Genomic DNA, 72,089 nt, shown 5'->3' on the forward strand with positions numbered 1-72,089 from the left:
TTTCTTCAGTACACTTGGTGACTCCATTGTTTACAGCACCTTGGGAGAGGTAATGCTATAAGGGGGGAGGCCCTAGAGTCTTCTCCCCTCTGAGGCCATGTGGCCCTGTGAAAAACTTCTTTATTTTGGCCTTTGCATTTGTTCTTTTCTTTGAAGGAGATTAATTTGGAGGTCATCAAGAGAGTAAGCCACAGGAATCCAGGAATTGGAATCTGAATATCCCTTTGTAAAAGCTAATTGATGTTAAGTGGTTAAATGGAGCCCCTCCAAAAAGGACAAAGCTGGTGGGAGTTCTAGCAGAGGGCAATAGAGAAAGACTCCCAGGATTCTAGAATTCTGAGGGGGTAGATGTAGCTGGTCTGACTCTGATAGAGCCAAAACATTCTCACTATCTAGCCATCTCTTTCTATCTGTCTTTCTTTCTGTTTCTGCCTCTCTCTGTGTCTTGGTCTCTGTCTCTCTGTCTCTCTCTGTCTCTGTCTCTGTCTCTGTCTCTCTTTCTCTCTGTCTCTTTCTCTCTCTCTCCCCTGCAGGAAATGTCCAGGGACTAGAAGCTAAATACTTCCAGTCAGATAGGTGGTAGTCTAGAATTGAAAGAATGAGTCACTTTGCCATAATGAAGAAACCCTGAGTGGTCTCTTGGTCCTTCCCTACCCCCATGACAGAGGCAGGAGGGTAAGGTGTTACAGCAGTTAAAAGGAGAAACAGCTTTCAATTGGCTCTCTTCTGAAGCCCCCTCCAGGTGACATCATATAACTCCAAGACTTCCAGTATGAGGTAGAGAATGGCCTGGCCTTTCTCCACTCTGGCATCATGGCTAGTACTTTCACAATGCACATGGAATAAGGAGGACTCCAGTAGGCAACCTTGCAGCTGGGACCATGGACATCATCTCTGTTTCATGTTTCCTTTTCTGACTAGGCAACTAAGTGTCATCCTCAAGGTGCAAAAGTCCTCAACTGAAGGCAACCTTTTGAGTTCAAGGGATCTTGGAGGTCCTGTGCGTGAAGATGACTGGTGAATTGCCTCTTTGGTAAAGAGGTCCAGCAGCAAGAGAAACATGACCTTTGAAGGAGGCAGTGCAAAGCTGAGGTGAATTGTAAAATGCCTCATCAGCAGTTTGATACACCCTGTTTTATGCTCTGATGAGGTTTAAGCATCAGTCTCTGTAATCAGATTGTAAAATCAGTAAATTTTAAAATTTATTTTTAAATTGTAAAATATTTAGATTGTAAAATACAAGTGGTAATTATGTGTGCATTTGATAGAATAACAAGAGGCATAAGCACCATGGGGAGAAATTGCAAAGAAGTAAATTTAAGTTTGATATCAGTAAAAATTTCCCAACAGAGCTGCCCAGTATTGGAATGGGCTGCCCTGAGAGGTAATAGATTGATCGCCTCTCCTTGGAGGGCATCAAGCAGAAGCTGGGCAAACATTTGTCAGGTATGGGCTGTGCTGGATTGCCACTGTGGTCCTTTACAACTCTCAAATTCTGTGCTTCTGTGAAGTTAAGTTACTAATCCTGTTTTTAAGTCATATGTCAATAAGTGCTGTGCTGTTAATATGTGTTCTGAGTCTTTTCTGTTTAGCACTTCTTTTGTGTGTAGGAATAAAATTTTTGTCCTGTACTGAATTCACAGTAGACACTGAGTACCTTTTTTTCACCCCTTCCTTTGAGGAGTAAACATCAGTCAGAAACCTAAGATCTAAAAAATTTGCCTCTTGGGTGCCAAGGTAGGAATCTAACATGCTAAAGAAAATGAGAAAGGAGAGCCTAGGGCCCTAGGGGTGGGAAACCTATGTCTTCAAGGCCACATGTGGCCCTCTAGGTCCTCCAGAGCAGCTCTTTGACTGAATCCAAACTTCACAGAATAAATCCCCTTCATAAAAGGATTTGTTCTGTAAAATTTGGACTCAATCAAAAAGCCTCACCCAAGGACCTAGAAGGCCACATGCGGCCTCGAAGCCGCAGGTTCCCCACTCCTGGTCTAGGCCTTTTTCATTAGAAGGTCCCCTGCTCCCTTGGACAAAACCTCATCTGAACCACACACTCGAGTCTAGACCTCAGAAGGGCACCTGAGTGCTGAAAAGAGTTGGCACAACGTCCTGGCCCCCAGACCTTATTGTTATAAAAAGGAACCATAAAATTATGATGGACCTTAGTTATATAATCTAATCCAACCCATTTTACAGATGAGGAAACTGAGGTCAAGAGATGAACCTATTCATTGTTCAAAATTTGTATCAATTGTTGGCCCTCCATGACATTTTCCCCGATTCCTCCCTCTTCTGTGTGCCTATTTTATCATTCCTTGTGGACGAGGACTAGGTCTTCTTCATTGCATATGTGACACACAGCACTGGGTGTCAGCATATGTGACACACAGCACTGAACATAGTAATATGATGATAGTCCACATTTCTACAGCTATTTACAATTTTCAAAGCTCTTCCTAACTGCTCATTGAATAAGTAAATAAATATAAAAATTTACAAAATGTAAATCGAGGGTAATTATTTTTAATGTTCTTTTTTTTTCAGAGCCACAGAATATTATATTTTCAGTGACCTTAAAAGTCATGTTGCATAGCTCTTGTTTTATAGAGGAGGAAATGAAGACCCAAAAAGGTTTACCTACTTCCCTACTCTATTTAAAATGCTACTGCCTTTTCAAAACTTTGACTTACATGAAACTTTGAGGAAATATTAATACAAGGTACATCAGCACTGTTACAAAGTAATTTCTATAGCACATAATCTGCATTAGTAATTACTTTTTCCTTAATGTAGCCATAATTAAAACATTAAAAAAAACCTATGAAAATGAAACTAAAGAAAATATTGAGGTAGAAAGGCAAATTTCCTTGAGATACTAGAGTTCCCAAATGATGAAGCCAATACTAGATTTTCCATGACCCCAAAGTCCACAGACAGATAACAGTTAAAACAAAGTCAGTAAAGATATTAGTCAGGTGCCTCACATCAGATTTGAAACTCAGAGCTCTTCTTGTATTTTCAAAGATTTAAGTAGTATATCAAATGAATTAAAATCCTCCTCCCCCCCCAAAAAAACCACATCCTTCACCATAGCCTAAGAGATAATTTTATTCCTTTTTCAACAAAAATCCTGAAATGATTATTATTCATTTGTAACCATGACTATAAAACCCTAGCTACCTTGGGACCAGTCTTCTTTTGTTTGTGAAGTATTTCCAACTAAACCTTAAAAAGAAGAGTCATATTGATATTAGAAGAAGAGACATATTTGACTTTGTCAGATAAATTATAGTGTCCTCCTGAATCTAGGTCCTAAAAGATCTTTCGAGCTGAGTCCTTGCACATACTAGATACTCAATAAAAATTGATTGATTTGACTTGATTTGGAGGCAACCTGGGATGATTTGGAAAAACACTGGAAAATGTAGGTAAAAAGAAGGTGGCAGATTCTGTTTGCTTTTTCTAATTTTTGTGGGAGGGGTAGTTTTGGTAGCCATTTCTCTGAAGTGTCTGAAGAATCTAAGTCACAGGTGATCATCAGGGCAATGAAGAAATGCATGGTGAGTGGAAGTATACTACAGTATATTACCAAGGATAGCCTGAATGAAAAAAAGCAGCATGAAAGGTATCATTCAGAACATGTATAGGAGCAGCTAGGTGGCGCAGTGGATAGAGCACTGGCCCTGGAGTCAGGAGGACCTGAGTTCAAATTCGACCTCAGACACATAATACTTACTAGCTGAGTGACTCTGGGCAAGTCACTTAACCCTAACCACCTTGCAAAATAAAAAAGAACATGTATAAAGACACAGATAGAGAGTTGGTGATAGAGAGTAGTGATAACAAGGAATAACAGATGGACAGACCAAATACAAGAGAGGTACCCATGGAATATTGTTAGAAATGGTTGCAAGTGGTACTGTTGGAGGGAATAAGCTTATCTATGAAATCACAGATCCAGTGAAATACTATTGGCTTGATCATTGACAACAAACAGAGAAGTAAAGTAGGATCAAAGCGGGGACTTTAGCTACATTATAATCTCATGTCTAATTCATAACAGCTAGATTATAATCTCATGTCTAATGTAGACAGCTAGTGTGGTCATTTAACTTTGCCTCAGTTTCTTCATCTGTACAATGGGGATCATAATGGCACCTACCTCCCAGGGTTGTTGTGAGGATCAAATGAAATAATAATTATAAAGCACTTAGCACAGTGCCTGGAATATAGTAAGTGCTATATAATTGTTAGTTATTATTTGTTATTTGAGACAGCTAGGTGGTGCAGTAGATAGAGTGCTAGGCTCAGGAAGACATGAGTTCAAATCTGGCCTCAGACACTTATTAGCTGTGTGACCCTGGGCAAGTCACTTAACCCTGTTTGCCTCAGTTTCTTCATCGGTAAAATTAGCTAGAAGAGAAAATGGCAAACCACTCCAATATCTCTGCCAAGAAAACCCCAAATGGGGTCATGAAGAGGCAGATACGACTGAAAAAAAAAGCAAACAAACCTGAAAATGTATAATGTTAGCTATTCAAACAAAATCACAGAAACAGCTCTGAGAGATGACCTCTAAGAGATGGAGGTCATCACAGCAGTTGCACAGAAAACTTGGAAAGCCATCACGGTTTCTGCTACTATATCTTTTACCAGAATAACCTTGAAACTCTGACAATGAAACAATGTATAGTTATTTCAGACTTCCCTGAATTCTTTCTCGATACTAAACTGAAACTTTGAATTCCAAACTTGATAGGCGAGGACTAGAAAAGTGATGGATTAGTCATTGCTATGGAGAAAACATTGCGTGCAGTGGGAGCTCACTGGCCGAACGGCCCTAGCAGAAACAGGAGGACTAGATTCTACCACATGAAACCTGCACCTAACTGCAGATCAAATGGCTATGGCAAATTGAGATCACATTTATTTTGACTTTACACATTATTCCCTCCTTGGTACCAAAATGCTTACCGCCAATGGCAACTTTGTGTTCAGGTTTTCATAGGCATCAGTATTTGTAGAACAATTTTCACCATATGATAAATTTGGGTTTATTTACTTTTTAAATAAATGGATGAATCATTTTGCCAATTATCTCTAGCAATTGTCCAATTAAACCAACTAAAGGCTAAATCAAGAAGGAATGAGGTTCATCATGTAAAATCTGGGACAGCACCAAATGCTATGTGTCATAGTAGGTCATTCCCTACTAAATTTTGACACTAAGTTTCCAAATTGACCCAACATGTACATCCTGCCTCTCATTATCCGTATCTTCTTTATGACCATTTATTGCTACTAATATAACTCCAGCACTTAACATCCTTGGACTAGACTATCAGGGTCTATTGGCTTGATATCCAGTACTTTCCCATATCCAGTACTGCTAAATCCTTTTCCAAACTGTTTTCTGTGGTTGTCCCTCAACTATGCTACCCCTTTCCTCTGTTGATTTTGCTTCCTTTGACACGGCACTACGTGCCTAGACAACTGTCTCTTCCCATTCGACCAAACTTTCTTTCTAGCTTTACTTAAACCATTCACATTCTACTTCTGTGAAGCTTTCGTAGTTTGATCAGAAATGAATTCTTTTCCTTGGCTATTCCTCCTGATCTACACACTTATCAAATATGTATTTATCCCTGCCTTCCAGTCCTAAACTATATTTACTCTTGCCTCATATGTTGTGTCAGTGACATACTGTCCATTCATTTGCTGGTTTAATATTTCTGTTGTATTATTTCCATGTCTTAACACTTGAATAGATTTAGATCAGCTTTTAGAGGGGAGGTATGATCAGTATATTTGAGCAGCCTGATGGCATAGCAGATACAGCGCTGGGCCTGAAGTCTGGAAGACTCACCTTCCTGAGTTCAAACCTGACCTCAGATACTTGCTGTGTGGCAAGTCACTTAACCCAGTTTGCTCAGTTTCCTCATCTGTAAAATGAGCTGGAGAAAGAAATGACAAACCATTCCAGTATCTTCGCCAAGAAAACTCCAAATGGAGGTGACAGAGAGTCAGATATGCCTGAAACAACTCAAAAACAACAAAAATGAGCAGTATGTTAATCTTCTAGTATATTGCCCCAGCATCACACATAATTCCATTCTTAATGAAGGTTTCAAAGGATGGTGATGGCAGTAGGAAATGAGGAAATGAAGCTAGAGTGGGGCACTGGTTGAGGCCTGAAGCAGAAATAGCTCCATAATTCAAGGACCTGTAATTTGGTCACTATAGGTACTAACCCAGACCGAAACCTTTCTGTAACTTAGAAGAAGATGGTCCTTGTATAGTGGTGATGGCTGATTGTTTTTATTACATTCATAATTCATAAAATCATAATATTCATCACTCTTCAGCCAAACTGGTAATGAGCTGGACTAAAACTGAGTTGACCAAGCCTGATAAAATCCATCACCAAACCCAAACTCAACAGTCTTTCCAGGATGGTAGATCTTATATTCTGTTGGCATAGCCTTGGAGAAACCAGGGTCACCTCCATGACAGAATGAGGCATCAGAAGACTTTGGCAGTAGAGGCAGAAATGCAGTTTCCAAAAAGGAGGCTTCCAAGGGTTGGAAGACCAGAGAAAACAGTCTAGTTCCAGATTTTTCTTTTCACTTTTACCTTCCTTGTCCTTTCTATGACCTTTCTCCTTAAAGCACTTTTAAAATAAAAAAACCCCACATAATTATTTAAGTATTTTCATTTTTTATTATGAACTTAACCTTAAATAAATACCACAAAGAAGAACAAAAGACTGTATAAGAAACTATAAACTTCTATTATGTATCATTTGTTTTAAAATATGTATATGTTAATTTGATAAGTTAGTAATATAGCTGTCCTCTTCTGAATTTTTGTTTTCTCTTATGCATTTTGTGCTATGTTAATGTTCAATTTCTGTCTTTTTTGTCCCTATCATTTTTCACTAGCTCACCATCTCCTCCCACCCACTTCCTATCCCTCAGTCCTTCCTTGTAAGAAATAAGCATAGCCAAGCAAAACAAATCAACACATGGACTATGTCTGAAAATACATATCTCGTCCTGCACCTCTCATTGACCACCTCTGTCAAGAGATAGGAGGCAAGTTTCATCATCAGTCTTCCGAAGCCATGGTTGATCAGGGACCACTCCTTCTTAATACCTTTTACACCTGCCTCTGAGACCCAGCTCTGTCCCTAATACCTTCCTACTTCTCTGACTGTTTCTTGTTATTATAGCTTAGGTATGGCCACACACCTACCCACAGAAGCAGTGTAGCCTGTGGGCATGGCATCCAATAGGGCACACACAGGACCCCTAACTTTTTCTCTGAAACACCTCACTCAGGCCAACCTGCTCTCATACTGTCAAGTCTGTGGACTTCTTTAAGGGGTAGGGTGGGAGCAGCCATGGCCACAGTCACTTAGCTACAACTCACTATTCTCTCTGGATCCAAGCAATAATGCTGGTATGGAGATGCACTCCTACTATTTGCCACTACAGCTTCTGAGCCCCCACTGGTATGCTTTCCATTTAAATGAAATCAGTCACCATGACACCATTAGCATTGAAAACATTTGTTTAACAGGGCAAAAGCAAAAACAATAACAATATTTACTTATTAGAAGGCAAAAGCAGGAATAATCATAATATCATAGTCTACCCACAAACTTGGATCCCACTCTCACATCAAAGTACACAGTGTTCACGAGGGAGGGTGGGCACACAATTATTGAAATGTGCAGAGAAACACATGAATAGGAGAAGCACACTGCCTAAGGCAACTCATGACTCTGGATTGCAGGCTATGATGTTCTAGGTCTCTTTGGGACAATCTGCCCCACAAAAAGCTGCTTCTCTGCTAGCTGCTCCCTTTTGGGCCTTACTGCTCTGCTTTACAGAGTCAGTCCTCTTCTGTTCTTGAGCAGCAACAAGTTCTTGTAGTTCACAGCCACCCCTTAAAAGGGCACTGAAAAAATGATCCCTCTTTTAGTAAAAATTAAATCAATGTTGCACTGTTTAGTGACAAGAAGTTCCCCTAAGCCAAAAAAATGCAACACTCTTTAGTGTGACCCTTTGGGCAATGCAGATAAACCCAGCCAGCTTTTTACTCAACAGGATTCTGCTTTTCTCCAATCAACTTCTAACAAAGCAAAGCATATGTCACAGCATGTCCCCTAAACACAAGTCTTATATTACCAACTACCATAATCTACTTGCGAGTCCTACAGATATATCAAATTCAGTAAGGTCAGATTTGAACTTACTATCTATCCTCCCTCTTGCTCACAAAATCTGCTCTTCCTGTCAACTTCTCTATTTCTGTTGAGGATACCACCATCATCCCTATCAATTCTACTTCCATAAGATCCCTTGCATGATGTTCCCTGCTTTCCACTCCCGTTGCCAGCTCCCTCATTTAAGCTGTGGTATAGTGAAAAAGAGCACAGGAATTGAAGGTCAAGAGAGACCTGGGTTGGAATCCTGATTCCTTTGTTTACTAGTTGAATATCTATCAGCAAATCATTTAACCTCTAAACTTCTTTCCTTATCTAAAAAATGGGGACAATTATGCTGGTAATCCCTACCTCATTGGACTGTTGTGAGGATCAAAGATCATGTATACAAAGCAGCTTACAAAGCCTACGGCACTATATAAATGCCAGATATTATTAGACTGTTGCGATAGTGTTTATCTAAACTGATCTTTCCATCTCCAATCTTACCCTTTTCCAATCCATCTTTCACATTGATGCCAAAATAGTCTACTTAATGTACAGGTCTAATCACGTGACTCCTTGGTTCAAAAGAAAAATTTCAGTTCCTCACTGCCTAAAGGATAAAATTGTTGTTCAGTTGTGTCCAACTCTTCGTGACCCCATTTGGGGTTTTCTTGGCAAAGATCCTAGAGTAGTTTGCCATTTTCTTCTCCAGCTTACTTTATAAAGAAACTGAGACAAACAGGGTTAAGTAACTTGCCCAGGGTCACACATCTAGCAAATGACTGAGGCCAGATTTGAACTCAGGAAGCTGTTTTCCTGACTTCAAGCCTGTTGATACACTCCACTACCTAGCTGCCCTAAAGGATAAAATACAAACTCATCCTGGCATTCAAGACTCTCCATTATCTGTTTCCAACCTATCTTCCCTGCCTTATTTTATATTATTCTCCTTTATACACCCTGTTTCAGGCATACAAGACTCCTATTTCCATCTGTACCGTCCCTCATCCTTGAAACAGACTCACTCCAAATCTTTGCCAATTGAAAGTCTTCTCTTCCTTCAAGACCTAGATGAGGTGACAAATTTCATGAAAACTTCTTGATCCTCTTCTTTCCCCAAAACTCTTGTGTACCTCTCTTTGACCTCTCTTAAGAAATTAATTAATTCTAATTTATATCATAACTATTTATGTACATATTTTTTTCTTCATTAGATTTTTAAACTCTGATGGCAGGAACTTTGTTCTCCAGACTTCTCTCATGGATGTAGGCTTCTTCTTAAACACATTCCAAGAGTTTATTGAAAATAAGATTAAAAAAAAAAAAACTCTGGCAACAGTGAATCTTGGCACACTACGGATCTATCTTTGAAAACAGGTGTGTACATTTTTAAAGGAAACCAAATTTAAAATATATATACATATATCTATTTGATCATATTAGGGAAATTTTACCTTACAGACAGGAATGCAAATCCTCATTTATTAAAATAAGAATGAATTCAATCAGATTTTTATTTAACAAGTATTGTTAAAGTAGCTACTTTTATGCAGGGCATAATGCTGGGGACTGATGATAGAAAGACAAAATGACAGTCTCTGCCCTCAACAAACTTATTCCATTATGGGGAAACAATATGTACACAGATAAGGAAACGTAAAGTACATCCAAAGTAAAAACAAAATAATTGGGAGGAATGAGGTCAGGAAAGTACTAAGAATTGGTGGGGTCAGGAAAGGCCATGTGTTGGAGGTAGCATCTGAATTAAGACCCCTTAATGAAGGAGGCAGCCACGTGGGAAATTCTGGGCATAGGGAGAGGAAGGAGTATAGCCTCCATATAGGAGATCACTTACAGGGAATTGCCGTAAGCCAGTTTGCCAGGAATGTTGAGTTCCTAAGGGACAGTGATTTGAGGTCAGTCTGGGAAGGTAGTAGAGCCATACTTAGCAGGTCTGAAAGTGCCAAAGAAGCTTGTATTTTACCTTAGGGACCACAAGGAACCACTGAAGCTTCTAAACCAGCTAGTGCTATAGTGAGACCTATGCCTTAGGAATATCTGTTTGGCAGCTGTTGAAGGATAGATAGGAGAGGTGAGAGACTAGATGCAAGGAGATAAATTAAGAAGTTATTTTAATAATCTAGGAAATAGCTACCTTGTATTAGGAACTTAGATTTTTGTTGTTGTTCAGTTGTGTCTGACTCTTTCTGACCCTGTGGATCATACCATCCAAGGAGTTTGTTTGGCAAAGAAACTGGAGTGATTTGCCATTTTTTTCTCTAGCGGATTAAGGCAAACAGAGATGAAATGACTTGGCCAAGGTCACACAGCTAGTAAGTTTCTGAGGCTGAATTTGAACTTGGGTTTTCCTGATTCCAGGTCCAGTGCTCTACAAACTGAACCACCTAACTGCCTCCTGGGCAAACAAAGGTTAAGTGATTTGTCCAAGGTCACACAGCTAGTAAGTGTCTGAGGCTGAATTTGAACTCAGATTTTCCTAACTCCATTCCCAGCACTCTATCCATTGACTCATCTTGCTCCCCCAACTTAGATTTAACAACTTCTAATAGTAAATCACATACAGAAAGGAGGTTTAAAGTTCATGAGATAGAAAAGAAATACACAGAGATAGAATATTTGCAACATAATTGAAGGCTATAACTTGCAGTAAAAGTATTTCTAGAAAGATATGAAAGAGCAATAAAGATACTTTCCCCATTGTATTTGATGCAGCATATTGGAGTTTCTGATTATGTAAGAAAAGCAAAAGATACTTGGAAACTTTCAGGAAAAAATAAGAGCCAGGGAGAGATTAGGAAGAAAGAGGTACAAATATCTTCTTAGCTCTTCTCAAAACCATAAAAAATAGAAAAGGAAAAATATCCCAAACATAAAATTATTCTTCCCAAAATAAGCAGCAGCAAGAGAGAGAGAACTCACCTTAACTTTTTTTTTTAAGTTGCATCTTCTCTTAAGGATATAGATATATTTTCATACTGAAGTATTTGTTATCATCTAATACACAAACCACTACTAAAATAATAATAGCAAGGGAAAGATGCTACCTCGATGTGTGCTTCAGTCAAGTTCAGTTAGAGTTACCAAATAGTCATGGACCTGATGGATGCTAAGAGAAATTCAATTCAATTAAGTTGAACCAATATTTATGAAGTACCTACTATGTACAGAATGCTGCACTGCTTGTTGAGGGGAAAGGCAAAGATTATATAAAATGGGATCCCTATCCTCATAGAGCTAATGATCCAAAATAGGAATATGGCATCTGCAAATAATTAAAAAACAAAAGTGCCTAGGAACAGTGTAAAGTATTACATATAGTGTAAGGAAGTGTAAGTGTAAGGAAGTGTAAGGAAGAAAAATATTATTTCCAACTGAAAGGATCATATAAGGATTCATGGAGGAAGTGGCATTCGTATTGGATCTTGAATAATGGGTAGGATTTTACCAGGAAAATATTGGGAAGACTTGGCACATAATAAATGTTTAATATAAATGCTGTTCATCGATTGACTAGGAGGCAGAAGGAGTCTAGTATTTCAGTCACAGGAAAAGGATGAGAAAAGGTATGGAAGTGTTAAAGAATAGTATGAATATATATAAGGGACAGTACATAGTCCAGTTTGGTTTCCCCCAGGAATAAGCTCTTCACCTAAAACCTCAACATCATGGAGATTACTTCAGCTTTGGCACTTTCAACCCGTCTTTTGTACCCTCAGTTGCTTTTGCCTGTCCAATTGGAGGACTGGAGAGCCAGGCAAAAAAAACTTCTCCCAGAGCGTCCCTTTATGGAGGGACTCAGAATTTCAGGGCAGGTAGGTGGCACAGTGGATAGAGCACCAGGCCTGGAGTCAGGAAGACTCCTCTGCTTAAGTTCAAATCTGGCCCAGATACTTACTAGCTATAAGACTTCTGGGCAAGTCATTTAACTCTGCCTCAGTTTCTATAAAATGAGCTGGAGAAGGAAATGGCAAATCACGTCAGTATCTTTGCCAAGAAAACTCCAAATGGGGTCACAAAGAGTCAGACATGACTGAAAAACTGAACAACATAACTTTGAACCAACTCTTTATTTCACACTAGTTGTTCTGCTTGGTTTTGACTCCATAAACCCTCTGATGTTCCTGTCCCCACTATTCAGCTTCCTTTAGTATTTTGCCTTCCTCCATTAGATGGTGAACTCCTTAAAGGCAGGCATTGTCTTGTTTTTCTCTTATGTATAGCCCCAGTGCTTAACAAAGTAACTAGCATATATTACAACCTAATGTTTATTGACTACTAACTACTAATTGAGGTATACTGTAATGTGAGCTTGGAATGGAAGCTAATGGAGATTAAAGACTGTGTATGGCTTTGAATGTTAGTGCGGACATGAGCTCTGTAATGATTACACTATTGCTAGAACTTCCCTTCTTTACAGGGAAGCAGATAACAAAAAGCAGATATGGGGATAGATAACAACCAGCCAAAGGATGTTGAGGCTCAGAGCTGCTTGACATACCAGTGATTGTTTTCGAAGTAAACTCTAGATGAACTTGAAAATGGTTGCAGAGGCCAGACCATCCTTGAATGGCTCAAGGTGGCCTTGAGCAGCAGCTACAGATATGGGACTTTCCAATCACTTTATTCCCTGGCTTATCATATCTATAAATGTCTCTAGCCTTAACACCCTCTAGCCCTGGCTCCTCCTCTGAAAGCTTCTAGAAATATCATCTCAACCCTTTCCCACTCCCCTCTGAGCAGAGGAGAACACTTTCTACCTCTCTGTTCCCTTGTAGGATCTCCTCTCCCCTACAAGTCTTTTTCTCTGACAACAAATATATTTAATTGATTTATCGGATTCTGTTTCATTTCAGGTCCCTACACACACACACCTGGAGTCATTTGTTAACACTAGGCTATGTAATTTGAAAAGAATGAAAGAATAGCTAATAGGAAAGGTACCAAAAAAAAAAAAGAAGATTCCTACTGCTGTGCTATAAGAAATGATGAGGCTCAGATTCTTAAAATCCAGCCAATAGTTCAGTAATGTTCAGATTCCTTAAGAGTCTGGCCAGCTGGAGGATATTCTAATAAACCTTATCTTTGGCTGAAAGAAGGCTTGGGTTGAATTCTTTTGGGCAGGACTCATGTGTTGTGATTTTGGGGTCCCAGCACCCCTAAATCCTTAAACCATAACATTTTGGTGGCCCGTATGGGGAAGCTGCCTAACCCCAAGTTCTTCTCGAGCCAAGACTGGAAGGTGTGTAGGCCTCCCCGCTTCCTTCTTGCCCTGCAGTTGGGGTCGCTCTCCAAGTATCTAGGAAGGCTTGGAGGTGCTTTTCAGGCTGACAGTTATGAGGCTGTCTCACATTGGGCCTGACCCTCTCAGGCTCTCAGTCCACTGGTTCAGTTCAAAACCATGGACCTGGGTCCACCTTCCACAGCATAGAGGACAAGGACGGGCGCCCTATCTCAATTCTGTCAATTCTCTTGGCGCTAGGGAATTGGGAAAATTGTAGGTGCTTTTTGGTTCCCTAAGGCTTCCTTACTCCCTTTCCTCTGCACCCCGGAATCCTCCTCCAAGGAGGCTACAGGGAAAAGTTAGAACAGCTAAAAACATCTTAACATATTCTGAATTTGTAATTAATCATTAAGGAGTTTTGAAACACTTCCTTATAACCCCGGTCACTCCTTTCTCCCACTCCTTTCCCTTGAGTCAAGAGGGTATTTGTTAATCCCTCTCATAGGAGAAGAGAGTTTCATCCTTCCCCTCCCACCTTTAAATTTTCCCTTCCTCACCTGGTGAAAGGAAGGAGGAAGGAAGAGCAGCAGCTACAGGGTGGGCCTCACTGGTAATGGCTTTCGGCCCTGGGGCAACCTTTGCCTGGAAGCATCACCCAAGTTCAGTACATCCTGCTCAAAGTAAAGAAGCTAGCCTCCTAACTAGGGTAAGCACACTCTTTTAAAGTTGTAGTTTTAACTGTTAATGATGAGGTGTTGATTCTCTGTGTAAAGTAATTCGGAAATGCATTTAACAAAATTAAAGTCACCTGATTGGTAGTGGGTTTGTTTCAAGTTTCAAATTGGTGAACTTTTTGTGTCAGTTATGTCAAGCAACTTTTCATAATTTGGTTACAGCTAAAACAATTTGGTTATTGTTGGTCATTGTTTTAATGTGTTAACTTGCCAAAAAGCTTGTTTGGGTTTTGTCTGGCTGAGAATTTGCAAGTATATAGAAATAATCTCTTAACAATTGGCTTTTTACACCAAGACAAATTTAAATTTGAGATGTAAATCCTGGACAAGTTTTTCCTAAGCTGTGATTAGTGAAACTTGCTATTTGAAGTAAAAGCGCATGGGATTTTATTTTGAATTGTCTGATGGATCATAATAATCCATCAATAATCAATAATTCACCATCTGAGAGAAATGCCACACACTACTCAGAGAGAATTCGATACTGGCAGGAAGTCAGCATCGGGAAAAGCTGAGAGGACAATTTTAGCCTCAGTCTAAGATGGGATCCTCCTGGCTCAGTTTCCCCATTACATTCCTTTGAAAAGGAATGTTACCCACCTGGCTATGAGGTAGATTTGATACTGCATGGTTGGAAAACTGAATTATCTAAATCCAAACAGAACCAAGGATATTTTATCCTGTCATATTTGGGCCGTAAATCTTGTTCCTGCTTTATCCTTTTATAGCAAATTTCTATAATCAGAGCAAGTGGTCAGTAAAATGTCAATGCAAGTGTGTGAGATCTTGCTGTTCTGACCTGAATGTGTAGTCATTCAATACCCCCAAACAACTGAAGTTAAATCAAAAACATCTCCAGTTTGGTTTAGGGAGGAGAATTTCAGTGATAATTGAAGTGAAAGTCAGCCTCTGGCAAATTTAAATTCATTTGTATAACTATTGAACCTGGAATGGAAAACTTCTACCTGCAAAAGTGTTCAGATTTATGTCTTCCAGACTATAGGCCATTCACCTACAGTTGGTAGTAAATAGCGGGTACCAGCCAATGTTCCACCCATCATTCCCTGGATGCAGCCTGTGCTCAGTTCTAGTCAACCTCCTCTTTGGGACTCCCTCCAGACAGTGATGGCTCTATGCCCCTTGCCAGCAGGAAGCAATTTCAGAAGCTAAGACCTTCACCTCCTTACCCCAAAAGAATTTGGGTCCCATTTGTTTGTGGGGGGAATGATGAGGATGGGATCTGAACCCCTAAAAGGAAAAGACCATGTCTTTGAGATCTAGACCCCAAAAAGGAAAAAATCCCTGGACTTTCCCACCTGACCAAATCTCTGGTCTTCACGTGAAGCTATAATCCTATCAACTAGCCTTTCATTGTGGCTATGCTCAATCTCCCGGTTCTTTTCTGTTAGGTCCCAATTGCCCCTGGCCACTTCCCACACTTAATCCTATCTAGATTCCATTCCTCCTTGGCCACTTGGTCCAGAACCTTGATGTTCTGTTCAACCCAGTTTACTGGCCACTCTCATTCAGATCCTCTTTAGACCCCTCCTCCAGTCACCCCAAACTACTTGGCCACTCCTAGATCCGTCCCATAGTCTTTCTGTATATAAAGTCAACCTTGTCTCTATTAAGAGACTCAGATTCTTAAAATATAGCCAATAGCTCAGTAATGTTCAGATTCCTTAAGAGTCTGGGCAATATGGCAGATGTTCTAATAAAACTTGTCTTTGGCTGGAAAAAAAAAAAAGAAATGATGAGCAGGCACATTTCAAAAAAACCTGGAAAGACTTACATGAACTTATGCTGAATGAAGTTAGCAGAAAAAGGAGAACATTATACACAGTAACAGCAACATTGTGCAATGATTAACTATGATAAATTTAACTCTTCTCAGCAGTACAATGATCCAAGACAATTTTAAAAGACTCACGATGGAAAATGCTATCCACATTCAGAGAAAGAACTATGGAGTCTGAATGCAGATCAAAGCATACTACTTTCATTTTTTTGTTTTTTCTTTCTCAAGGTTTTTCCCTTTTGTTCTGATTCTTCTTTCAGAACATGACTAATGTGGAAATATGTTTAACATGATTGTAAATGTATAACCTATATCAGATTGCTTGCTGTCTTAGGGAAAGGAGAGAGGAGGGAGGGAGAAAAACTTGGAACTCAAAATCTTATAAAAATGAATGTTGAAAAAGATCTTTACATGTAATGGCGAAAAAATACTATTGAGTGGGGGGGGGGAAGAATGCAAAAAAAAAAAAACGGATTCCTGTTCAAACCTTTCTTTTTTGCTCCTGCTAAGTAATTGCCATAGTAATTTGTCTTTGGCAACAATCTCCCACTGAGCCACCATATGACTGTTTTGGAAGCCAACCACTCCTGGCACCTGGAACCTGGGATATGAGACCATACACTCCATAATAAGAGTATTTGGACTTGTTGGAAGTAACTGGTAGGTGAATGGGTAGAGTATTTGACTTGACTTTCCCTTACACAAGGGAACACACAGCAGGAGAACTCAGTTCAACTCTCCTTTTGCCAATCCCCTTTTTACTACTCTAGTCAGGTCCTCATATTCCTATTAGACCAAAATGTTAGAGCTTTTACTTGTCTCATAAATTTCTATCTGTTTTACTGGTCCTAAATCAGCCCAGTTTGCTTTGATCTTGTTCTACGATTCTGTCTATGTCTAGCCCTGAACACAGGAAAAGTAGAAACAAACACTTCCATCTCCCAGGACCCAGAACTGAGGTCAGAACAGTAAGTACCTTACTTCAGCTACAATTCACATTAAATTGCTGGCAAAGAATATGACACACACCCCCCCAAAATCCTTTTACCCCTCTAGGTCCTCAAGAGTGTCCCTTTGACTGAATCCAGGCTTCACAGAACAAATCCCCTTAATAAAAGAATTTGTTCTGTGAAACTTGGACTCAGTCAAAAAGCCACACCTAAGGACCTAGAAGGCCCCAAAGTGGCCTTGAGGCTGCAGATTCCCCATCCCTGGACTGGATTCCTGTCTTGTTTCTCTCTTCTTCATTTCATCCTCAATCTGCCTATCAAAGGATTTTTCTAAGGCTCAAATCTGACTGTGTCACCTCCTTACTCACTTCCTGTGGCTCCCTATTGATTCTAGGGTCAAATATTATTTTATCTCTATCTCATGCTTTCTCATTTCTAATTTTGTGTAAGTTTTATAACATACATAATAACACCTAGTGCTTAGCACAGTGCCTGGCACATAATAGGTACTTAATGAATGTTGATGACTCTAATACAGTAGTATATGTCAATAACTTATAAATACGTAAATACACATTTACTTATTGAAGATATTTTTATCCTCAATATTGAGGATATAAATATTTACTTATTTACTATATGAGGATGTTTTCACAAAAAAAGTATTGATTTTTGTATGCAATCCAAAAAGTTTGGTTACCACTGGTCTAGATGAAATTGTGTGATGTAATGGAAAGAATACTCAGAAAATGTGAATTTGGGAGGGTAGCCACACTTACTAAAATCAGTGACTGGGAAAGGCAGGCCAGAGTATCTGGAGTCTGAGAGTTCTAGTTCAAATCTGCGTTTTGTTAGTTACTGTTTATTTGATCTGGCTTGTTTCTTCATCTGTAAAATAATGGGTTTGTACCAAACAACTTATAAAGCTCCTTCCAGTTCTAAATCAGTGACCTTATGATCTCTCTGGGCCTCAGTTTCTTCATCAGTAAATTGGGGCTGGTGAGTTAATGATTTTTGTGCGACCTGCCTTCCATGGTCATTGTGCACAAAGTAGTTTGGAAGGTTTTGGAAAGTACGTTGGAAGCGTTACTCAGCTGAAGGGAGCCACAACTAGGCGTCCAGAACCGGAAGCTCCCTACCCCAGCTTCTGGACGACGTGGCAGGTGGGCTCCTGGCTCTTTAAATCCCGAGGCTTTCTCCCGGGCTCCGCCTCCCGGCCCCGCCCTCCGGGGTGCCGGCAGAAGGCCTGGGGTCTCGCGCCTGCGCGCTGGCGGCGGCGGCGGCGGCGGCGGCGGCGGCGGGGCCGGGCTTCGGGGAGGAGGCGGTGGCGCAGCCCAGCGGCGGGAGGAGGGAAGCCTCCGGGAAGCCGGCCGTGGTCTGGGCGCTGCGATGTCCAGCGGGGACCAGGGCAGCCCTTTGCTCTGAGCCCGTTCGCCTCCAGGTCTCCGCGCGCGAGGAGGAGGAGGAGGAGGCGGCGGCGGCGGCCATGGCGGAGGCTGGGGAACCGGGGCCGCGGGGAGCCGCTGGGGGCCCCGACGAGGATGAGGACGAGGAGCGGGAGCCGCTGCTGCCGAGGCCGGGCCGGGCCCCGCCGGGCGGCGCCGTGAGGGTCGTCAGGGACCCCGGGGGAGGAGGGAGCGGTGGCGGCGAAGCCCCGGGGGACGAGGAGGAAGAGCTGCTCCTGCCGGGAGGAGAAGCCGCCGACCCGGGCCGCCGGGGCCGGGGCCGCAGGGCTCTGGGGACCGTAGACCGCCTTCGCCTCTTCTCGGCAGGTAACCGGCCCGGGCCTTCCCCGCCCCCGCGAGGCCCCCAAAGCTGTGCCCAGCCCCCGGCGTCACGTCATAACCTTTGTCCACTTGGTCATTCTCGGAGAGAATCTCAGCCTTCGCCAGCGTGGTCCGACCAAAGGGGTGTGGGGCGTGCAACAGAGTTTGTGTTGGTTTGATATCCCAGTGGGGACCTCCAGACTTTGTGAACATTGTCAAGAAGTGTGTGTGTGTGGTTTGACAAAGTTTACATTCGTTTGAGATCCCTTTAGGAAATTACAAACTTTGTAAACATTGTCAAGAAAGTTGTATGTGAGTCTTAAAAAAAGTTTGCCTTAGTTTGATATCCCTGTGGGGAATTTCAAACTTTGTAAACATTGTCATAAAAAAGTTGTGTATGTGTGGTTTAACTACGTTTGCATTCGTTTGATATCCCTGTGGGGAATCTAAACCTTTGTAAGCATTGTCCAAGAGTGTGTGTGTGTGTATATGTGTTTGAACAAAGTTTGCATTACTTCGATATGCCTGTGGGGGATTTCAAACTTTGTAAACGTTGTTCAGAAAGTTTGTGTGTGTGGACACAAAGTTCGAGTTAATTTGATAATCCTTTGGGGAATTTTAGACTTTATAAGCATTGTTAATAAGTGTGTGTGTGTGTGTGTGTGTGTGTGTGATTTAACAGGGTTTGAACTAGTTTGATATCCATATGGAGAATTTAAAACTTTGTAAAAATTGTTAAGAGTGAGTGTGTGTGTGTGTGTGTGTGCGTGCAAATACATGTACACAAAGTTCAGTTAGTTTGATAATCCTTTGGGGAATTTTAGACTTTGTAAACATTGTCAGTGTGTGTTTGTGTGTGGTTTAACAGGGTTTGAATTAGTTTGATATCCATATGGAGAATTTCAAACTTTGTAAGCATTGTCAAAAAAGTTTTGTATGCATGTGTATGGCTTACGTTTTGAATTAATTTGATATCCTTATGGAGAATGTTTATTGATTTTTTTTTTAAAGCAAATTGTCAATCAGGGTGATGATAATAGACAGATGTTCAGCCCTTCCCATAAGAATATCTCCACTTTGAATCTAAATTGAGTTTCATTGATCTTCTATTCAATTGTTTAGCTGTAACCTCAAGCCCACCAGCATTTCCTAAATTGTGCGCTATGGTAGATTAATTGGGGTTTGATGAGGAAAATGTTGATAATAAGGATATTTTTCCTTTCCAGAAAAGTTAATGTGACAGTTGACATATACCTAACGTATTTAAGTGTAGTAATTTTTTGGCAGTGAAAATAGGTTTGATGGCCTCTTTTTTGTTCCAAATTTCCCCAACCTACTTCTGTCTACTCATCAATATACCCAGGGTGCTTCCTACTCCTAGATGTATATTTCAAGCCCTAAGATACTCAGGAACAAAATTAGCTTGGAAATACTGTCTAAAGCAGTGTAGGTAATAGACCACAAAATTGCTGCAAAGAACCTTAGCAATAAACTAGCCTAACACCATCATCTGTTACTGGTGAAGCACAGAAATGGTGATGTGATAAATTTGCGCAAAGACATAGAACTAATAACTGTCAGAGCCAACATTTGAACCCACAGCTTCAGATTCCATCCACTGTCCCTTGTACCATATCCTGCTAATACAGTTGAGATCTTGGATTCATTTTATATACAGAGAGGCTTCCTTAGGGCAGAATCTTTCAAATCTTTGAATTTACAACAAAATAGATCTTTCTGGTTTATTTTAAATGTAAGTACTTTTGTAAGTAAAGAGGATCTCCCACTATTGTTCAGGCCTTCAGTTACTCTTGTCTAGATTATTTTAATAGCCTGCCAGTTGATCTCTCCACCTCTAGTCTTTACCTTCTTTAGGAGTGCTGAATTGGGTTACTAGACTCAAATTTGCAACCCAGTACAGAACCATAATATCTCCATAACAGTGCAAATCACCTGACCTTTCTGGGCCTCAGTTTCTCATTTCTGAGATGAGGGGATTAGATTAAATAACCTTTAAAGTCCCTTCCAGTTCGAGATCTATGATCTTGTAATGTAACTACCACTGCTGCTAGGGTAATCTTCCTGATCCTGATGGGCACCGGAACTTCTGCCTGGATGTACTACTGTTACATCAAATTTAATATATCCCAAACTACACATTTCTTCCTCTCTCTTTCTCACCCCTACTCCCCAACCCCAACCCATTTCCATCCACTCTTCTTAAACTTCCTTCTCTCTGTTGGTATTACCATTGTCTTTTCAGTCACCCAGGTTGGAAACATGAATCATTTTTGCTTCTTTCCCCTTTCATCCAGTCTGCTGCAAAGCCTTATCTAGTCTCTCTCTGTTGTTATCTTTTGTGCTGCCTGTTCAATGACCCCCTCATTCTGCTCAGAGCAGCTGTTGCTTGGGCTATTATAATGCTTTCTAACTTTCTAACTCCCTGTCTCCAGATTGTCTTAGAACTGTAGCTATAGCAGTGATTTTATGAAATGTTAGGATAATTGACAGTAACGAATAAAAGATAATATTGGATTTTTCTATTTTTAATATGTCATGTTACTGCTACAATAATTCTAATATACAAATCTGACCATACTACTTCTTTCTTCAAAAATCTCCCTATTTCTTGCTGAATAAAATACAGACTCCTCAGCTTTATTAATTAAGGTCTTTTAGGACCCAGCATAGTTTGGCTCCAACCTACCTTTCCAGCGTTACCACATACTAATACCTTTAACAGTTTCTGTGTTTGAGGAGAACCATCTGTTCCCTAATTTCATGTTGTCTTTTCCCGTCTCTTAGACTTTGTACATCCTCTTCTTCAGGCCTGGAATGAACACCTCTGCCAGTTCAATTCATTCCACACTTTTCTTTAAGGCCTTATCTAGTTATCCTTCTTCCATGAAGATTTCCCTAAATCCCACCTTAATGTGACCTCCCTTATCAGATCTCTCACTTTATATTCTACTTGGATTCTCCTATGATAACCTCCTTATTATAATTATTTTCACTCATCTTATTTCCCCTACTGAAGTGTAAGCTCTCTGATGCATCTTTTTTTTTGTTATCTCTACCATTTAGCACAGTTTATTGCATATATGAGATGCTTAATAAGTATTTGTGAAACTGAGTTAGATCTTAGGCTTCGTTATGAGAAATATAGTACTCAGAACAAGAGAGATCATAGTCCTACTGTACTTTGCCCTGGTCAAATCATATTTAAAGTATTGTGTTCAGTTTGGAGTGTCACATCTTGAAAGGGGCATTGACAAGCCAAAGCCTGATTAGGAGAGGTTTCTTTATGAACCTTTTTCATAAATGGAATGGACTCTCCAGTATGGTAGTGAGCATACTATAAATAAGTGTTCAAACAAGTCTGGGTAACAGCCTGTCAGGGATATTACAGAAGGAAGTTTTGCATTTTGTAAGAATAATAACTATTGCCTCCTCCTACACAGAATGTAGCCAATAGTAATAATTAAGGATAAAAGTAAAAGCCCAACTTTACTTTTGGTTAGTCCTTTGTTATTTTGGGGTAATATTATTCCTAGCAGAAAGTTGAGCTGACAGATAGGATTCAGTTCGGTAAATATTTAATAAGCACTGCTGGTATGCCAGGCACTGAGGAAATATAGATAGAAGCAAAACACAGAGCAGGGTCTGTGCTCAGAAACTTTTTGGGAAACCCACCAGCAATAAGTATAATAGGGAGTGAGGAATAAAGGGGTAAAGGAGAGATCTGACAGACTTCTAGGAATGATTTCATGGAAGAGTCAGCTTCTTAGCTGAGTCTGCAGTGATAGGTTACAAAATTGAGACATTCTTCAGTGGTGGACTTGTTATTTAGCTTGAAATATAGCCAGTACCCAACTAACTCAGTACGTACTCTTCTTTACATAAGATTTGAATTATCAGACAACTGCTCGCCATGCCTTCAGATAGCCATTCCCTTTCCAACTGCTGCCATTTGGCATTTCCCAGTCCTTGCCACTGTAGCACCACTGTTTTTTTTTTTCTTTTTTAAGGCAGTTGGGGTTAAGTGACTTGGCCAGGGTCACACAGCTAGTAAGTGTCATGTGTTTGGTCTGAGGCCAGATTTGAACTCAGGTCCTCCAGACTTCAGGGCCGGTGCTCTATCCACTGCACCACCTAGCTGCCCCACCACTGCTCTTAAGATACTCTTATTTAGTCTGGCAACTCGCACTGACCCCAGTGAAAGCCTAGTGTATGTTAGGGGCAGGGAGGTGCCAAAAGTGAAAAAGAGAAAGGAGGGATGTTTTTCTTCTCTCCACACTGTAACAATTCCTCTAACAGTTTCTAGACTTCCTCTCTCTCACCCCTTCTTCCTCTTTGCCTTGGGCCATTCTTATGTTAAAATATGTCCTGTAGTCTCTAAGTATTTATGCTCCTGAACATGGATGAATCTAAATTCGGTTTTTGTGTACCCAGTGACAGCACTGTTATCTGTGTAGTCTTTGTCTTTCCCTACAGGTCCTAAGTGAATAAAGAACGTGAGAAAAAGTGGGATGGGGAGAGCTATATTTGTTAACCCTCTGTTTCTCATTGTTGTTAGCAGTAAAAACTCAATACCTTAAAGAGATACTAGCTTTTTGCTTATTAACCCCCTGTCCTTGAAATAGTGAGATTGCAATCTGTTCTTCAGTGAGGTTGGGGAAGAGAGAACCCCTGAAATAATGGATTTTACAATAGAAAGTTAAGTAGACAGGCAGCCCTGGAATCAGGAGGTGATAGGGAAACCTCAGGATTTTTCTGCCTCTGTAGGCTTCTGTGTTTGACTTCAGCATATTTCCCTTAGATCATGACTTAGACAATATCTTTTCCCCCGGTATTTTTTTTTTTTTACCCTGTCCTGTCAGCTAAGGAACAGACCCTATTCCTTCAAGCCTACTCATGAGGGATATTCTTGTCTCATGGCCAAACAATCTCACTTCAGGTTAGAAGTTAGGAAGTTGTATGGCCAAAACATAGTTATCCCTTCTACAACATTCCCAGCAAATAGTTGTCTAGGCTTTCCCTTTAATAGCCTATATACTTTTGGATCACTGTAATTATTAATAAATTTATTTTAATATTGATAAGAAATTTACTTTCCTATCACTTCCACTTCTGGATCCTAGTTTTGCCCTCTGGGACTAAGCAAAACAAATAAAATAAAAATTTTTCTGCCCAACAGTCTTTCAGATAGTTTGAGACAACCATCATGTGTCTCTCTCCCCACCCCAACCTCCCCATTCCTTTATTTTTCAGGATCCCAAGTTCCTTCAGTCAGGTCTCATATGACAGTAAAGTCAACTATCACCTTCCTCACTTTGAACATTATGCTTTTATTACTAACTCACTGTGTGACTATCTTAGAAGCATTGTTATATGTGTTCTATAGCACTATTAATAAAGTGTCAGATGGCCCACCCCTGGCCTAGGCTAAATGCCCTTCTGTGGACTGTCCCAAGAACCCAGCCACCACATATAACTTTGCTTCTATATGATCATGTTTTTACTGAATTTCAAAGGACCAGCTTAAAATGAACTTTTGGAATATAAGTTCTTAAAGTAGGCATTCAAGGTATAATAAAACATAAGTGTATTAGATGGTGAGGAAGACTGGTCTGAAGAGCCTGAAATATGGAATAGTTTTAAAATATATACTATTTTATTGCTTTTAGGTTTGTATCATATCTTGAATTAGGGAACTAGTATAGATAATATATCCTTCGACACTTGAATTAATTGTTTGTAACTGACATTGGCTATGTAGTAGTAGTAACAATAACATAGTTATAATACTTGACATATACATTAATGATGCTTTAAAGTTTACTGAGTACTTTCCCTTCAATAACCTTGCAAAGGTGAATACTCCATATTGTGTTCAAGTAAATTCTTCTAAAGTAGTTGAGAAGTTTATGCTTTTAAGAAGATTAAATTTGCCCCTAGAATCTTTTAATAGAAATTTCTGAACATACTTTGTTTATAATCAGTAAAGCAAATATCTAGCTTCTTTCAGACGTTTAAGTGACAGTTCAAATTAATCAAATTTTCCTGTATTTTGAATTCTTAAAATCCCCAAAATATTGTTATCCAACATATCTTCCAAATACAGATGAAAATAATTTGGTGATTCATCTGTTTTCTTTTATCCATGTCACGGCATCCTTCCATCATTCTGAGAATTGACTGAAAATGGTAAAGAACTGCTAATGATTAAGGAAAGTTTAACCAGAAAGTACAGTGCTGTGAATCATTATTTCATTTTATACTATCTGAACTTTAGTAATAAATATAGGAAAATTCAAAGATTAAAATAGTTATTGTAATACTATACCATTTTCCTTTGCATCAATGGCCTAGTCTGTATTGTTTTAAATCAAATAATACTGTTTCACTTGTACTTTGGAATCCTGGATCACACCTCTATTGCTGTCTTGTCTTTTTTTTTTTTTTTTCAATTTAGTAAAATCTCATGTTGTATTAACATATTTTTAATGCAGTAAATTTGGGAGGTCTTGCAGAGATGAACGTATTCTTGGAGGATCCAGAATTTACTGACACGATACTGAAAGCAGAACACGCAATAGACTCTGGAGTTCTCCCAGAAAGAATCTCCCAAGGTTCAAGTGGAAGTTATTTTGTCAAGGATCCCAAGGGGGTGAGAATTTTATAGAATAAATGTATTTAACGTCAGTTTTGGAGGAAATGTTGTATTTTCCTGTATGAATCTTTTTTTAAAAGTTCTGGCCAACAATTCTTACAGAAATAGAACTAATGATTTTATTAAACTTTTAACTTTTGTTAAATTTGTATTCCAATCTTTATTTATGTTTTACTTACATGTGTTTTTGCAGAATTGTGTGTATTATTTTGTTGTCTGCTTTTTAGTTTGACATAATTTTTCTGACATAAAAGATTTTTAAAGATAAATATTTTGAATATTAGGAGTTCGGTCCTTATTTGGTTACTAAAACCTGTTTAAAATAGTTATAGAATTAATTAGTGTTTCTAGAGATTTTTTCCATTAAACTCATGATCACTTTCTGTTCAGAAAAGGAAGTCAACCCTCAATAACTGATAACTAATAATGACTGATAACCCTAAATAAAAAACAGACAGCAGTTCTTAATAAAATGCTTTTATTTAGGAATATAGTACTTTAGTTGGCTGACTTGTGCTGAAACTCATAAATTTGCTGTTTCATTGCCTAGCGTTAATTTTAAAATATTTTATTAAGTCCTGATAATTGCTAAGTCTCTAGACATTGTGCTATTAAGTCAGATACAGATAGTAATTGCCTTCAGTAGTTTAAAGTATGGTTTTAAAAGCTGATGAAATTTTCAGAACTTTTGAAATTTGGTGAAGTTGAGTATAGTTATTTCATGGAGAAACTATCTCATCTTAGAGATTATGCCAGCCATTTCAGTCACACAATTTCAGAGCTCAAAGGGAAACTCAGAGGCCAACCAATATACCTCAGTTGGAATTTAAAGATTCAACAAGCATATGTTAAGTGCTTTCTATGTGCAAGGTACTAGAGAGTGAAAAACAAAATAGAAACATTTCCTTGTCCTCAAGAAGCTTATATTCTGCTCGGGGAAGAGGCTACGACAATTACACAGATGGTATTTTGAGAAATTTTGGAGGCTGTTAATAATATCTTCTACAGTAAGTAGTCATCCAGTCCTTGCTTGAAGAACTCTAGTGAAGGCAACTCATTGCCTCTCAAGGCAGCATATTCCACTTTTTGATAGCTGAGTTTAGAAGTTTTGCTACTTCTGTCTCGAACAGAGTAAGCACTTAATTAAATGTGTTGATAATAGTAATACCAAGTCTAAATTTGTTTCTCTACACCTTCTACCTGTTGGTTCTAGTTGTGTACTCTGGGGCTAACCAGATACAAATCTAACCTTTTTTTTTTTTTTAAATTATCCATCATTCTTTCATGTCTTTATAGATATCATGTCTTTTCTTCTCAGTGGTAAACATCTTTTGTTCTTTCAACAGAACTTCATAGTGGCATGGTCTCTATACCCTTCATCATTCTGGTCACCCTTCTGTAATATACTACAGCTTCTCCTTACTAAGCTGTAGCTCCCAAAATGGAATACTGTACTCTAGATGTGGCTTGACCAGGTCAAAGGACTATCATTTTACTTGCCATGGATACCATTCTCCTAAGATTAATCTAGAGTTGTTATGCTCTTGACTCAATATCAAAGATGCAATCTGTTAAAAATACAATGATCTTTTTTTCAAACAAACCACTGCCTAGTCATATGCCCATTGTCTCGATTTGTTATTTGAAGTTAGCAAAGCAAAAATGAGGGCAGCTAGGTGGCACAGTGGATAGAGCACTGGCCCAGAAGTCAGGAGGACCTGAGTTCAAATCTGGCCTTAGACCAAACACTTGACACTTAACTAGCTGTGTGACCCTGGGCAAGTCACTTAATTCCAATTGCCTTAAAAAAAGAAGAAGAAGAAGAAGAAGAAAAAGCAAAAATGAATCCATATATGGTTCTGATCAACAAATAAATTTATTTGACCATCTCATTTCTATCCTAGTTTTCCCCCTCCTTAAAGAACTTTTTCCAAAACCTTTTGATTAATACTTATCCAACACTCATTTCCACAAAGAGCTACTATGGTTTTAACTGACCTAGTTTAAGAAAACTGGAAACGCTAAATTCTTAGAATTTAAAAATTTTTATTGTTAGCTTTTTTTAAGCTCATTTAACATAGGTGGGTAATTTGATTTTCTTGTTCTTTTTTCATGCTTTGTATCTTCGTGTTAATACTAGTTATTATACTTTGATGTACTATAATTCTATTGCAAAGCTACTATTTCTTGTCTCAAAAGAAAATACAATCTCCAGGTCTCTGAATATATTATTTGTAAGAAACAAATAATGATGATTTATTAAGAGTTTAGATCATTTGAGTACATGAAATCTTTAACCATAAGAACAGGCACTGCTTTGTCACAAGGAAGGTAAAGTATTTTGAATTGGTTTCTAAAAGAAAAAAACTGATGTAAAGAATGTAATGTTAAGAAAAATTAATGTAAACCTTCACGTGCTATAATAAATCTGAATTTTTACTATTATAATAGAAGATAACATACTATAGGGGCAAAAAGAGCACTAGTTTGGGTAGCAGGAGAGCACTGATTCTAATTTTAACTGTACAGAGTAAGTCATCTATTTCAGGAAATTCGGAATTCAGCTAAGATCCATTATTTTTTAAAATGAGATTTATTAAAAAATAGAATGCAGTTTTATAAATTTTTGTTCAATTGTGTAAAATAATTAAAACCTCATTATGTTACTTTTCTTCTTTAGAAAATTATTGGTGTCTTTAAACCAAAATCTGAAGAGCCTTATGGTCATCTAAATCCAAAATGGACCAAATATTTTCATAAGATCTGCTGCCCTTGCTGTTTTGGCAGAGGTTGCCTTGTACCTAATCAGGGATACCTTTCTGAAGCTGGTGCCTATGTTGTAGATGAAAAGCTTGGTCTGGGAGTTGTACCAAAAACAAAGGTAAAATGATAATTAACTTAAAGATAATATTTTATGTGTTATATAGAGTAAGCCTGCCTAGTTACAATTTCATGGGTATAAAGGTTCCTTATGACAGTGCTTCAAGTTGACTCATTTACCAAGTCTTAGAGAGACATTGTGATACAGAGAAAAAGAGCACTGACTTTGTAGTGAGAGGAACTGAGTTCAAATCTTTCCTTTGTCACTTATTCCTTGCACGATCTTGGACTTAACGTCCTAACAACTTAACTTCTCCAGACCTTAGTGTCCTCATCTATTAAATTTGAGGCAGGGGAGAAGGGGAGGTATGGAGTTGAACTAGATGATCTCTAAGGGTCCTTCCAGGTTTCTGTCTATGCTCCTGTGTTCTGTTAGGTTGGAGATGATTGGAGATTTGTTGACACTAGTGTAGATAAGAGTATTTAGGAGCTGTTCATGTAAAAGAAAAAGATGGGGAAAGAACTTTAGAATGAAAAGGAACTAGGTGTTGGAAAGTGAGGATTTAAAGATTTCATGAAAACAAAAGGATACCCTAGTGTTCTGATAATATTTCTATTTTTTAATGCTTCTTTTTTAGACCTTTATTTTTTACTTTCAGAATTGCATGAAAATAGTGAGGCTTTGTACTCTGTTCTGTTCAGGGTTTTGGGGTTTTTTTGCTTTTTTTTTTTCCCACTTTACCCTTTCATGGATTTGTGATTGCTTTTGACATTCTTTAATTGAGACTCCTCACCCAAGCTGACAAAAGCCCTCAATGTCTACACATTCATATTAAATAAATAACTTCTTTTAGGTTATATTGGGGGGCTTTGTTGCTTGGGTGAGTTTCTACCCTGGCATTTTAGAATGCTGGGATCAAGAAGGACCTCAGAAGTCATCCAGTTTCAACTCTTACCTAAACTGCGCAATTCTTCTACAACATCACTTATGGACAGTTGTTGAGCTTCTGCTTAAATACTCTTACTAAATGTCTGCTTTCTCCTTCATGAGGTAGCCCATTACATTTTTTAAACAGTTTTGTTTCAGGTTTATTATTTCAAACCAAAATTTGCTTTTTCTAACTTTTGTCCATTGGTTCTAGTTCTGCCTTCTGAAGTTATAGAATAAATCTATTCATCCTTGGTGCTGTCCTGTCACCGCACAAGATTTCTTTTCCTCAGTTTCTCTCCCATTTCTGTATGTGATATGATTTCAAAACAGTTCCCTGAAACATGCTACAGTTTGTGTTCGTAAAATTTGTTGCCCGTGTAGACTGGTTCATAAATCAAATCATGACTCTTAAATTGATTTTTAAAAAATATTTATTGTAAATGTGATTACCCAATAAAAGAAATAAGCAAACAAAATAAATACAAAGACACATAAAGCCATGAACTCCAATAATAAACTATAGAAATATATGTATAATATTATATATGTATATGTATGTGTGTGTGTGTGTATATATATATATATATATACACATACACATACACATACATAAACTCCAAAAATAAAATTTTTATAATTCCCTAAAAGGGAAAAAATATATACATGTACATTTTTCAAGAATTTGTGATTTCATCATTGTGGGTTGTCCCCTTACCAACTCAGATTGAAACCCTCTAAAACTTAGTAGAACATCTTCATGAGGTACTGTGACTGAAACTTTTGTCCTGCAATAAGCCTGGTGGCAAGTCCCTCCAAACTTAACTAGACTGATCCTCTAAAAATAGACATATATTTTTATCACTGGACCTATGCTCAAAGCCTGGCTGCATAGTTCTTAACAAAACCTTATTATAAAGTTTAACAAAGTAATTAGACCTTACTTGTTATTGGGCCTCCTGAGCTTTGTGTTTATCAGATTCTGTTGTTTTGTAATCATCACTAGTGACGTTTAACTTCTGATATAGAACTTAAAGTATGTATTTTTAGGTGGTCTGGCTTGTGAGTGAGACATTTAACTACAGTGCAATAGACCGTGCAAAATCAAAAGGCAAAAAATATGCTCTAGAAAAAGTACCAAGCGTGGGCAAAAAATTCCATCGAATAGGACTACCTCCCAAGGTAAGTTACTATAAAAATTTTATTTGGGAGAAACCTCAGAATGTCTAGATTTTTTTTAAACAGCAAAAATAGTTATATTTTTAAACTTTTACTTGATTGTTTAGTTGTGACATTTTAAAATCTAGTATTCAGACAGAGAAATTCCAAAACAATTTCACGCACAGCCATATGTTTCACATGGGCATCAAACTTAAAACTTTTACGTGCTTTTTATTCTCTTTGTCAGAAAGGGTAAATATTGCTAAATAAAGAAGTTATATTTTTGTATCTCTGATTTCCATTATTTAATCTAAAAGTTCTTTACAGAGAGAGCTTAAGGAAACTGACATTCTAAATTAACCACAGAAATGTGATGGCTTAGGATAAAAATAAAGAGGAAATGTTTGTCCTCTTTGAGAGGTCTTTGAGTTGCTTTGTTTTCTTTTGAAAGTTTACATAGAGCATTTGTTTAATGTTACAGAGAAATTGGTTATACTTAAAAATTGGGTCTTTTTATGTTTTATTTACCTCTTCTAACTATAGCCATTAAAATTACAGGTGGGCTCCTTTCAGCTGTTTGTTGATTGTTATAAGGAAGCTGATTATTGGCTTAGGAAATTTGAAGCCGATCCTTTACCTGAGAATGTTAGAAAACAGCTTCAGTCACAGTTTGAGAGATTAGTTGTTTTGGATTACATCACCCGAAATACAGGTATTAAACTTTTGTCTTCAGTTATAGCCAATAGCTTATAGCCAATGTAAGGTGTAAGGTACTGTTGTCTTTTAAGCCTTGTTAGGATCTTGAACTATAAACATTTGGCAGCAAGATCAAGACCACATCTACTTTCTATTTGACAGAAAATCTGTCAAACACATCATTTATCAAGTAGCCACTAGGTGCTAGGCACGGGGGATACAAATACAAAAGTGAGATAGACCATGCCCTAAAGGAGCTTCCCAGGGGCAAACCCAGTATTCACAGACAGATTCAGGATAGGTACAAAGTAATTTGTGGGGACTCTAACAACTGGGGAAGTCAGGAAAGTTCTATTTAAGAAGGGGGCAGTTGAGCTTAAGCCCTTAAGGGAACTTAGGGATTCCAGGAGGAAGATGAGAAAGAAAAGAATTCCTGGCATGGCAATAACCTGTGCAGGAGATGAAATATTATATATAGGGACAAGGTGGCTAATTTGGCTGGAACACTTGATTGAGTGTATGTAATAAAGGGGAGTAGTGAGTAACCAACCTTCAAAGTAAGTGGAAGCCAGATTATGAAAAGCTCTAATGCCAAGCAGAGGAATTTGTATCTTATCCTAGAGGCATTAGCATAATCAGTAGTCAATAAACATTTATTAAAGGCTTATTCTTTGTTGGGCACCTTGATAATACTGAGGATACAAAGAAAGGCTTAAGACAGCCCGTACCCTCAGGAAGCTCACAATCTAATGGGGGAACACAGCACACTAGAAGAAGCTGAAAAGGGAGGATTACCCAGGGGGAAGTGGTACAGCCTGTTGAAGTCCTGCAGCTAGGGTGAGACATGATCTGAGGAGATGTGAGTTACAGTTGATTTCATCTTGTAGAATGATGAGTTTCTGAAGATCATGAAATCTAGGAGGTCAGCCAGGTGGGAAATGATGCCATCAGGGGCCCTAGAAAGCAGAGATACAGGCCTGACTCAGTAGGGCAGAAAGGATTCTGCTATGAAGACAGTCTTTTCAAGGAGAATTTCTTGACCACCTTTGTGGAAATAATAATTCCATTACCTGTTAACAATTTCCTCGGATATGTTCATATTGAAAATGTCCCTTGAGAAACATAGATAATTAAGAGTTTACTGAGTGTGTGATATCCATATATCCTTTAAGTGCCTATTAGTGCGTTATGTGACCATTCATAGATATAATAGCATAAACTATAAATACATTCAGCTATTGCTTTTATACATTAATGAAAAGAAACAGTGCCTTGAATTTGCATTATGTAATTTTTTTTTCAAAAGATTTGTTTTTCTACTTCAGTTTGGCTTAGTCTAAAGTTAACATTTCTAGCACCTATTCAAACTGACAGCAGAGAAAGCTATTTTCTTAGAGTGATGCTAGATGGCAGGGGGAAGCCAGGTATAAATTTGAAATGTGCCACAGATAATCAGTGACATTGGTAAGACACAGGTAGATAGTTGAGAGCTGACTTTAGATTTTTCTAAAATAAGTTGTAGTTTACACAGAAATGAAATAAAATAACATTTTTGTTTTGAAAGACAGGGGAAATGATAATTGGTTAGTCCGATATGAAAAACAGAATGATGGGAGTAAAAATTCCAGTAAGGTAAGAAAATAAAAGGATGTATCTGTTATCCGTTACTGTAATGTCTTAATTTAAAGGAGAGCAACATTTCAACTTCTCTGACCTTGTGATTCCTTGTTTTCCTTTTCCTCTTAACATTTAATGTTTTTCTTCTATAGTTTTTCCTTCTTATCCCCTTTTCCTTTCATCTTTTCTCTTTCATTGTCTTGTTTTTCTTTCCTTTATTCTTTTCCTTTTTTTTTTTTTGGTGGTGGTTGTTGATGTTGATGATTTTTTCTTTACATTTTGTTGTTTGTAATAGGCTCAGAAAATGAAACTGACTAAATTTAATTTGGGGAGTTTTTGAAATCTCGGATTGGATAACCATTAGTTTCTATTGATTTTAAGTATAAAAAGGTTTTGTTACCACATCTGTTATTTGCTACTTCCCCTTTTGGTCTACTTTTTCTCTCATTTCCGTAGATTAGTGAACAGCATTATGCAAATATTACCCTTCACTGCATGGAATTGAATATTTCTTAGAACATAACAAAGTGTTATATAAACTTATTTGTGAATAATTGCTTAAAGGAGTTTTTTAAAAAAAATTTATCATGATAGACTACACATAAATTTAACAACCATTATATGTGTGTTTGTATATTATATGCAACCAAAAAATTGGTTATATACAAATGTCATGTGTAAGGGATAGCAAGGAAGCCATTGTCAAAGAAATAATGACAAGTGTGTAACACAAATGACATTGGATTTCAGTCAAATATACCAAAGGTATAGAAAAGCTCACAAGATGACTGAATAAGTTTTTTTGGGGGGGTGGGAACCCTTAAACATTTAAGAAAATGTTAAATGAAGCATTTTCTAAAACTTTTTCTAATCTTTATGTATTTCTGATTTTATATATTCAGATTTTACTTGATCAAAGAATTTTAGATAGCTTACATCCTAAATCATTTTATTGCTCTGTTCCAGATGACTGAGTTTTTAGTGATAATTTGATTTTTGCATTTTTTTGTTCTTGTATTTTTAATTGGTGTTATTGAAGTGAGCATTTCATAAAGTACAGAAGGAACAGTATATTTATCATATTGGCCTTCAATGAGAAAACTAATTTTTAAAAAGTTGTCAAAACTACCTTTTCTTAGCCCCTATATTCCATTTTTTGTTTATCTCTTCTGGGACATACCTTGTTATCTTGACATATTTCAATTGGGTTTTACTTAGTACTCTGCCAATCAGTCTATTATAAGCATATAGGAAATGCTCATATATTTATATCTGCTGGATCCAGGAGCCCTGCATACTTTTTTCACTTAATTTTTCTTGGTTTTTTTTTTTGTGTGTGTGTGTGTGTGTGTGTGTTTTCTTTTGTAATATGCTAATATGTGTTACATGACTTAACATGTGTAATAGATATCATATTGCTTGTTTTCTCAAAAAGCGGTGGAGTGGTAGGAAGGAGGGAGAGAATCTGGAAATCAAAATTTTAAAAAAAGAATGTTAAAAATTTTGTGAAATGTGATTGGGAAATATTTAATGAAATAAGTAAAATACGTATATATTTTAAATAGAATGTGTCCTGGCAGTAGATAATGGTATTTTACTATATTTGGTTTTTTTGTTTTTGTTATTGTTTTGTTTTTTTGGTTTTTTTTTAGGCAGTTGGGGTTAAGTGACTTGCCCAGGGTCACACAGCTAGTAAGTGTCAGGTGTTTGGTCTGAAGCCGAATTTGAACTCAAGTACTACTGACTTCAGGGCCAGTGTTCTATCCACTGTGCCATGTAGCTGCCCCGATTTTTACTATATTTGGAAGCTACCATTCAGAAACTCTTTCTGGGAATAAAAAAGGGAAATTTTCTTACTGATTAATTTGTACAGTGCTTTAGGAAGGTGCAGATTTTTAAAGTATGGTAAATAGGCACTTTGCTTCCTATGTTAAAGGAATGATAACCTTAATTTTTTTTCCTACCGTATGTGTTTCAAATATGTACTATTTAAAATGTAATGTTTTGAAAATACTATAAATGTTAAGGATCTCTCTAACTATAAACTAATCTTGTAAAAATCACTCTTAATTTAATCTATCCCATGGTTTCAATAATGTTTTAAAAGCCTTACTGGAAGGAGGAAAAAACACCTGTTATACTTCTGTCTTGTATTTTAGCAGAGGATATATTTTCCAAGCCCCTTTTCCTATATATATTCAATAAAGATGACAGATGTAAAGTGAAAACAAAAAAAAAAACTAATGATTCTTAGATTCTGCCTGATTTGACACTGGCTCTTTCCATTCCAGTATGAAGTTGTTAAAACTCATCATATTGTGAAAATACTGACTGGCAAGTTTATGATAGAATCTTCAAAGCATGTATTTCTTCCATTTTCTTAATTATTGTAAAAGAACTCTACACTATGTAAGTATTTGTGTATAAAGCTTCTTACCAACAAAACAATTTCCCCCCTTAGGAAACAGAATGGACTACGGGTAAAGAATCTCTTATTAAAATTGCTGCAATTGATAATGGTCTAGCATTTCCTTTTAAACATCCTGATGAATGGAGAGCATGTGAGTATTCTGTGGTTATCCATATTTATATTACTCCTTTTCATAAAAAAAAAAAGTAAGGCAACCAAGTTTGCCCACATGGCCATGGAAGAAGGAAATTGTGAATGGAATATAATCCTACCTAGTCTATCTACCATGTGCAGAGAAAAGCTTGTGAAAGACAAGTAAGAAAGAATGTTTTTATGACAGGTCCCGTACCTAACCTTTCATCATATCTTAGTGCTTTCCAGATAAAAATACCTCTGATGTTTGACAGCCAGTCCAGAAGCCTTCACCATAGCCCTCTCATTCTACTGCTCCTACTACTGTGTGGCACTGTGAAGTCTTAGATTTCCTGCTAGCATCTTAAAGTCTGTGTTCTGTGTAGCAGAAGTTCCCATTCTCCATATCCCTAAGGCTAGTGCCACAGCTTTAAAATTTGACTCGCGTAGTAGATAGTAAACTCAGTCAAGGTCACCTTGACTCTGAGAACTTATCACTTATTACCTGTTTGTCCATGTAGTAACTCTATATTTTGGGTCATTATCTGTATAAAAATGATTAACTTCTGATGGTTTGAATTCTAGTTACTATATATGTGGCTATAGAGGCAAGAGGCCCTTTAGAGGAAAGGGCTATGTTAGAAACCTTCCTTTGACCTTTACTTCTATTGGCCTAACTGTGACCAAACTATTTTATTACTTCTTATTCCTCTTTCTTTTCCTGGTTTATGTTGTAGAGATTGGAGTTAGCCAATAGATCTGGGAGACTAAAACCGAATAGAACAAAAATTTTGGTTTATCATTATGAAGAATTGAACTAAGCCATATCTGTTTTCAGATTTAATTGTAGTAGATGTACTTTGCTGATTAAAAAAAAATTATCTGCTTATAGAAATGTCAATGGTATTACCTGCACTTAACAATACCACCTCTTAGCTGCATCCATTTCTGTTTCTCAAATCATGGAGATAATAGTACAGTTGTATGCCTTCCTATAATACATAGTCAATATGAATGCCAAAAGTATATTTGCTTAAAAGACTATTTTATGGAGAACTTACTCAAGGCAAGTGCTCACATGGTAGTTAGAAAAAATAATACATGGACACTTTCAGGGTTCTCTAAAGAACTTTGGAATTGATTGTGAGACATTAGAGACAATAGAATTGCCCAACATGGTGTGCCCATGTCAAAGACGGTGCTGTGCTCTATGAGCAAAGCAGAATTGCAGTAGCTCAAAAGAAATGTGAGATACACAAATTTAAACATCTTCTCTCCAGGATGTTCATATGGACAATTAGTGCCTGACCTGTGGGAGAGCCTTCTTGAGCTCATGTTGGTGTGATCAGCCACAGTCGGACACACTGTATCTCAACCCCAACATAGTGATGTCATTTCGGTCCTCTTTGAGAACAAAGGACAACCAACCTGTCAGAATTTATCTCTAAACACAAATTCTCAATATACAATTTATGAAAATAAGAGATTGTTTAAAGTGATCAGTAATGACATTTCAGGTGGTGGGTAGTAAGTGGCTTAGTGCTGGGGTGACCCAGCCATTATAATGCCATTGAGGCATTATAAATTGCATTAAAAGATATTGCTGAGGGTGAAGAACATATGAATGTTTAGGTTAAGAAACCCTTGATCTTTAAAAACGATTTCTAGTAGGGCATTTAGCTTTCCTGCCTAATTTTATTTCAGTATGTCTAGGTCCCAGTGTTGAATAGTTTAATTTCAAAATACTTCTATTAAGCTGATATTAAGTACTTTCTTTGTGTACAGTATTGCCTTTAGCCCTTAGAAATATACAATCAATGTGTGATGGTTTCCTGTCCTTATATTCAAGCTTATCATCTAATCATTTTGTGAAATGAAAAGTTTTTAAAACTTCCTCATGGACTGAAAATACTTTTTATTCCCCATTAGATCCTTTTCACTGGGCTTGGCTTCCTCAAGCAAAAGTTCCTTTTTCTGAAGAAACTAGAGAATTAATTCTCCCACGTATCTCTGATATGAACTTTGTGCAAGATTTATGTGAAGATCTTTATGAACTTTTTAAGGTAATTACAATCTTATCTGAAAATTTTCAAGTGTGATTTAATGGAAAAAAAAATTGGACTCATAATCAAAAGATATGCATTCATTTCTCATCTCTCCACCCTTCTAGCTGTCTGATCCTAGATAGATTACTTAACCTGTTTAATCCTCAGTTTCCTCATTTGTAAAGTGGGAATAATGACATTTGTCCCACTTGCCTCACAGGGTTGTTCATGATCAAATGAAGTAATGTATGTAAAAAACACTTTTGAAACTGAAAACCATGTGTATGTAAAATATAAACCAGTTATATATACCATATATATGCACACGCATACACACACATATACATACATACACACATACATATATTTATATACACACACACACACACACACACACACTTTTTTTAAAATTAGAATTCGTAATCATTGGAATACTAAAGTAGTTTGAGGAGTTGATTTTCATGTATGCCCAAAGGCAACAAAAAAGAAATATCATGTCACAAGATACATAGAGTAAAGAAGAAGAGAAGTTCTGTTTATAATTCAAACTTCTCCAAATCAGGTCAACATATACTTAGTGACTTTAGTGCTAAGGTGAACATAGGAGAGGATGGCAAGAAATATGTTGGAAATACTGTTCAGGGTTGCAAAATACTCAGATGTCTTGTGTCATGTATAGCATAATATTTCCAGAAGAAAGTTGGAAGGCTATGATAAGTGCTTAGTAACATCACCAAATTACAGTATTTGCTAACTTAATAGGAGATGGGAGAGTACATTTCTAAATCAGCTACATGTAGACAGTTAAACATTACCTACTTAGAACAAAAGTCAAAATTAAACTAGAAGAGAGGATAAAGGCAGGAAGGCACACAGTGGACATTTGCAGTGACTTCAACCTAATTTATTCAGACAAGCTGTTGATGTTGAAAAATGGGGAATGGATAAAGGGATAGACATCAAAACAAACTATCACTATTAACAGAAATATATCTAATGTAAATGAAGCAATCATCACAATGTACAGAACAAAGGAGCCCAGAAATCCATCAGTAAGCAAACATTTGATCTCCTTGCCAGAAGGAGACATCTAGCAGCCAAGCACTGGTTTAGACTATATATAAAGTCATTTGCAAAATGTTATAGTGGAAGATGAAGAGTAGTATCTAGTTTAAACAAAAAAAGTGGTAGTTGGGAAAAGACTGCAGGAGATACCATGTGAAACCTAACCTAAGCCCAATTGTCCTAATAGTATTTCTAAATGAAACCACAAGGACAAATGTTTGAAAAATAGAACAATCTGCTAGTGTAACTCCATTCAAATACTTAACACTTAAGTCACCAATGTGCTAGTAAGGACAGGGAAATGGAACATGAGAAAATGAAGTCAAGAAGAATGGCTGTGATTTAATCAGACTAATTATATACAGGGAAGATCTGTACTGGACAGCAAATTTGAAAACATTTTGGGATTAATTTATAAAATATTTAATAGGAAATGATATTAATATAAATAATTACCAAACCATTTGCCTATTTTTTTCATCTTAAAAGCTTTATAAAAATTATATACATAAGCTTTAAAGGTATCCTTGAGGACAACGAGAAGGGAATATGTTTTCAAAATAGTTTTCTACAGCCAACTATTTCCCATAATTGACTGAAAATTTTAATGATTACAAGATCACATTGTGTATAATATATGTTGATTTTTTAAAAAAATTTGAGTAAAGAAAAATAGCAATCTTGAAAGACTCCTCCAATGTCAATATACTAAAATAATACAAGATTCTTTGATACATAACAGCCAAAAATAGAAAATTTTGTTCAGTAATCCCTGAATATAAAGTGAGTCATAAAACAAAGTAGTATATGTTTACTTCTCTCTTGAAGGCCTTCACAGAATCTAAGCAGAAAAAGAATCATACAAATGATGATGTCCTTGAAATACTCCTGTTTGCTGATGATACTATGCCAATGGCGTTAAAACTCAGAATGTTGCATGATTTTCTCAGTGGAATATATGACCACTTGAAAGAAATTGACCTCATAATCCATACAAGAACTCCCACATGAATGAGGAATGTCTTTTGCTTAGAATATGACTTGGAACAAGATGGAAAGTTCACTTGAGTTTGTCCATCAATACATATATCTTAGTCACTTGATAGATAATGAACTAGACCCAGAATTAAATAGGAGGGAAAAAGTAGAAAAGATTACATTTGAGATGCTGCAAATGTTTTTGAGAATCTCAAGCTGGTCCCTGACACAGAAATACATTTTTTAAATATCATTATTCTTTTAGTGGTGCTCTGACTACAAAACATGAAACATTTATACCCACCATTCATCTTCTCATGGACCTTTGGAGAATTAAAAGTGAAAGTAACCCAAGGACAATGGGATAATGAATGGTGGGTATAAAGGAGAGTAACATATCACTAATGATGGCTTATGTACAAAAAGGTCTCCATCAAAGTAGTCCTATAGAAAATATGTTATCAGAAAAAAGAAGTAGGCCATTCATGTAGTGAAAGTGATAGTTGAAAAAAGTTTTTAGTACTTTAAAACTTTTCTTTCACTAAAGTCCTACTCCAGAGTCTTGTTGCATGAAGACATAGGATAATAGTTTTATAGTTGTAAGTGACCTTAGAGGTTATCTGATCCAACCGTCTCATTGTACAAATGAGGAAATCAAGGCACTGATGTCTTGTTTTTTAGTGACTTTACCAGTTAGTGCAAGAACTGGAAGGCTTGGACTAGCCAAGATGGCAGAGTAGGAGGAAGCAATGCATCTCAGCTTTCTTCCTGTTCACCCCCCACAACTCCTCCAGCAACGATCTAAGAATTTCAAACTGAGTGGTGATTGAGAAAGTGTAGTGGGTTATCTTTTTACCCTAAGACCACATAAACTTGAGAATCTTTCCAGTAAGATGATGGTAAAGTAATACAGAAATGCTAGCTCTAGCTAGAAAATTCCCTCTTCCCCTCCCCTGACACACAAAAAAGAATTGAGGGAGCCAATATAGGCAAAATTATCACTTATTGCCAAGGAGATGATAGTGTACTTGGAAAACCCTGGAGGCACAATTAAAAATTAATTGAAACCAACAAAGTTGTAGGATATAATGATTTCACATAAATCATTAGCATTTCTGTTTAGTAATAATCCCATTAGGAAGAGAAATTCTATTTAAAATAACCCCCAAATTATATATGAAATATTTGGGATTTTACCAACCAAGATACACATAGGTACTATATTAACACCACTACAAAACACTGTTTATGGAAATAGAGGCCAACATAATGGCAGAATGTTAATTGCTCATGGCTAGGCCAAACTAATGTAATAAAAATAATAATATCTAAATTAATTTTATTTAATGCTATAACATTCAAACTACCAAAGGATTACTTTATTAAATAAGAAAAAATAATAGAATTGATTTGGAGGAACAAAAGATCAAAAATCTCTAGAGAAATGATGGGGGAAAAGTAAGAAGGAAGTGACCTAGCTTTCCAGATCTCAGAACTATATTACAAAAGCATCAGTAATCGAAACCATTTTGTTCTAGTTAAAAAATAAAATGGTTGGTTTGTAGAACAGGTTAGGTACTAAACATAGAGTAGTAAAGAACCTAGTAGCCTAGTGTTCACTGAACCCAAAGATGCTAGTTGCTGGTATCAGGATTCATTCTTTGACAAAAATTTTTGGGAAAACTAGACAGTAGTTTGGCAGAAATCAGGTTTAGACCAGCACCCCACAACATATATTAAGATAAGCCCCAAATGGACGTATGACCTAGATTTAAAAAGCCATGTCATGAGCAAATTAGAAGAACAAAGAAGAATCTTAACTTTTAAGATCTGTGGGTAAAAAAGAGTTCATGAACAAAAAGGGTTAGAGATCATAGAAGATAAAATGGATATTTATTACATAAAATTAAAGTTTTTGTTTATACAAATCTAGGGCATATAAGATTAAAAGGTAAATAGTTAATTAGAAAAATATCTTTACAGCAAGTTTTTCTGACAAAGATCTCATTTCCAATATATTTAAGGTACCGATTCAAATTTATAAGAATCAGAGACCTTCCCCAATTGATAAACAGTGAAAGATTGTGAACAAAAAGTTCTCAAAGCATGAATTCCAAGCTATTTATGTACGTGTGAAAAAAATACACCAAATCACTAAAAATTAGAGAAATGAAAAATTAAAACAAATCTAAATCCACCTCACACTCATCACATTGGCAGAATTGACCAAAAAAAGGAACATGACAAATGTTAGACGAGCTGTGATTAAACAGGCACATTGACATATTTAGTCCAACCATGAGTTAGTCCAGCTGTTCTGGAAAGCAATTTGGAATTATGCTCAAAAAGATATTAAGTTGTGCATACCTTTTAACTTAGAAATTATTACTCATATATTCCAAGGAGATCAAAGAAGAAAGAAAAGCACCTATATATATACACAAATATATACCAGCTTTTTTTTGTTGTGTTGTTGTTCAGTAGTTTTTCAGTCACATCCGACTGCTCATGACTCCGTTTTTGGGGTTTTCTTGGAAGAGATCCTGGAGTGCTTTTCCATTTCCTTTTCCAGCTCATTTTACAGATGAGGAACTAAGGCAAATAGGGTTAGGTGACTAGCCTACGATCACACAGCTAGTAAGTGTCTGAGGCCAAATTTGAACTCAGGAAGATGTGTCTTCCTGTTTCCAAACTTGGCACTTTACCCACTGTGCTACCTAGCTGCCTCATTGTAGCTTCATATAAATGCTTGGTAATTGAAAAAAAAATATTTAAAAAAAGAATATCAAGAACTTTTTAATACAGAAAGACTTTTGAGTATGTAATCTGCAATGGACAATGAGTTTGTTGTCTAAGATTCAGTCTACTTAAGTTCAGTGAGGCCAGTCATGAGAAGATTAGTCACCAGGTGATGAGTTGCTTTTGTCACAGAAATTCATGAAGACAATTTAGTAAGGTACCGATGTCTTATTATCTGCTTAACACAAAAACCATGTATCTTTTGACAAAGACATTTTAAATTTCTAATAGTTTTATATCCTAAAATCTTGATATTTTCTGCTCCACTAGTCTTATAATCCTAGTCAAAAAAAAAATATGGTTACTAGTTAAATATCATGAATATGCTTAGAAATAATAGAAATAAAACTACACTACTCTGATAAATAAGCTGTTGTCTTCTAAAATTAAAATTCAGCAAAGTTAACTTTGCATAAGTATGAATGTTACTTATCAATGAATTTCTATTTGAATTAAACTCATGCTGCTTTTTGTGTTGAATTATCAAATCTGATCATTTAAATTTGTAACTTGAATTAAATTGAAGAATTCATTATTAATCATGCTAAAGCAAATAATTTATAGACAAGATCTTGCTGTTAAGTAACTCTTAATTTTTTTTTCTTTCTCTCATAAAGACTGATAAAGGATTTGACAAGGCCACTTTTGAAAATCAGATGTCTGTAATGAGAGGCCAGGTAGGTCATGTTTTTTGCAATATTTAAATTTTTGTATAGAAAAGAAACCGTGACAGATTAATTTTATCCAGTTTCAGTTGGGCCCTCACTATTGCATGCCAGTCCTTTTACTATTCCCTAACTGGGAGGGGGAAAAGGAAGATGGGTCTTCATTTATATAGTTATTTATTTGCATTTTTATTGATATCTTTTTGATTTTATATTATCCAAATTTCCCTGTTTCCCTTACTGTCCCCACTCTAAGAGAGCAATCTCTTAAGAATTTTTTAAAGAAAAAGAAGAGGGGAAAAAACCAGCAAAATCAATAAATTGAAAACATCTGACAAAATATGTGTAACAATTTGCTCTTTGCATGCTGCCTTTAAATACGTCCACATTTCCCCCATCCAAAAAAATCTTCACTTGACCTTATCCTCTCAAGCTCTCATCAGGGTTCTTTCACAGTCAAAGTTCTACGAGAAAGCTATCTATACTTACTGCCTCCACTTTCTCACTTCCTTTTCCTCAACCTCTTGCAGTCTGGCTTGTCACCCTTCTGCACAACTGAAACTGTCTTCTCCAAGGTCCAGTAATATCTTTTTCTTAATAGTGCCAATTTCAAGTAGATTTCTGTTCCTCAGGACAAGAATTGCATTTCCATGTATTTACAGTGCTGATAAAGTACAGTATTCACTTCTCTCCCTCTGCAGACATTCAGGTATTCAGAATGGCTAGAATTTACACAAAAGTGCGATCTTTAAACTGTCTCTTCACAAAGCCTTTGCTACAAATTTGGCTCGTTTGATTTTTGAAAAGCTGTGCAAAATGTTCTTTTTTTAGTGCATTTAGTCAGTATCTTCAGTAGATCCAGCAGAGATACTTTTAGGGGGCTACTCCATCACCAAGGCATCTACCACATATACCTATAGCCATGACTACCATTCTCTGATTAGCCTTAAGGATGATAGGGTTGACTCTGACCCTGAGCAAGTCAAAACCTCTTTGGCCTCAATTTTTCACTTATAAAATGAGGGATATAATGGCACCTACTTTATATGAATCAAATGAGATATCTCATGTAAAGTACTTAGCAAATCTTAAAACACTATATAAATGTCAATTATTATATACTATCTATATAACCTTGAGGAAAACTATGGTTTTGGACTTTAGTTTCCTCATTGACAAAGTGAGGCAGTTCGCTACATCATGATCTCTTATTCAGGTCGGATCTTCATTGATTCCAAATCAATACTTTGGTTGAATGACTCTTGAGACAGCAGCACTAACATTTTTCTAAACTTCTGCTCTTCAAGATTTGGATCTCTAAGACCTCTCCAGCTCTGATTCCTGTGCTTGTGTTATTCATGTATGTGTGTGTATATATTTCAGTCATTTTTTTAGTCACGTTTCAACCCCTCGTGACCCCGTTAGGGATTTTCTTAGCAAAGATACTGGAGTAGTTTGCCATTTTCTTCTCCAGCTCATTTTACAGATGAGTAAATGGAGGCAGATGGGGTTAAGTGACTTGCCCAGGGTCACACAGCTAGCAAGTGTCTAAAGCCAAATTTGAACTCAGGAAGATGAGTCTTACTGACTCCAGGCCTGAAACTCTATTCACTGTACATATATGCGTTTGCATATGTATATATTTTCCATAAATAACAGAAGCATAGAAGATAAATAATTCATGTTATATATATTTATATATGCACATGCATGTATCTATGTATTTGTAAATAAATATCAGTATTGATATTAATGTAGTATTTGATGAACCTGGAAAAGATCCACAAATGAAGCAGTGTATTACCAAGAGAAGAAATGTTATTTTGCCTTCTTCCTTGGTGTTCACCACTACTGTATGAAAACTTTTTGTACTCAGTTAAATGGCCTAAGCAGAGATGAATTTATTGACTTTATGTCAAAAATGTAAAATAAAAAAAATCATTTTTTAATTAAAAAAAAAAGATAAAGAATGATAGGATTGCAGACCTTTTCCAGTTTTTCCTACTGGTGCTCATATTCTTCCTTCTTAACAGTCTGGTTCTTATCAAGTCAGTTTCTTCCATTTTATTACATTTGTCAAGGATTGTGATTGTCTTTATTGTCATTTTTGCCTTGAAGCTTCTCATCGTTCACTGCAGCCTTCTTATGAAAGCATAATATTCAGTTGAGTTCTTGGAAGATATCTTCTCTCTCTGCTTTTCACTTTCAGCCTTGTTCATAATCCAGTTTCCTGGACTGTGCTTTAATGTATTCTTTACTTGAGTGGCCTTTTGTCGTTGCTGACGGTGATCTTATTCTCCTTGATTGTGCTTTTATCCACAGCAGATACTTTGAGAATGTCATTTGCATCAATGTCAGAGGTCACTTCAATCTAAGGAACACCCCAGAGTAGAGGGGTATTCCTATGAACTCAGATTTGCCAAACAGTTTGTTATCCTTTGTCATTTTCATAAACCTGGATAAGCATAGGAAGCTAGTTGTTTGAGTAAATAGTGAAGAACTATGTCTGCTTTGTGGGGAGTGGTGATATTAAGTTTGATAAGAATTTTCATAATTCTATCAGCAGTTTCTGTATCAGAGAAAAGAAGCATGACATCCACAGCAGCAAGTCCTGTACTTTGTCAGATTTATCCTCAGACAAGGTGGCAGCCTGGATAGCAGTATAAGCAATAATAGCCTCAATAGGATTATTACTGTTGAGTAGCTCTTTATCCTTAAAGAAGTCTTGCAGAAGTTTTTGGAATTTGAGGATAAGAGTAGAATCATGGATCTGTAACTAGGTTTTGGCATCTTTTAGAGCCTTTTCTTTTGGTTCCTTTGTACTACGAAGAAGGTCCACATTTAGTTCTTAAAAATAGGTGCAAGTGATAGAGGTATAGAAATTGGTACCTTCATAAACAGAGTTGTTTACATACGGTCTGCACTTGGCATGTTCACAAGTCACACTGAGGAGGTGAACAGCCTTCTTCGTTCTCAGTCGTGTCCTTGTGCTTATGCTCAACAATAAGTAGTTGACCACACAGTTGTCAAAGTCCTCCCCAACCAGAGTATCTCCTGCTCTGGACTTGACTTGAAAAATGCCATCTTCGGTGTTGAGAATGGAGATTTGAAAGTACCACCTCCGAGGTCAAGTCACTGTAATTTTCTTGTGACCAACCTTCTTAGGTCCAAGCCATAATCTTTAATACTAATGTTTGGCTCATTGATGATTCAGAGCACATTGAGACCTTCAGTGATCCGAGCTCTGCAAGTGCCTGACCTGGGTTTCAGTCTGAGCAGCCGTAGAGTGCTGTTTGACTCAGTCCCTATCAGCTAGCGCAGAAAGCTCTTTTGGTTCAGCTTGACAGAATTATAGGATCCCCTTGGTCTGGAATTCTTGCCCTAGTCATTCTTCCACAGGCAGGGCTGGATGCTTGAACTGAGACCCCACTCTGCTTCTGAGGTCTGAACCACATCACTGCTGCTTGCTTCTGAATTTCTTCTTGTTTTGGTCCAGTACCCAGGGCCTCCCTGTCAGAGGGCGCTGCCATAGGTACAGGTCCCCTTGTTAGTCTACCCTGGATTTTTGACCTAGAAATGTGTAGTGTGCTACAAAACTGCCAGTTGCCACTTTTCCCTATTGCAGTACCCTGGTAGGGGTCTGCAGGTTCCTTGCAATAAATCTGGAACCTTCTCTTGTCAGGGTACACATCTTTTCCCCGAGCTGTGAAGTACTCCATGCATAACATGCTTCTGTTCGAATCCTAAACACTTTCTCCCTATGCTGACCTAAATGAATTACTGAGTTTTTCTGAATTTTTGGTCTTGTACATTTTCTAGGTCTCTTTAGAGGAATTTTGGGAGGGGAGCTTGGCTGTACTGCTTTCTTTGCTCTGCCATCTTAGCTCCACCTCCTCAAATAAAACATATGTGAGAAATATGAAGTGGGTCCGTTTGGCCGGAATGTAGAGTTCATTATGGGAATTAATATGTAGTAAACCAGAGAAGTTTGTACCTTAGAGAAAATAGAGAACTCCTGAAACTTTTTTAAGTGACACAGTCAGGATATCTGGGTCGTATGACCAACAAGCTGGAGGACTGGACATTTTCTCTGATTCTAATGATGTCTCAAAACTCTCCAGAACAGAGATTATGTTCCACAGATAAAGCAATTTCACCCATCTTTATAGTGTAGAACATCAAGAACCCTAAAAAAATTAAACCCCCATGAACCAATGCTTAACCTGTGCTCACTCAGCACCTCCTCCCCCATAACCTACCATGCTCTCAGCAACATAACTGTACCAGCCACTCAGCCCACAGGCTTGCATTAGAATGCATCCCTACACTCTGAAACCTCTTTCCCATATTTCTAGTGCCACAAAGATGCAAGCTCCAAACTTAAGAAATTTGCTGAGGCCTCGATAGCCAGTGCTTTATTAGGGTTCTTTGCTGCAACAGAGCTTTTTAGGAGAGTGAAAGAAGAGAAGGAACAGGGAAGGATATCTGTCTCAGCTTGTAATAGAACTCAACCCCACCCTTTCATGTGCTGCTTTAAGAATATCAGTTTGGTACCTTTGTGGAAAATGGGTTAGGAAGAGGAAAGAGGATGAATGAAAGTTGATCAAGCAGTAGGCTATTAGAGTTATTTCCACTATGAAGTGAGAGGCTATAGGAAACTGAACTAGTTTGGTAGCATTGTGATTAGAGTGTGAAGGGGATAGATACAAAAGATGTTGAGGAGGTGGTATTGATAAGACGTGGCATCTGAATGAATATAGTGCAAGTAAGAATAAGAATGAAGACCTAGGCTTCAAACATGACTAACTGGAAGAATGGTGGTGTCTTCAACAAAAGTAGGGAATTTAGGGGGTGGCATGAATTTAGCAGGAGAAAATGAGTTCTTTTGACATGTTAATTCGGAGATAACTTTAAGACATCTGATAGAGATGTCCAGCAAGTAGTTGAAGATGTGAGACTAGAACTCAAATGAAAGCTCAGGGCTGGCAATAAAATTTGGACTTCACATGCATAGATAGGAGCTGATGAGATCACCAAAAAAGAGAGAATATTTGGAAAGACAGTAAGGCCCAAAGCAACTTCAGCATATACTCACACATGGGGTGTGGGACACGCATGATGATCCTGCAGAGGATATTAAAGGGTCATGGAGACTTCTGCTTGCGGGAGCCAAGATGGCAGAGTAAGAAGTAAATTGCTCTCACTCTCCCTTAATGACCTCTGAAAGCCCAGAAAATATCGCTCCAGAAAAAACCCTGGAATATCTGAGCCAGCAGAAAGGTGTGGTACAGCAGTCTTGTAGCTCAGGAAGCTTGGGGGATTAATAGGAAAGGCCCCTTTTGCTCTGGGGGAGGGGGAGCAGTACAGGAAAGGAGGTGTCCCAGCAAGCCAGCAGTAAGCCCCACCTCAGCATACTAGGGGGACAGCCTGAGTCCCGGGGTAGTGGAGTAAGCAAGTGCCAACACTGAGACCCCCTGAGTACCTCAGTACAGGCAGGGGAACCAGTAGACACCAACTCGGAAAACCACGTGTAGTGGCCTTCTCCAGCAGCCAAATCTCTTGGGGCCTCAACACAATTCCAGGAAGCAAAGCTCCAGGCTGACAGACAACTTCCAGCAGCCAAACAAAGGCGTGCCAGACCCAGGTGAGCAGGTATTCCTCCAGGGGTCAGATTCCCTACCCCAGCTGGAGAACTCCAGTGTTGCTGACTCCAGCCCAGTACCAGGTAAGCTGCCAGAACTCTACAGCCTCTAACTGCCAGCATCTGAGGCCCCAGCACACAAAGCCAGTGACCAGGCCCAGGGCTTCCTAGCACAAGAAGCTTGGGTCAATGCCCCCTGTGCTCCAGCAGGAGAGCTCAACTTTTTTTTAAGTCAGGAAATAGGCAAACACCATGAGCAAAAAGCAGAAGTGGACAGTGACCATAGATTCTTATTATGGGGACAGGGGAGATCAAGGCACAAATTCAGAAGAGGACAACATTGTCAATATACCCACATCGGAAACCTCAAAGGGGAATATGAACTGGTCTCCACCCCAAAAAGCCTTCTTGGAAGAGCTCAAGAAGGATTTTAAAGGTCAAATAAGAGTTATAGAAGAAAGGAAAGAGGGAAAAGAAATGAGAGTTATGTAAGAGAGAGTTAATAGCTTGGAAAAAGAAGGAAAAAATTAACTGTAGAACAAGTACTTAAAAAATACAATTGGCCAAATGGAAAAAAAGTACACTGAAGAAAACTCCTTAAAAAGTAGAATTGACCAAATGGAAAAGGAGGCACAAAAACTCACTGAAGAGAAGAACTCCTTAAAAAGCAAAATAGGCCAAATGGAAAAGGAGGTACAAAATCTAAAAGAAGAAAACAATTCGTTAAAAATTAGAATTGGGCAAATGGAAGCTAATGACTTTATGAAAGATCAAGAATCAGTCAAACAGAAACAAAAGAATGAAAAAATAGAAGAAAATGTAAAATACCTCATTGGTAAAACAACTGACCTGGAAAATAGATCCAGGAGAGACAATTTAAAAATTATTGGTTTACTTGAAAACCATAATGAAAAAAAGAACCTGGACAGCATCTTTCAGGAAATCATCAAGGAGAACTGCCCTGAGGTCCTAGAACCAGAGGGTAAAATAGTAATAGAATCCACGAGAAGATGTCGGAGTAAAAGCAGTGACTTGCTTGAGCTGTCACTCAAACCCCTCCAAATACCTGTAAAAAATGGCTTTGAACAAATTCTAGAGCAGCAGAACCCACAAAAAGACAGAGTGAAACAAATTTGCTGCCCAAGACAACCTGGATAGTTGATTGAAAAGATCTGTTGCTTAGGGCTGAGAGAGGAGCAAAGTTCAGCATGGGCCCCACAAGCAAAGACCAGGCCTTAGTGAACCTGGAGCAGGCCTCAGGGGACTGAATCACTGGCTGCTGTGGCGATTTCTAGACTTCTCAACCCACAAATCCAAACACAGCTGTTGGACCATGGTGAGAGAGGAGCTCGATCCCAGCCCCAGTCCTGGCACAGCCCCAGAGTTGTGGCTGCTTCTGAAGCTTCTGGCCCACAGCCAGGGGGGTGGGGGGGGACAGGATGACCAAGCAGCTGGTCAGAGGGGAATCCAGGGAACTCTTTGCTGGTACTGAGGCAGTATTCTCTTCCCTTGCCTGTGCTTGGATCTGGGTCCCAGTTCTGGGTGGCAGTCCTGGGGCAAGGAGGAGCCCTGGCATGTTGGAGCTTGTGGCGATGGAGAGGGAATCCTCCTCACAGTTCCAAGGCAGAAAAGAGTGCTTGTGGTCTCTCATAGACTAGAGCACAGGCCAGGAAAGCAGTAAACACCTCATCTTTGATCATATCACCTTGGAATAACTGAAAATTTACAGGTCCCTAGAAGTATCTCTGAAAACACCTTAACAGTTTAAAAGTCAAATAATTGACTGGGATCATGAGCAAACTGTGCAACAAAAGTCAGACCATAGAGTCTTTCTTTGGTGACAAAGATGATCAAAACATACAAATCAGAAGAAGACATCTAAAGCTCCTACATCGAAAGCCTCTAAGAAAAATATGAATCAGTCCCAGGCCATGGAAGAGCTCAAAAAGGATTTTGAGAAGCAAGTAAAAGAAGTGGAGGAAAAACTGAGAAGAAAAATGAGAGTGATGCAAGAAAATCATGAAAAATGAGTCAACAGCTTGCTAAAGGAGACCCAAAAAAATACTGAAGAAAATAACACCTTAAAAAATAGACTGACCCAAATGGCAAAAGAGGTCCAAAAAGCCAATGAGGAAAAAAATGCCTTAAAAAATAGAATTGGCCAAATGGAAAAGGAAGTCCATAAAGCTCACTGAAGAAAATACTACCTTAAAAATTAGAATGTAGCAATTGGAAGCTAATGACTTTATGAGAAATCAAGAAATTGTAAAACAAAACCAAAAGAATGAAAAAATAGAAGACAATGTGGATTATCTCATTGGAAAAACAACTGACCTGGAAAATAGATTCAGGAGAGAGAATCTAAAAATTATTGGACTATCTGAAAACCATGATCAAAAAAAGAGCCTGGACACCATCTTTCAAGAAATTATCAAGGAAAACTGCCCAGATATTCTAGAACCAAAAGGCAAAATAGAAATTGAAAGAATCCACCCATCACCTCCTGAAAGAGATCCCCAAAGGAAACCCCCTAGAAATATTATAGTCAAATTCCAGAGTTCCCAGGTCAAGAAGAAAATATTGCAAGCAGCCAGAAAAACAATTCAAATATTGTGGAAACACAATCAGGATAACACAAGATTTAGCAGCTTCTACATTAAGGGACTGCAGGCATGGAATATAATATTCTGGAAGGCAAAGGAGATAGGATTACAACCAAGAATCATCTACCCAACAAAACTAAGTATAATCCTTCAGGGGAAAAAAATGGATATTCAGTGAAACAGAGGACTTTCAAGCATTCTTGATGAAAAGACTAGAGCTGACCAGAAAATTTGACTTTCAAATACAAGACTCGAGAGAAACATGAAGAGGTGAGCAGGAAAGGGAAATCATAAGAAACTGATTAAGGTTGAACTGTTTACATTCTGCATGAAAAGTTGATATTTGTAACTCATGAGTCCTTTCTCAGTATTAGAGTAATTGGAAGGAAAAAAATTATATGTGTGTATATATATAGATACATAGACAGATAAATAGAGGGCCCAGGGTGAGTTGAAGATGAAGGGGTGATATCTGGAGAATAAAATTAAGGGGTGAGAGGATTATACTGGGAAGAGAAAGGGAGAGTGGAGTAAAGGGAAAGAAGGGAGGGAGATGAGCATTGTTTGAATCTTACTCTCATCAGATTTGGTTTAAAGAAATAATAACATAATCAGTTAGGTATAGAAATCTAACTTACCTTATAGGAAGTAGGAGGGGAAAGGGAAAAGAAAAAGGGAGGGGGCGAATAGAAGGAACTGCAAACTGAGGGAGGTGATATTCAAAAGCAAAACTCTAGTGAAGAGGAAAAGGGAGAAAGGAGAGAGAAAAAAGAGAAAGACACAGTAATCATAACTATGAATGTGAATGAGATGAACTATCCCATAAAATAGAAGCAGACAGTAGAGTGAATTAAAAACCATAATCCTACAATATGTTGTTTACAAGAACGTATTTGAAGCAGAGGGATACACATAGAGTAAAGGTAAAAGGCTGGAGCAGAATATATTATGCTTCAGCTGAAGTAAAAAAAGCAGGGCTAGCAATCCTAATCTCAGACAAAGCAAAAGCAAAAATAGATCTAATTCAAAAAGATAAGGAAGGAAACTACATCTTGCTAAAAGGTACCATAGACAATGAAGTAATACCATTGCTAAACATATGCACCAAGTGGTATAGCATCCAGATTCTTAGAGGAGAAGTTTAGGGAGCTACAGGAAGAAATAGGTATCAAAACTATACTAGTGGGGGACCTCAACCTCCCTCTTTCAGAACTAGATAAATCTAACCACAAAATAAACAAAAAAGAAATTAAGGAGATGAATAGAATTTTAGAAAAGTTAGATATGGTTGACCTCTGGAGAAAATTGAATGAGGATAGAAAGGAATATACCTTTTTCTCAGTGGTACATGACATCTGCACAAAAACTGACCATGTACTAGGGCATAAAAACCTCACAATTCAGTTCAGAAAGGCAGAAATACTAAATGCACCCTTTTAAGATCATGATGCAATAAAAATTACAAGTAATAAAGGGCCATGGAAAGATAGACTAAAAATTAATTGGAAGCTAAATAACCTAAACCTAAAGAATGAGTGGTTCAAACAACAAATCATAGAAACAATAACTTTGTCCAAGAGAATAACAATAATGAGACAACATACCAAAACTTACGGGATGCAGCTAAAGTGATTCTTACGGGAAGTTTTATATCTCTAAATGCTTACAAGAATAAAATAGAAAAAAAAAAGAGATCAATGAATTGGGCATGCAACTAAAAAAGCTAGAAAAAGAAGAAATTAAAAATTACCTATTAAATTCCAAATTAGAAGTTCTGAAAACCAAAGGAAAGATTAATAAAATTGAAATTAAGAAAACTGTTGAACTAATAAATAAAACTAAGAGCTGGTTTTATGAAAAAAAAAATAAAACAAAATAGATAAACCTTTTGTTAATTAGATTTAAAAAAAAACCAAATTACCATCATCAAAAATGAAAAGGGTGAATTTACCACCAATGAAGAAGAAATCAAAACAATAATTAGGAGCTATTTTGCCCAACTATGCCACTAAATTTGATAATATTAGTGAGATGAGTTCTAGGATTTTTTTTTTTTTTTGGTTAGGCAATGGGGGTTAAGTGACTTGCCCAGGGTCACACAGCTAGTGTTATGTGTCTGAGGCCGGATTTGAACTCAGGTCCTCGTGACTCCAGGGCCGGTACTCTATACACTGAATCACCTAGCTGCCCCAATCTTAGTGAAATGAATTAATATTTACAAAAATATAAATTACCCAATTAAGGGAAGAAGAAATAAAATACTTAAATAACCCCATTTCCGAAAAAGAAATTGAACAAGCCATCAGTGAACTCCGTAAGAAAAAATCTCCAGGGCCAGATGGATTTACAAGTGAATTCTATCAAACATTTAAAGAACAATTAATTCCAATACTACATACACTATTTGGGGAAATGGTGAAGAAGGAGTCCTACCAAATTCTTTTTATGATACAAATATCATGCTGATACCTAAACCAGGAAGAGCCAAAACAGAGAAAGAAAATTATAGACCAATTTCCCTAATGAATATAGATGAAAAATTTTAAATAAAATATTAGCAAAGAGATTACAGCAACTAATTTCTAGGATAATACAATGTGACCAGGTAGGATTTATACCAGGAATACAGGGCTGGTTCACTATTAGGAAAATGATCAGCATAATTGACCATATCAACAACAAAACTAACAAATTATATGATTATCTCAATAGATGCAGAAAAAGCATTTGACAAAATACAACACCCATTTCTATTAAAAACGCTAGCAAGCATAGGAATAAATGGAGTCTTCTTTAAAATGATAGGTAACATCTATCTAAAACCATCAGCAAGCATTATATATAATGGAGATAAGCTAGAAGCATTTTTAATAAAATCAGAGTGAAACAAGGATGTCCATCATCTCCACTGTTATTCAATATTGTACTAGAAATGTTAGCTTTACCAATAAGAGAAGAAAAAGAAAATTGAAGGAATTAGAATAGGCCAAGAAGGAACAAACCTATCACTCTTTGCAGATGATAGATGGTATACTTAGAGAATCCTAAAGAGTCAAGTAAAAAATTACTTGAAATAATAAACAAATTTAGCAGAGTTGCAGGATATAAAATAAACCCACATAAATCATCGACATTTTTATTTATTATTAAGAAAGCCCAACAACAAGAGATAGAGAAATTCTATTTAAAGTTCCTGTAAACATCATAAAAATATTTGGGAGTCTGCCTGCCAAAACAAACTCAGGAACTATGTGAACACAATTACAAAAGACTTTTCACACAAATAAAGTCAGATCTAAATAATTGAAAAAATAGTACATTTCTCATTATCTAAGAGTAGACATAGATGATTCAGATCATATTGTTAACTAATGGACTACAATATTTGTTTCCAAAGTTTAATTACAACATTTCTTGGTATGTTAATTTTGTGCTTTCTCACATTTGACCACCTGAGGAATCTTTTAAACTGTACTTTGTATTACCATGCAAATTTTCTGAAGCATTCAAACTTTATTTCATTATGTTTCTCTAGAAGAATTGTGATTCTCAGATTGTCTCTGTACATTGTTTCTTCAAGGTCAATTGCTTTGGCTTGTAGAGAGATATTATGTTTTCATTGAGACTTCTTGTTTTTGGACTTTGTTCTGATGACTTTTTTTCCATTGCTGCAGTTTTTTAGTTCAAACTCTTCTGTTCTCTTTTTCAGAGAATCTGCTATTTTGAAGAGGTTACTTTTCCAGATTTTCTACTGTCCTGTTTGTTCATTTCTTCCTTTTGATTTGGCACCTCTTTTAATTTCTTTTTTTTTGTTTGTTTTCTTAGGCAATTAGGGTTAAGTGACTTGCGGGTCACATAGCTAGTAATTTTAATTTCTTTATTGTTCCTTTGAAATATTTTGGAAGTTCTTTTTTTAAAAATTGATTATTAACATTTTTTATGTTGAGTTCCAAATTTTCTCCCTCCTTCCAGCCCCTCCCCCACCCATTGAGAGAACAAGCATTATGGTATGCGTTATATATGTGAAGTCATGTAGAACATTTCTATATTAGCAATGTTATAAAAAATCAAGAAAAATAAAGTTTAAGAATGTTTCAATTTGCACTGGGAGTTCTTCAGTTTTTCTCTATGGAGGTGGAAAGTATTTTTCATCATGGGTCCTTTGGAATTGTCTTGGATCATTGTCTTGATCAGAATAGCTAAGTCTTTCACAGTTGATCTTCATTAAAATATTACTGTTACTGTGTACAAAGTTCTTCTGGTTTTGTTCACTTTGCATCAATTCATATAAGTCTTCCTGGGTTTTTCCGTACCCATCCTGTTCATCATTTTTTATAGCACAATAGTATTCCATCACAGTCATATACTACAACTTGTTTAACCATTCTCCAATTGATTCTTCACTTTATTTTAGAAGTTCTTGAAGTTGTTCAGTTACTACATCAGGATTTTTTTCATAGTTGAGGGAATATTTTCTGTTTTTCAAAGATTTTTGAGCTATTCAGATTATGATATCACTTCCAAAAATGATCATTTTCATGAGATCCTATAGTTTAGACAGCTAATTATATAAAACTTTCCTATTATTCATGTCAATTCAAGATAAAATGAGATTTGGTGAACCCGGTGATTCTTCTTTTCAAAAGAATGGCTGCTTGCCAGAATTTTGGATTAAAAAAAAAAATGGAAATTGTATGTGGCCAAATAATGGAAAATGTTAATTGAAAGATTTTGTTATTGCTTATTATGTCTTTCTATAGATTTTAAACCTTACTCAAGCATTAAAAGATGGAAAGAGTCCTCTTCAGCTGGTACAAATGCCGCGTGTGATTGTGGAACGAAGTCAGAGTGGAAGTCAGGGCCGGATTGTCCATTTGAATAATTCATTCACACAGACCGTGAATTGTAGGAAGCCTTTCTTTTCTTCCTGGTAGCTGATGTAAGATGAAAAACACTGGACTCTTGCCCTTAATTAGAAATGTTATATAAAAGATTTTGCAATAATATAAATCTTCTGTACACAGCTCCAACTGCCAAAACCTCAGATAACTGAAATCTTTAAAAAGGTTGCATTTTGAATGTAATCAAAAGTTTACAGTTTTTGTGTCCAAAAATTGTGGATTCTCCGTCAGGGAATAAACAAGTAACCCATAGTTTATATTGTATTTTTATATGATAAATGTACTTTATTGTGTTGATACTACTTTAAAAGAAAATTTTACAGTTTACATATGCTGGAATGACTATTCACTTTGGAATTCAAAACTAGAAAATTATATGTCTTTTGTTCAGTTTGACTATGAGAATGTGAGTTTGTGAGATTGCGCTTTATATTGCCCTTGCAAATGAAGGTGATATCCTTGTTAAATTTTTTCAGATTCCAAAATGCCTTAGGTTTGAAACTGACCCATCTGGGTTTGAATGCAATAGTTAAAAGAAAAATAAATTAGAATAGTTATATTGCATCTTTAAAAAAAGCTGCTGTTTCTGAAACTTGAAAAATGTACCTGAAAAAGCCCAGTCTGCTTTGTACTAGGGACCAAAAAATTAGTTAAATTTGCATTAGACTTTTGTGCTTCTGTTTGTCTACTTTAAAATTAGTTTTAGAGAATTGTTCATGTTACTGTTTTCTTTCTCCAACGTCAAAGAAGATTTGGTATAATAAAGGTGCAAAATTCAGTTTGAGAATGAAAAATGAGGGGTTATTCATTGGCTAGTATCAAAATAGGTCTCTAGGTACTTAAGCTTTGAGGTATGTGTCACTAAATATTCATTTATATGTCTTGCATAGGATCTAAGAACAAGCTGTTTTTATTAATAATGAATTTTTTTAAATGAAAAATTGTACCCCAAAGTATATATGAGATTGCATATGGGGTCCTACTGTGTATTGAGCCTTTAAAGCAGCTTATTTTAAAAAAAAATAATTTATGCTATTTGATATTTCAGTTTGTATTCTAATTATGTCTATTTTTTTTAATTATCTGAACAAGTGATAGAGACAAGTTAAATAGATGACCCTAAAATCATTTACATTTGTTTCTGAAATGCATTTTTATACTTAACTGGCTATGTATGAGACTTTGAGAATTTGTAAAACTTTCAATAAATATTTGCTAAATTGAATTAAAATAAGCTGTGTGAAAATCAGACTTTACTAGAAAGAGACTCAGCTTTTACCTCCTATACTACTTAGCCCACTGATCACCTCTTTTTGCTCTTTCATCCTGGGAGTGACCGCATTATTATGTCACTCAGTTGGCCATCACCAGAACTGTCCTTTCACATTCTTAAGTTTACAGATTTCGTTGTTTGCACAGTCTGAGGGTTGGGGGAAGACTTTAATTACTTGTTGTATAAAAGATCTTTCTCAGATGTTAAGCTAGAGTAGGAGATAAAGAATTCCTGGGCTCTCTAGTTAGGCTCCACTTCTGACTTCTGGTTTTTGAGGCCACTGACCTCACATTACAAAAATGAAGTAGAAACCATTGTCTTCTTGGTGCCCTCTGCAAATAATCTGAAAAGAGAATCATCCAATGTAGGATAATGTAGAGTTGAATGTAAACTTTAAAATGTACCCTAATCTTTTTTCATGAATAGTAATTAAAATTGGTGTTTCCAAAAGTTGTGACCTACAGGAAAATAAATACCTGTGTTGTGTTATTTTTGATAATTACTTTAGTTTTTTCAGTATTTCACACTTTGCTATGTTATATTTTTTTAATGGAAAACACAGAAATTTGCTCCAGTGCTACTATTTTATAATACTTAAGAGAAGCTAGCATATCATTAGGATCTTCTATTTAAAATGGCCAGGTTATGCCTTAAAACTGAAGGAAATATGCATAATATTTCTAAATGCTGAATACAAGTCAGTAGAACAGTGATATTTTGTAAGCTTTTCAGGATCTTATTCCTTATGTAAATACTTCATTCAAACTCTTTAAAATGAGTATATTTGAGATTGCCAAATAGAAGACTTAAAATAATAAAAATCATTGTCTCAAAGACCAAATTTGTCTTGTGTCTATTGAATAATTAAAATGTGTGTTTTCACATTATGGTAGATTAAAATATAAATGGAACAATATTTACTTTTTTGTGTAACTTAGTATTAAAGTTAAAGCCTGAATTATGTGGGGGCATATGTTCCTTAGAGACATGTAACAGAATCTCTGTGAATCTCTGAATCATTTTCTTCAGGCATTCAAGTTTTTAAGACTTTAGAGTTGAAAAACAGTTGCCACTATGCATTGTAGGGGAAATTTTTTCACCAGGGATTCCCTCACCATTAGTTCTCAAACTTTTTGGTCTCAGGCCCCCTCTTAAAAATTATTGAGGACTCGGGGACAAAGCCAAGATGGCGGAGTAAAAGCAGGGACTTGCTTGAGCTGTCCCCTAAACCCTTCCAAATACCTGTTAAAAATGACTCTAAACAAATTCTAAAGCAGCAGAACCCACAAAAAGACAAAGTGAAACAAATTTCCAGCCCAAGACAACCTGGATGGTTGATTGAAAAGGTATATCGTGCCAGGCTGGGAGAGGAGCACAGTTTGGCGTGGACACACAGGCAGCACAGGCCGCAGCAAACCTAGAGCAGGCCTCAGAGGACTGAATAGCAGGCAGCTGTGGCAGTTTCCAGACTTCTCAACCCATAAACACTAAAGACAATTCAGAAGTTCAGTAGGAAAAGTCTGTCTGCTGTGAGAGAGAGAAGCACAGGGGTGGTCCCAGCCCCATTCCCCAAGCAAGGCTCTGGGGCAGCAGCTGCCTGCAGAGCTTCTGGCACACAGACTGAGGAGAAGCAAGTGGCTGATCAGAGGAGGATTGCAGGGATCTCTACTGGTGCAGGATTCTCTTGCTTTGCCCATGCTTGGATCTGGGTCACATTCTGGGTGGCGGTCCTAGGGCAAGGAGGAGTGCTGGTGTAGTGTAGCTTATAGTGGCGGTGGAGAGAAAATCCTCCTCACAGTTCCAAGACAGAAAAGAGTGCTTGTGGTCACTCATAGACCAGAGCACAGGCCAGGAAAGGAGTAAACACCTTGCCCTTCATCATAGCACCTTGGAAGAACTGAAATTTTTCAGGTCCCGAGAAGTATCTCTGAAAACAATTGCACAAAACCCCTGAAGCTTGGGACAGTACATTCTCCACACTGAAAGCAGACTCCTACCTTAACAAAGAGTTTATAACAGCCCAAATAATTGACTGGGATCATGAGCAAGCAGCACAAAAAGAATCAGACCATAGAATCTTTCTTTGGTAACAAAGAAGATCAAAACATAGAACCAGAAGAAGACAACACAGTCAAAACTCCTACATCCAAAGCCTCCACAAAAATGTGAATTGGTCCCAGGCCATGGAAGAGCTCAAAAAGGATTTTGAGAAGCAAGTAAGAGAAGTAGGGGAAAATCTGAGAGTGATGCAAGAAAATCATGAAAAATGAGTCAACAGCTTGCTAAAGGAGACCCAAAAAAATACTGAAGAAAATAACACCTTAAAAAATAGACTAACCCAAATGGCAAAAGAGGTCCAAAAAACCAATGAGGAAAAGAATGCCTTAAAAAGCAAAATTGGCCAAATGGAAAAGGAAGTCCAAAAGCTTACTGAAGAAAATACTTCCTTAAAAATTAGAATGGAGGGGGACAGCTAGGTGGTGCAGTGGATAGAGCACTGGCCCTGAAATCAGAAGGACCTGAGTTCTAACCTGGCCTCAGACCAAACACTTGACACTTACTAGCTCTATGACCCTGGGCAAGTCACTTAACCATAATTGCCTAAAAGTAAAAAAAAAATTAGAATGGAGCAAGCTAGTGACTGTATGAGAAATCAAGACATTGCAAAACAAATTCAAAAGAATGAAAAAATAGAAAGCAATGTGAAATATCTCATTAGAAAAACAACTGACCTGGAAAATAGATCCAGGAGAGAGAATTTAAAAATTATTGGACTATATGAAAACCATGATCAAAAAAAGAGCCTATACATCATCTTTCAAGAAATTATCAAGGAAGACTGCCCTGATATTTTAGAACCAGAGAGCAAAATAGAAATTGAAAGAATCCACCCATCATCTCCTGAAAGAGATCCCCAAAGGAAAACTCCTAGGAATATTGTAGCCAAATTGCAGAGTTCCAAGGTCAAGGAGAAGATATTGCAAGCAGCTAGAAGGAAACAATTCAAGTATTGTGGAAACACAATCAGGATAACACAAGATTTAGCAGCTTCTACATTAAGGGACTGCAGGGCATGGAATATAATATTCTGGAGGGCAAAGGAGATAGGATTACAACCAAGAATCATCTACCCAGCAAAACTAAGTATAATCCTTCAGGGGAAAAAAATGGACATTCAGTGAAATAGAGGACTTTCAAGCATTCTTGATGAAAAGACCAGAGCTGACCAGAAAATTTGACTTTCAAATACAAGACTCAAGAGAAACATGAAGAGGTAAACAGGAAAGAGAAATCATAAGAAACTGATTAAGGTTGAACTGTTTACATTCTGCATGGAAAGATGATATTTGTAACTCATGAGACCTTTGTCAGTATTAGAGTAGTTGGAAGGAAAAAAATTATATGTATGTATATAGATACATAGATAAATAGAGGGCCCAGGGTGAGTTGAAGATGAAGGGGTGATATCTGGAGAATAAAATTAAGGGATGAGAGAAGATTATACTGGGAGGAGAAAGGAAGAGGTAGAATGGGGTAAATTATCTCACATAAAACAGACAAGAAAAGACTTTTACAGTGGAGGGGAAACAGCAAAGGTGAGAGGGAATAAGTGAATATTATTCTCATTGGATTTGGCTTAAGAAGACAATAACACACACTCAATTGGGTATGGAAATCTATCTTACCCTACAGAAAATAGGGGGGAAAGGGGACAAGAGAGCTGGAGGATTATAGAGGGGAGGGCAGATTGGGGGAGGGGGTAATCAGAAGCAAACACTTCTAGAGAGGGACAGGGTCAAAAGAGAATAGAATAAATGGGGGGCAGGATAGTATGAAGGGAAATATACTTAGTTTTTCACAACGTGACTACTATGGAAGTGTCTTGCATGACTACACATGTATAACCTGTATCGAGTTGCTTGCCTTCTCAATGAGAGTGGGTGGGGAGGGAGGAAAGGAGAAAATTTAGAACCCAAATTTTTAAAAACAAAAAATAAAACAAAATTTGTTTATTACATACAACTGGGAAATAAGATATACAGGAAATGGAGTATAGAAATCTATCCTGCCCTACAGGAAAATTGAAGGGGAAGGGGATAAGAGAAGGGGGGGCAGATTAGGGGTATTCAGAATGCATGCCCTTTTGGGGTGGGGGGAGGGACGAGATGGGGAGAAAATTTGGAACTCAAAATCTTGTGAAAGTGAATGTTGAAAACTGAAAATAAATTAATTTTAAAAATTATTGAGGACTCCCCAAAGAACTGTTGTTTATGAACACTATATCTATTGTTATTTACTATATTAGAAATGAAAATGTCTCAGTATTATTACAGAAGTAGTTTGGACTTCAACAATCTCCTAAAATGGCCTCACTTTCCACTACAAAATGTTGCCTTCCCGATGCTACTTATTAATATCTACGAGATGTAATCAAAATAGTTCTTAGAGGCAAATTTATGTTACTGAATATCTGCATTAATAATAGAAAAAGATACTGAACTAAATAAAGTCTATACTTGAGGATTCTACATCCACTAGCTAGTGTTGGAGTCAGGAATGGAAACCAAGTTCTCTGGCTCCAGTATCAGTTTGCTTTCCACTACACCATGCCACCTCATCAAGAAAAGAGCAAAGTCAAGATGACAGAGTACAGAAACCAGTTAAGTTCTCCCAACATTCTCCTCAAAAGAACATTAAAAAAAGCCTCAAATTGAATTCTGTAACAGCAGAGCCAAGAAAAGGTCAGGGTGAGACATTTTTTCTAACCCAAGACAGCTTAGGAGATCGGAGACTGTGACACTGTGGTGGAAGCCTGCCTGGAGCCCATGTGGCAGCAAAACCAGTGAGGGCCGTGGAGGCAGCAGGTGCAGTAGCTACAGTTTTGAGAGCTCTCAAAATGGAGATGATAAAGGGATCCAACAACTTGTCAGAAAAAGATTATAAGAGACCCCTGTGTTAGGACACAGTGCTGTTTGGCAATTTCATTACCTATACTAACTTTCTGGTCAGAATTCAAGCTGAGAAGAGCTCTTGCAGTAATGAAGGAGCAAGGACCCTGAGGAGCAGTATCCTTTGCAGTTACAAGGGATCAGGGGCCCTTAGGAACAGTAGTGATTTTGGTCCCAAGGGAGTAGGGGCCCATCCTGAGTAGGGACCAGCGTGCAGACCAGGAGAGCAGTGACCACACCTCTCTTCAGATCACACCACCATGGAAGCACCAGCAATGTGAAAAAGCCTGAAAGTTGATAGTGTCCCCCAACCTCCCCACCTTGTGAACAGAGTCAAGAAATATATTGGAAAAATGAACAAACAACAACAAAAAAGAACCTGATATAAAAAGCTGCTGTGGCAACAGGGAAAATCAAGTCACCAATTCAGAAGACAACAATGTCTAAACAGCTACAAACAAAGCCTCAAAGGAAAAAAAAAAGTGAATTGGAAAGAATTTTTGGAAGAGCTAAAAAAATTATTTAAAAAATTAAGAGCAGTAGAGGAAAAATTGGGGGTGGGATGGGGATAAGAGCAATGCAAGAAAATTTTGAAAAGGCAATTAACAGATTGGTAAAAGAGAGACAAAAAATACTGGGAAAAAAAACCACCTTAAAAAACAGAATTGGCCAAATGGAAAAAGAGGCATAAAACTTAATTGATAATAAACTCGTTGAAGAAAATAATTCCTTAAAAAATAGAATTAGGCAAGTGAAGGTTCATAATGATTCCATGAGACATCAAAAAATAAAAGTCAAAAGAATGAAAAAATAGAAGAAAATAAGAAATATCATTTTGGAAAACTGACTGTGAAAAAAGATTGAGGAGAAGTAATTTAAGGATTATTGGACTGTCTGAAAATCATGGTCAAAGAAAAAGCCTAGACATCATATTTCAAGAAATTACAAAGGAAAACTGCCATGATATCCTAGAAGTAAAGGATAAAATAGAAACTCAAAGAGTCCACCAATCACCTCTTAAAAGACATTCCAAAATGAAAGCTCCCAGAAATACAGCCAAATTTCAGAACTTCCAGGTCAAAGAGAGAATATTTCAAGCAGCCAGAAAGACTCAAATATTATCTAGCCACAGTCAGGATCACACAGGATTTAGCAGCTACCACTTAAAGGAGCAGAGGACTTGGAATAAGATATTCCAGAAGGCAAAGGGGTTAGTATTACAAACAAGAATAATCTGCTTTAGAATTTGTTTAGAGCCATTTTTTTAGGTATTTGGAGGGCTTTGGGAGAGAGCTCAAGACAGTCACTGCTTTCCCTCCGCCATCTTGGCTCCGCAATAATCAAACAAGAATAATGTACCCAACAAAACTGAGCATAACCCTTCAGGTGGAAAAATTAATATTTAATGAAATAGAAGACTTTCAAGCATTCCTGATGAAAAGACCAATGAATAGAAAATTTGGCTTTCAAAAACAAGGCTCAAAAGAAGCATAAAAAGGTAAATATGAAAAAGAAATTAGGGTCTAAAAAAGGTTAGACTCTTTATATGGGAAAATGATACATGTAACTCTTAAGAACTTTATTGTTATTGCACCAGTTGGAGGGAGTCTACATAGGGGGAATGGGAGCTAGTCAGTTTTGTTAGGAAAAAAGACCTAATTAAATGAGATAAGCCAGAAAACTATACATCCTGCTGAAAGGTAACATAGACAAGTGATATGGATACTAAACATCTATTGACAAAATGATATAGTATCCAAATTCTTAAAAGGAAAAGTTAAATGATTTACAGGAGGAAATAGTAAAACTATACTAGTAGAAAAATCACAACTCTCCCTTCTCAGAGTTAGATAAATCTAGGCATAAAATAAATAAGAAAGAAGTTGGGGAGAGGAATAGAATTTTAGAAAAGTTAGGGTAGACTTCTAGAGAAAATTTAATGAGTATAGAAAGGAGTACATCTTTTTTCTCAGCTGTACATGGAACTTTCACAAAAATTGACCATATATCAGGGCATAACAAATGCAGAAAAGTAGAAATATTAATTGCACCCTTTTCAAACCACAGTGCAATAAAAATGACATTCAATAAAGGGCTGTGGAAACATAGATTAAAAATTAATTGGGAACTAATCCTAAAGAATGAGTGAGTCAAAGAATAAATCATAGAAACAATTTTATTAAGAATAATGATGGGGGCAGCTAGGTTGCACAGTGGATAGAGCACTGGCCCTGAGTCAGGAAGACCTAAGTTCAAATCCAGCATCCGACACATAACACTTACTAGCTGTGTGACTCTGGGCAAGTCACTTAACCCCAGTTGCCTCAAAAAAAAAAAAAGAGAATAATGATGACAGACAACATAAACAAAATTTGTGGGATGAAGAAAAAGCAATACTTAGGAGAAAATGCATATATCAATACAAGAGAAAAAGAGTGGATCAGTGAACTAGCATGCAATTAAAACTAGAAAACACATTAAAAATCCCCAATTAAATACCAGAATGGAAATCTTGAAAATCAAAGAAGAGATTAATAAAACTGGAAATCAAAAAGTTATTGAACTAATAAAACAGAGCTGGTTTTATGAAACAAAAACAGATAAACCATTGGTTATTTTTATTTAAAAAAAAATCAGTATAAATTACCAGTATGAAAAATGAAAAGAGTGAATGCACCACCAGTGAAGATGCAATTAAATCAATTATTAGATTTTGCTCAAATATATGTCAGTAAAACTGGCAATCTAAGTGAAATGGATTTTTTGAATATTTACAACACTGAATACTTTGAATTCAATGAAAACATTGAATTTACAACATTTGAATATTTACAACAATATAAATTGCCAAGATTAACAGAAGAGAAAATAGAATACTTAAATAACCCTGTTTTAGAAAGAAAAATTGAATAAGCAATAAATGAGCTCCCTAAGAAAAAAATCCTCAGGACCAGATGGATTTGCAAATGAATTCTACCAAACATTTAAGGAACAATAAATCCCAATGCTATATAAACTATTTGAAAATATAGATGAAGGAATCCTATCAAATTCCTTTGATGACACAAATATGGTTTTCATACATAAACCAGAGAGAAGAAAAACAAAGAAAGAAAACTATAAGTCAATTTCCCTAATGAATATTAGTGCAAAAATTTAAAGAAAATACTAGCAAGGAGACTATAGCAATACATCATATCCCAAAGATCATACATGATGACCAGGTGGGATTTATACCAGAATTCAAGGCAAAATACAACACCTAGTCCAATTTAAAACACTAGAAAGAATATGAATAAATGGAGCCTTTCTTAAAATGATAAGTAATATCTAAAACCAAGAGCAAGCATTATCTGTAATGGTGATAAGCTAGAAGACTTCCCAGTAAGATCAGGGTGAAGCAAGGATGTCCATTATCAAAACTATTTTTCAATATTGTATTAGAGATGCTAGTTATAGCAGTAAGACAAGAAAAAGAAATTGAAGGAATAAAAACAGGAAACAAGACAAAACTCATTCATTGCATATGGTATGATGGTATACTTAGAGAATCAACTAAAAAACTACTTGAAACAATGAACAACTTTAGTAGAGTTGCAGGATATGCAAAAAACAACAACCCATGTATCATCAGTATTTATACTACCAACAAAACCCAGCAGGAAGAGCTAGAAAGAGAAATTCCATTTAAAATAATTTCAGACAATCTAAGATACTTGGGAGTCTACCTACCAAGACAAACCCAGGGATTATGTGAACACAAATACAAAATAATTTTCACATTAATAAAGACAAATCTAAACAATTAGAGAAATATTAATTGCTCATGGGTAGACCAAGGCAATATAACAAAAATGAGAATTCCACCTAAACTAATTTACTTATTTAGTACCAATCAAACTATCAAAAAATTATTTTATAGAGCTAGAAAAAAATCATAATTTGTCTGGAAGAACAAAAGGTCAAGAATATCAAGGCAATCAATAAAAAAAAATGTGAAGGCAGGCAGCTTAGCAGTACCAGATTTCCAACTATATTACTAAGTGATAATCATCTTAATCTGTTATTGGCTAAGAATAGAGTGATGGATCAGAGAAACAGAATAGGGACACAATACATAGTAGTAAATGACCATAGTAATCTAGTGTTTGATAAACCCAAAGATCCAAGCTTTGGGGTCAATAACTCACCATTTGATAAAAATTGCTGGGAAAACTAGAAAGCAGTTTGGCATAAACTAAGTGTAGACCAACATCTCACACTGTATGCCAGAATAAGTCAAAATGGATATATGGTTTAGACATAAAGGGTGATATCATAAGAAAATTAGGGGAGCATGAAAAATTTATTTTTCAGAGCTATGGATAATGGAAAAGTTTATGACCAAATAAGAGATAGAGAGGATCATGGGAAGTAAAATAGATAATTTTGATTACAAGAAATTAAAAATATTTTGCACGAGCAAAACCAATGCAGCCAAAATTAGAAGAAGGAAAAAAAAAACTGGGGAGAGGCAATGAGATTTTTGGCACGTTTTTCTGATAAAGTCCTTATTTCTCAAATATATAGGGAACTAAGCCAAATTCATAAAAATAAGATCCATTCCTCAATTGACAAATGGTCAAAGGAAATGAACAAGCAGTTTTCAGAAGAAATCAAAGCTGTCAATAGTCACATAAAAAATGTTCTAGATCACTATTGATTAGGAAAATGCAAATTAAAATAACTCTAATGTGCCACCTCACACCTAACAGATTGACTAACATGACAGAAAAGGAAATGATGAATGCTGGAGGGGATGTGGAAAAATAAGTTACACCAATGAACCAAATGGAGTTGTGAACTGCTCCAACTTTTCTGTAGAACAATTTGGAACTATGCCCAAAGGGCTATAAATAAAACTGTGCATAATCTTTGACCCCTTGAATGAAAATCATTCAAAGAGGTGGGGGTAGCAGGGATATGGTTGCTCATAAATCAGATTCTTATCTGGGCTGGGCAAGCAAAGTATTAAAAACAATAGTGAAACTAAAATAGTGTGATCACAGGACTGGACTAGACTAAGCAAGTGGAGGAGATATAAGTTTGATGACAAAATTTTAGACAAAAGAAAGTGCAGCTACTGAGATTATCAATTTAAAAAAATATTAACTGCTTACTACAACAGGCACTGTGCTAAGCACTGAGGATTCAAAGTGAGACTGAAATAGTGCCTCACTTGAAGGAGCTTACAATCTAATAAATGAAACAGCATATACATATGTATGCAAATATATACAAAATCAGTACCAGGTTATCAATACCAGAGAGGAAAAACATTAGCAACTAGAAAGATCAAAGAGGGTTTTATGTAGAAGATGGTTCTTGAATTGAGTCTTTAAGGAAACCAGGGACTTTAGAAGGCAGAGGTAAAAAGGGAATGCATTGCAGGCATGGAGGACAGGCTATGGAAAAGCATAGAGATAGGAGATAGACTACCAAAATAATTGTGGGGAAGTGAGGAGAGAGTGACAAGATCAAGTAATATGAATTTGAACTGGGATACAAACAGTGATTGTAGCTTTGAATGTTAATGTAATGATCTCATTCACAAAAAATGGAAGATGATTAGGAGGGGAAAAAAAACAACCCAGTTTGTTGCATTCTTTCTTCAAGAAACACTTGAAAGAAAGATTTATAGTTAAATGACAGCTTAGTGTAGAATTATTTTTGCTTGAAATGAATCCTGCTAGAGTGGCAATCATGAGTTTAGATAAGAGAATAATCAAATAGATACTATCAAGAAAGACAAATATTGAAACTGTTATACATAAAGGCACCATAATAATGAAATTTGTCAGTATTAAATATATTACACCAAATGGCATAGCATCTGAGTACTTAAAGGATAAAAAAAAACTTCAATAGCAAAACTAATTGTAGATTACTTCAACATACCTTTATTTCAGATATTCAGATTATTTCAACATACCATATTTCAGATAAAGCTAAGAAAGTTAAACAAGAAATTATAATCATTAACTTAATTCTAAAAAAAAGTAGACTTGCTAAATCTTTGATGATAATTTAATAGGATTTTTTTTTTAGGCAATTGGAGTTAAGTGACTTGCTCAGGGTCACACAGCTAGTAAATGTCAAGTGTTTGGTCTGAGGCCGGATTTGAACTCAGGACCATCCTGACTTCAGGGCTGGTGCTGTATCCACTGTGCCACCTAGCTGCCCCCAATAGGAATTTTTAAGAAATATGCTTTATTTTTTAACTTGACAGCTCCTTTATAAAAATTGACATACTCTGGGGCATAAAGCAAATTCCATCAAGTGCAGAAAAGTAGAAACATTAAATAGATGCTTTACAGGTCATAATGCAATAAAAGTTATCAGTAAGGGATGAACAAAAAATGAACAAAAGAAAAATATTTAAATGGAGATCTAAATAATGTTAGCTAAATAAGTCAAAGAATAAATCATAAATGATAAATGATTACGTTAGAGGAAATAATAGTGACACAATATACCTGAATTTAAAGTATGTAACTAAAACAGTCCTTGAGAGGGAATTTATAGTTCAGAAACTGTCACATTAATAAAAGAGAGAAATCTAGAGAATTATGCATGCAACTAAAAGAATCAAAATAACTATCACAAAGTACAAAAGTAAAAATTCTGAAAAATCAGATAAAATTAAAAACAAAGAATTTCAAACTTAAAAAGCATGGCTTTTTAAAAGATCAATGCAAATGAGAAAGCATTAGTTAATTTCATTTTTTAAAGCAAATCTACATTACTAAGAGAAAAGAGAAGGCAGAATTCCTTCAAAATGGAGAGAAAATAAGGAAAGTTAGCAGAGACTACTATTCTCAAGTATATGCTGCTGGGAGAGGGAGAGAAGTAAAATGAATGAATATGAAATAATCATATTGACAAAATAGAAAATAGAGAATCTAAACAAATCAAAGGCAGAAAAAGAAATCAAACTAGAAGAACAGATAAGTAAATTATATCAAATATTTAAAGAACAAATAAATCCCATGCTTCATAAGCGTTTGCAAAAATAGAAAAAGGAAATCTTTTTTTATTCTAATTTTTAATTAATTTATTTTGATTTATCAACAATCACTTCCATATGCTTTTGAGTTTAAAATTTTTCTCCCCCTTCCTCCCCACCACCCTCCCCAAGATGGCACACAATCTGATATACGCTATACATATACATTCCTATTAAACATATCTTCATATTAGTCATGTTGTAAGTAAGAATTAGAACCAATAGGAGGAACCACCAGAAAGAGGAAACAAAATTCAACAGAAGAAAGAAAAAAAGCAAATAGTATGCTTCGATCTGCATTCAAACTCCATAATTCTTTCTTTGGATGTGGATAGCATTTTCTATTACGAGGCCTTTGGAGATATCTTAAATCCTTGTATTGCTGGGAAGGGTTAAGTTTATCAATATTAGTCATCCCACAACGTGGCTGTTATTGTGTATAACGTTCTGTTGGTTCTGCTCACTTCACTCAGCATCAAACCATACAAGTCTTTCCAGGTTTTTCTGAAGTCTGCCAGCAGTTCATCATTTCTTACAGCACAATAGTATTCCATTACATTCATCTACCACAACTTGTTCAGCCATTCTCCAATTGATGGGCATCCTCTCAACCTCCAGTTCTTTGCCACCACAAAAAGAGCTGCTATAAATATTTTTGTACATGTGGGTTCTTTTCCCATTTGTATGATCTCTTCAGCATATAACCCTAGAAGTGCTATTGCTGGGTCAAAGGGTATGCACTTTTACTCTGAGGTACCACATCACACCTATCAGATTGGCCAAGATGACAAAATAAATGTTGGAGAAGATGTGAAAAAATTGGAACACTAATGCATTGTTGGTGGAGTTGTGAAATGATCCAACCATTTCAGAGAGCAATTTGGAACTGTGCCCAAAGGGCTATAAAAATGTGCATACCCTTTGACTCAGCAATGGCACTTCTAGAAAAAGGAAATCTTAACACATTCCTGGGAAACCATATGGTTCTGTTAGTCAAATCACGGGTGGATAAAGCATAGAAATTAATCAAGTAAGCTTTTATCAACTGTCTAGTACTGGGGAAACAAAGATGAAAATAAAGCAGTATCACTCTTCAAGAATTTTACATTCTGTCAGAGGAAATAACATATACCTACGTTAAGTATATATAAAATGCATATAACAGAAATACAAGGTATGGGGCAAAGGGAGAAGTATTAGCAGCTAAGAAGATCATGAAAAATCTCATGCAGAAAGTACAACTTGAGCTGAGCTTTTAAGATAACTAGGGATTCTAAGAAATGAAGGTGAATGCATTCTGGGCATGGGAGAGACCCTGTGCAGAGGCACAGAAATGAAAAATAGCCTGCTGCGCATAAGGAGTGGCAAAATGTCTCATATGACTATATGGGAACAATTTTGGAAAGGTAGATGGAAGCCAGGTTACGAAGGACTTTAAGTGACTAATAAGAGTGCATGTTTGACTAAGTGTAATAAAGATTTTATTGAGTAGAATAGTGACATGATCAAGCCTGTTCTTTGGAAAGTTCACTTTGGCAGTTCCCACCTTCTACACGAAGCCTTTCCCCACCCCTCTTAAATCTGGTGCTTCCCCTCAGTTATTTCCTATTTATCCTGCATATAGCTTGTTTGTAAATATTTGTTTGTTGTCTCCAGCGTCAGATTGTATGCTCCTTGAGGGAAGGGACTGTCTTTTCCCTCTTTTTGTATCTCCAGTACCCCCAGCTTAGCACAATGCCTGGCACATAGCCACACTTAATAAATGTTTATTGATTGATTGATTGAATGAGTGGGCAGAGGAGAAGCTTGAGGCATAGATAACAATTAGGCCATTGCAATAGTCTAAGAGAGAAGTGATGAGAGAGATTAATAATAATGATGATAAGAAGAACTAGAATTTATAAAGTGCTTTAAGGTTTGCAAAGCACTTTATATTAACTCATTTTATAATCACAACCCTAGCAAGTAGGTATTATTATTATTCCCATTTTACATATGTGGAAACTGAGGTAGATAGCTATTAGGTGACTTGCCAGGAGTCACACAGTCAGTAAGTGTCTAGATTTGAACTCAGTTCTTCCTGAGTCCAGGTCCAATGTTCTCTCCAATTTGTGAGAATGAAGGGAATATTCTAAAGAGATACTATGGACACAGAATCCACAATACTTAGCAGTCAGATCAGTGTATGGGGTGAAGGAGAGTGTGGAGTCTAAGGATAACTCCTATGTTGTAAACCTTGACTGGAAAGATTGTGGTGCCCTCAAAAGAAATATAAAGTTTCAAAGAAGGGGAGGTTTTGGGGGGGAAATATGAATTCTTTTTCAGAAGTTTTGAATTTGAGATACCTATGAGATACTGTAAGATACCTAGTTCAAAATATCCAAGAAAACTATATCCCAATATCACTAATAAATAATTATGCTATAGAAATTTAAGAAACCTTTGGTCTTTTACATCTATAGTTTTTTTTGTTGTTGTTGTTGTTTTTTGTTTTGTTTTGTGAAAAGCTGTCTGCTCTAGACATATTTCACTCTTCAACTTGGCACAAACACATATTCCACCCCTTTTCTGGAACCCTCCATATCTAAAAGTTTCTATTCTAGAGTCTTTTATACTGGAAACTTCTCTGGCATCTAATCTCTGATATCTCTCTGCCTGTGATATCAGAAGCAGGAAACTAATTCTATGTGCCTGTCAGAAATCCTACTCCTCCCTATAAAACCCACAGTCCTGGTCCAATCATTGCTGATCCTATAGGTGCCTGCAGCTATCCTTGTATGTGGGCTCTCCTAGGATTTTTAGCTTCCCTGATGTTCAAGATGAAGGACCCAGGGCTCCCAACTATTATTTAAAAGAATGATGAGTTCTGCTTCCCAGAGCCAAGATGGCGGAGTAAGAAGTAAGTTGCTCTTACCCTCCCATATTCACCTCTGAAAGCCCAGAAAATATTGCCCCAGGAAAAACCCTGGAACAGCTGAACCAG

General features: G+C 36.8%; 1 protein-coding gene across 1 annotated transcript; it reads left to right on the forward strand.

The window, feature by feature from the left end:
- The first annotated feature begins 18,410 nt into the window (after positions 1 to 18,410).
- PI4K2B (phosphatidylinositol 4-kinase type 2 beta) lies at positions 18,411 to 56,166 on the forward strand. Its single transcript, XM_027836640.1, has 10 exons — positions 18,411 to 18,711; positions 25,218 to 25,375; positions 28,059 to 28,259; positions 30,177 to 30,308; positions 30,846 to 30,999; positions 32,548 to 32,615; positions 35,062 to 35,161; positions 37,072 to 37,205; positions 42,647 to 42,706; positions 55,699 to 56,166. The coding sequence occupies exons 1-10, from the start codon at positions 18,426 to 18,428 to the stop codon at positions 55,870 to 55,872; spliced, it is 1,467 nt and encodes a 488-aa protein (XP_027692441.1). The 5' UTR covers positions 18,411 to 18,425; the 3' UTR covers positions 55,873 to 56,166.
- Positions 56,167 to 72,089: the final 15,923 nt, after the last annotated feature.

The sequence above is a fragment of the Vombatus ursinus genome, unplaced genomic scaffold (genome assembly GCF_900497805.2).
Source record: "Vombatus ursinus unplaced genomic scaffold, bare-nosed wombat genome assembly UNPS02014818.1, whole genome shotgun sequence".
NCBI classification, from domain to species: domain Eukaryota; kingdom Metazoa; phylum Chordata; class Mammalia; order Diprotodontia; family Vombatidae; genus Vombatus; species Vombatus ursinus.

What these genes read in the sequence shown, in the direction of transcription:
- PI4K2B (XM_027836640.1), top strand. Translation starts at nt 18,426, where the DNA reads ATGGCGGAGGCTGGGGAACCGGGGCCGCGGGGAGCCGCTGGGGGCCCC. An exon ending in TTGTCAAGGATCCCAAGGGG is followed by an intron (nt 25,376 to 28,058) that starts GTGAGAATTTTA and finishes TTTCTTCTTTAG; the next exon opens with AAAATTATTGGTGTCTTTAA. An exon ending in TGTCTGTAATGAGAGGCCAG is followed by an intron (nt 42,707 to 55,698) that starts GTAGGTCATGTT and finishes GTCTTTCTATAG; the next exon opens with ATTTTAAACCTTACTCAAGC.